The 60,948-nt window shown below is 49.6% G+C and overlaps 3 protein-coding genes across 15 annotated transcripts in view; all 3 read left to right on the top strand.

Annotated features, from left to right (window-relative positions):
* Window positions 1–817: 817 nt before the first annotated feature.
* LOC133358520 (large ribosomal subunit protein mL39-like) lies at window positions 818–13,206 on the top strand. Its single transcript, XM_061576882.1, has 10 exons — window positions 818–987; window positions 3,550–3,768; window positions 4,383–4,522; window positions 5,446–5,545; window positions 6,430–6,497; window positions 6,802–6,914; window positions 7,790–7,855; window positions 8,565–8,754; window positions 9,402–9,449; window positions 10,721–13,206. The coding sequence occupies exons 1-10, from the start codon at window positions 954–956 to the stop codon at window positions 10,844–10,846; spliced, it is 1,104 nt and encodes a 367-aa protein (XP_061432866.1). The 5' UTR covers window positions 818–953; the 3' UTR covers window positions 10,847–13,206.
* Window positions 13,207–13,591: 385 nt separating this feature from the next.
* Window positions 13,592–34,768, top strand: LOC133358506 (Golgi pH regulator). Of its 2 annotated transcripts, XM_061576863.1 has the most exons (15): window positions 13,592–13,783; window positions 15,735–15,794; window positions 18,102–18,205; window positions 19,638–19,744; window positions 21,935–21,979; window positions 23,305–23,406; window positions 24,054–24,174; window positions 25,120–25,200; window positions 25,966–26,075; window positions 26,375–26,463; window positions 27,985–28,077; window positions 29,535–29,630; window positions 30,383–30,472; window positions 32,113–32,178; window positions 33,372–34,768. In XM_061576863.1, the coding sequence occupies exons 1-15, from the start codon at window positions 13,742–13,744 to the stop codon at window positions 33,576–33,578; spliced, it is 1,413 nt and encodes a 470-aa protein (XP_061432847.1). In that variant the 5' UTR covers window positions 13,592–13,741; the 3' UTR covers window positions 33,579–34,768. The 2 variants fall into 2 exon arrangements, with proteins under 2 accessions (XP_061432847.1, XP_061432848.1); XM_061576864.1 differs by lacking the exon at window positions 21,935–21,979.
* A 10,930-nt stretch (window positions 34,769–45,698) lies between these two features.
* LOC133358467 (pleckstrin homology-like domain family B member 1) overlaps window positions 45,699–60,948 on the top strand; it is a 101,098-nt gene continuing 85,848 nt past the window's right edge. For 10 of the 12 annotated variants that reach the window (XM_061576772.1, XM_061576776.1, XM_061576781.1 and 7 more), the window contains exon 1: window positions 51,470–51,581. In XM_061576772.1, the coding sequence (XP_061432756.1) occupies window positions 51,513–51,581 (69 nt within the window). In that variant the 5' untranslated portion in view covers window positions 51,470–51,512. Of the gene's footprint in view, window positions 46,470–51,469; window positions 51,582–57,422; window positions 57,516–60,948 lie in introns of those variants that run through there. The other 2 variants (XM_061576770.1, XM_061576773.1) reach the window with 2 other exon arrangements.

Genomic DNA, 60,948 nt, shown 5'->3' with positions numbered 1-60,948 from the left:
GTGAGTGAGTGGGTGGCTGGGCGAATGGATGAGTGGCTAGGTGAGTTAGTGAGTGGCTGGGTGAGTGGGTGGCTGGGTGGGCGAGTGAGTGGCTGGATGAGTGAGTGGGGTGGCTGGGTGAGTGGCTTGGTGAGTGAGTGGGTGGCTGGCTGGGTGAGTGAGTGGTGAGTGAGTGGGTGGCTGGGCGAGTGGGTGAGTGGCTGGGTGAGTGAGTGGGTGGCTGGGTGAGTGAGTGGTGAGTGAGTGGGTGGCTGGGTGAGTGAGTGGCTGGATGAGTGAGTGAGTGGTTGGGTGGCTGAGTGAGTGGGTGGCTGGGTGAGTGGCTTGGTGAGTGAGTGGGTGGGTGGCTGGGTGAGTGAGTGGTGAGTGAGTGGGTGGCTGGGTGAGTGAGTGGTGAGTGAGTGGGTGGCTGGGCGAGTGGGTGAGTGGCTGGATGAGTGAGTGGGTGGGTGGCTGTATACACCGTGTACAATGTGTACATTGCATTTGTAAAACGTGAATTAAAAACACAAATTATATTTTTCTCTCCGCCTGATGAAGACTGTTTGTGTTGCGATCGAAACGTCGTGGGTTTATTGTTTTTATTATTTTCAATTGATTTATTTTATTTTATTTGTACTATTTTATTTTGTATTGTGCTTTTTGCGTTTATTATTTCAGCTTATTATTTATATATTTTATTTTATTCTTATTTTTCTACGTGACTTACCAAAAGAAGCAAGAATACAAAAACAAATTATACTGTACATAAAATCGTAAACTATTTTTAAAACGCGTTTTTTTTATTTTCGACCGCCGCGGCCGCCGTAGTGACCTTGGTACAGTGCGCGCACTGTCCTCACATGTGTCGAGTCTTGGGCTGTCACTTGGTAACATTTTAAACTTTAAAAGTCTTTATTTTGTGTAGGGTTTAGTTTTTATTTCGCTTAAATTCCACATCGCTCCGCCTCGCCATGGCCTCGGCGATTCCTCGCATCGTCACCAAACGTGAGTTTTATATCATATATTTTTTATTGAATAATTAAATTTCGATTTAAAGCTTTCGTGACTGCAGCGATTCATCTTCTTGGTTCTTTCGGTAAAGTCACGTAGAAGGGAAATAATAAAATAATAAAAATAAAACAATAAAATAATTCTCACGACGTTTCGTTCATTCAGACTCTGTCGCCTCGACAGACCTGGTTTTCACCTGAGGACGGCTGCTTGCGTTGTGGCCGAAACGTCGTGAGAATTGTTTTATTATGTTTTATTTTTATTATTTTATTATTTCCCTTCTACGTGACTGTGATGAGTCTATGGTTCAGTGATGAGTCTATGGTTCAGTGTTGAGTCTATGGTGCAGTGCTGAGTCTATGGTGCAGTGATGAGTCTTTGGTGCAGTGCTGAGTCTATGGTGCAGTGTTGAGTCTATGGTGCAGTGTTGAGTCTATGGTGCAGTGTTGAGTCTATGGTGCAGTGCTGAGTCTATGGTGCAGTGTTGAGTCTATGGTGCAGTGCTGAGTCTATGGTGCAGTGTTGAGTCTATGGTGCAGTGCTGAGTCTATGGTGCAGTGTTGAGTCTATGGTGCAGTGCTGAGTCTATGGTGCAGTGTTGAGTCTATGGTGCAGTGATGAGTCTTTGGTGCAGTGCTGAGTCTATGGTGCAGTGTTGAGTCTATGGTGCAGTGTTGAGTCTATGGTGCAGTGTTGAGTCTATGGTGCAGTGATGAGTCTATGGTGCAGTGTTGAGTCTATGGTTCAGTGTTGAGTCTATGGTGCAGTGATGAGTCTATGGTTCAGTATTGAGTCTATGGTGCAGTGTTGAGTCTATGGTGCAGTGATGAGTCTATGGTGCAGTGACGAGTCTATGGTGCAGTGATGAGTCTATGGTGCAGTGATGAGTCTATGGTGCAGTGATTAGTCTATGGTGCAGTGATGAGTCTATGGTGCAGTGTTGAGTCTATGGTGCAGTGTTGAGTCTATGGTGCAGTGTTGAGTCTATGGGGCAGTGATGAGTCTATGGTTCAGTGTTGAGTCTATGGTGCAGTGATGAGTCTTTGGTGCAGTGCTGAGTCTATGGTGCAGTTTTGAGTCTATGGTGCAGTGATGAGTCTATGGTGCAGTGATGAGTCTATGGTGCAGTGTTGAGTCTATGATGCAGTGTTAAGTCTATGGTGCAGTGTTGAGTCTATGGTGCAGTGTTGAGTCTATGGTGCAGTGTTGAGTCTATGGTGCAGTGTTGAGTCTATGGTGCAGTGCTGAGTCTATGGTGCAGTGTTGAGTTTTTGGTGCAGTGCTGAGTCTATGGTGCAGTGTTGAGTCTATGGTGCAGTGCTGAGTCTATGGTGCAGTGTTGAGTCTATGGTGCAGTGCTGAGTCTATGGTGCAGTGTTGAGTCTATGGTGCAGTGATGAGTCTTTGGTGCAGTGCTGAGTCTATGGTGCAGTGTTGAGTCTATGGTGCAGTGTTGAGTCTATGGTGCAGTGTTGAGTCTATGGTGCAGTGATGAGTCTTTGGTGCAGTGCTGAGTCTATGGTGCAGTGTTGAGTCTATGGTGCAGTGATGAGTCTATGGTGCAGTGATGAGTCTATGGTGCAGTGTTGAGTCTATGGTGCAGTGATGAGTCTATGGTGCAGTGATGAGTCTATGGTGCAGTGTTGAGTCTATGGTTCAGTGTTGAGTCTATGGTGCAGTGATGAGTCTATGGTTTAGTATTGAGTCTATGGTGCAGTGTTGAGTCTATGGTGCAGTGATGAGTCTATGGTGCAGTGACGAGTCTATGGTGCAGTGATGAGTCTATGGTGCAGTGATGAGTCTATGGTGCAGTGATTAGTCTATGGTGCAGTGTTGAGTCTATGGTGCAGTGATGAGTCTTTGGTGCAGTGTTGAGTCTATGGTGCAGTGTTGAGTCTATGGTGCAGTGTTGAGTCTATGGTGCAGTGATGAGTCTATGGTGCAGTGTTGAGTCTATGGTTCAGTGTTGAGTCTATGGTGCAGTGATGAGTCTATGGTTCAGTATTGAGTCTATGGTGCAGTGTTGAGTCTATGGTGCAGTGATGAGTCTATGGTGCAGTGACGAGTCTATGGTGCAGTGATGAGTCTATGGTGCAGTGATGAGTCTATGGTGCAGTGATTAGTCTATGGTGCAGTGATGAGTCTATGGTGCAGTGTTGAGTCTATGGTGCAGTGTTGAGTCTATGGTGCAGTGTTGAGTCTATGGGGCAGTGATGAGTCTATGGTTCAGTATTGAGTCTATGGTGCAGTGATGAGTCTATGGTGCAGTGTTGAGTCTATGGTGCAGTGATGAGTCTATGGTTCAGTATTGAGTCTATGGTGCAGTGTTGAGTCTATGGTTCAGTGTTGAGTCTATGGTTCCGTGTTGAGTCTACGGTGCACGGTTGAGTCTACGGTGCAGTGCTGAGTCTATGGGGAACTTTGTGTGTGTGCAGTGCTGAGTCGATGTGCAGTGCTCAGTCTATGGGGAGCGTTGTGTGTATGTATGTTGAACTTTTCTCGCACCGGACGTAGCCAACCGTGCTAATCGGATGTTGTCCCTTGTCGCCGTCCCAGGGCTGCTCTCCACGGCCGTGTCTGCGGCGCCGTGCGTGGCCGCGGCCTCCGTGGCCACCGCGGCCCGCCGCGTGGCGCTCTTCGAGGCCGAGCGGCGGCGGCAGCTGGAGCTGCTGATGCGCATCGAGAAGGTGGAGCTGAAGCACATGGGGCCCGGGCAGCGCGGGGCCACCCTCGTCATGAATCGCGGCCTCTCCACGCCCTACAACTGCGCCCAGCGTGAGGATCGATTGGAGCCGCACGTGGCTTGCACGCTCGACGCTATTAAGTTCCTCCTACGCGTGTGTGCATGTGATACTTTTCTCGCGCGGGACGTAGCCAACCGCGCTAATAGGAGGCGCGAGAGGTTGCCTTTGCGTCGATTGCTTCGGCCCTGGCGGCATCTCGACCTCGGCCGACACGACCTTACACCAGAGGTCGCAATTGGGTACCCGATACCCGTACCCTACCCGATACCCGGCTACCCGTACCCGGCCGGGTATGGGTACCCGTTTGCGACCCTGGTGCGACCGGGTACGGGTAGGCCGTGAGTCACTGATGAGTAACCGTTTGTCTCTCATTTCCCAACGTCTTTTTTCTTCTCACAATTCAAGTTCCTAGAATCAACCCACCCGCGCCTGCAACATGGCTTCATCCCAGAGGTCGCAATCGGGTACCCGTACCCTACCCTACCCGATACCCGGTCGGGTATCGGGTAGGGTACGGGTACGGCCGGGTACGGGTACGGGTAAGGAATCAAAACCCGTTTGCGACCTCTGCCTTACACTCTGCCGCACGCCTTCCCCCCGGCTACCTTCCCCCCCCCCCGCCCGCCTTCCCCCGGCACCCTCCAGATCTGAGCGAGTGGTTCCAGACGCGCTCCGTGCTCGCGAGCATCGACGGCGAGCTCTACGACATGTACCGCCCGCTGGAGCGTGGCGGGCCCATCACCTTCCTCACCTTCAAAGACGTGGACGCCACTCCCGTCAACGAGGTCTGTCCCATGCTGCCGCGCTCCCCTGCCAAGAACTCCTCCCCCTCCTGCTCGCTCCCCTTTCGTTCGAAAGTATCGGGGTGGTGGAACCTACTCCGGCCCCCCCGCCTATTCCGGTGGCGATCGGAGGTCCGACCGCCACCGCTACCAAACCTCCGATTTCCCGCAACTCCAATTAGCACGGTTGGCTACGTACGGTTGGTGCAAAAGAAGTTCAAACGGCCCACAGACGATGAGATCCGTCCGCCACTGTGCGAGCGTTCTTCGCCGCGCTAGTCGGGCAACGGAGGGGCGAATGCTTCCTGCCTGGCGGCAACGGCGCAGTTTTGTGATTTTTAACGCCGCACCCAGTCAGCTCTTGTCTCTTCAAGTGGTGCTGGCCACAAAGGCAACGCGTGCGGGGCTCGCGTGATGGAACTTTGCACGCCAGTTGGTATTTTCGTTCCAAATGTCACCATCATCGCCGTCACCATCATCATCGTGACAACCAATATCATCATTACCATCATCATCATCATCGGCACGTTAATCAACACTGTTATCATAACCATCAGAATCATTACTGTAATCAACATCATAAATCATCGGCATTACCATCATGTATGTATGTTGAACTTCTTTCGCACAGTACCTAGCCAACTGCTACTCGAAGATGCAAATAAACGAATAGGTCATCCACCACCGAGTCTGTGAGTTCGATACCCAAATCTCGAGTTGTTCACTAACAAACTAAATTTTATTAACATAAACACAACCTATACCCATGTTAGTGATTTCTGGCATAGAGGTGCATGGAAAATTGTTATATTTTTGGATTATCCGCGATTTTGAATTATCCGTTGCCTTTCTGTTGTCTGTGTGGCCACGTGTTTGACTGTGTCGCGTGCGCGCTCCCTCGCCCGGCCCGTTGCGTGCCTGCGCAGGCCTACTGGCGCTCCTGTGCCCTCATGCTGGGCTCGGCCCTCAGCAAATCCTTCAAGGAGGAGTTCCCCATTGAGCTGATCGGCTCTCCCGAGGTTCCAGGTGAGGTTCCACTCCAGATCCAAGCGCCGTGAGCGCTGTTCCTTTCAGTAACTTTTGAGTCATTCGAAGTACTGCCATGGCAGCAGTAATTCTGATAGCCACGCTCAGTCCTCTGCTGGATGCTTTCTTGTCCTATACCTTGCACTGCGATCGTTGTTTGTATTTAACACGTAGGCTTTCGCGACCAATATTATTCATAATCAACGTTTTTGGGTTTAGATCGCGTTATTTATAAATGTGTCGTAACCCTCCACCACCCGACACGGCCAATCAGTAAAAAAGTGTCACGTTGACAAAAGACAAATAGTTCACTGCTTTAGCCCACTGGTGTGTTGAAGCGTGAAACCAAAACATTTACAATTTGAGTACGACGTTTCGCTGGTAATTGCATCCAGCATCATATGAGTTGTTTGTATTGTTTGGTGTTGTAACTTTTTGACTCGCCCCTACTGGATTCCTTTCGTCTAAATAAAGATTCTGATACTTGACATCTGTGAAAAAGAGCTTTATAGCTGATCGGATTTCTACGGGATAAATAAAAAAAAAATGATGATTAGCGAGTATCCGGCGTTCTTGAAAATCCGGCACCCCCGAAGCCGATGATCTTTTGTAGTAACAATAATAACAATGTTGTAGGCGTAGGGGAGATGTTAAGTTTTAACGTCGATTAAATTCACCTTCAACGTTCGAATTGAAAGACAATTTTCACCGACGCGTTTTTGACCCTTCTGCGCCCGCCGATTGCTTGCGGCTGCATCCTGACACCGCCGCCGCCACTGCCCTGGTGCCCTGCTACCACCGTGGTGCCCTGCTGCTGCGCTGCCCTGCTGCTGCCCTGCCCTGCTGATGTCGTGGTGCCCTACTGCCCTTGTCCTGTCTCCCAGTCATATCCGGAGCCTTCTGCTACGACGTTCTGCTCGACGCCAGACTCGACGCCTGGGTCCCGACGGAGGTGAGATGCCTCAAATATATTTTTACTTTTTTTACTTTGCCAGGTAAGGCCCGCTGAGCTGTATAGCTCTTTTTCAAAAGAGATACATGTGGAGCGAAACTCCTATTAATTAACGGTCACTAATTGGCGGTTAACACCTTCATATGTAAAGGACCGCAGATGACGATTTTGATGATGACGATTATGATGTTGATGATGATGATGATAACGACAATGATGATGACTAGAATTGTGATGATGATGATGATAAAGACGAGGATTATGATGAAAGCGACGACGACGATGATAATTTTTGCGGTTCCAGGATAATCTTCGCTCCATCACACGCGAGGTCCACCTGCTCCTCAAGGAGAACCTGCCCTTCGAGCGCCTCTCCGTTGACGCCAGCGTCGCCCTCGACATGTTCAGCGAGAGCGGGTGAGTTGTCATGGTTACCCGCTCAGACACACTCCCCGTTAACACCAGCGTCACCATCGACACAGTGGGTGAGTTGTCACAGTTACCCGCTCACACACACTCCCAGTTAACACCAGCGTCACCATCGACACAGCGGGTGAGTTGTCACGGTTACCCGCTCACACACACTCCCAGTTAACACCAGCGTCACCATCGACACAGCGGGTGAGTTGTCACGGTTACCCGCTCACACACACTCCCAGTTAACACCAGTGTCACCATCGACACAGTGGGTGAGGTGTCATGGTTACCCGCTCACACACACTCCCAGTTAACACCAGCGTTACCATCGACATGTTCAGCGAGAGCGGGTGCGGCATCATAAAGACAATGAACCCCCCCCACCCCATCCCGTATAGCCCTTAACAGACTTTAACACCATTGGAACCTCATTTACCAGTAGCAAAATATGATAATTGTTTTTTTTACCCTTTTATCTGGCAACAAAACTGACACCTTTTTTTTGGCCTTTTGGTGTCATCTGGTCCAACACCATGTGAGACTAGACTCTAAAGAAAGCTGTCTTGGGTGTGGACCAATCAATTTCAAGGACAGTGCATACATTATCAGAGTTATGTTTTTTGTTTGCATTCCGACTGCAGGTATTGTGGTCTATGCAAACATGACTCCTTGTAAAAAAAAGGTGTCAGTTTTGTTGCAGATAAAAGCGTAAAAAAACAATTATCTTAACAGACTTGTTGGGGCAAGTGCCATTAGAGAGTAGCAGCACCGACGTAGGCCGGGCACTGTGGCATGTGACTGAACCGGGGTGCCACCCTCACGTGATGTAGCCCGCTTCTGACGGAGCATGAACGGTCTGCGTGTTTCGTCTCTAGGCCTAAGGTGGCTGCGATCGAAGAGAAAGCCTCGAAGAACGCGGAGCGGAAAGTCACCCTCTACAAGTACGTCCAACGGCGCACGATAATCGTGCGCCTCCCATGAGCACGGTTGGCTACGTGCGGTGCGAAAGAAGTTCAACATACGCACAACCTTACATGCGTTATGGTAACGGTGAGGATCCAGAGGTCACCGGTTCTGTTTTATTTCCTGGCTTTCCATGCACGACGCATCAGGATCTCCGGATGAAATGTGCCTTACAACTGTAAATTATGAATATTGATATGTGAGCAAATGTGACCAAATGTGCAGGTGCAGAGTGGTGGTTGTGTGCTCCATCCGTACGCACCGTTGAGTCTTCTTTGAAACTTAGCGATGTGTACGTTAAAAAATCTGTCCCGTGCCCATCACACACAATACCCACCCACACACTGACCCACACACAACCCCACCCCACGCCACCCACACCACGCACCTGACCCTACCCACCCACACTACCCTACCCCACCCCACCCACCCTACCCCACTCACACACCCACCCGCCCGACCCCACCCACCCACCCTACCCACCCGCCCGCCCGACCCCACCCTACCCACCCACCCACCTGATCCCACCCTACCCTCCCCTACCCAACCGACTCCACCCTACCCTACCCACCAACCTGACCCCACCATACCTACCCACCTGAGCCCACCCACCTGACCCCACCCTACCCACCCTACCCCACCCTACCTACCCACCCACCTGACCTACCCTCCTTACATCATTCCCAGGCTCGGAGACTTTGTGGAAGTCAGCGACGGACCGCACATCCCGCGCACCGGCTTCTGCTTCCACTACGACGTCACTGCCGCCCACGCGCTCAGCCCCCCGGCGGCCGGGGCAGCACCGCAGCCTGACGCGGTGGCGCCGGCGGGGAGCTTGCGGAGGTTCCAGGGAGTCTCCCTGCCCTGGCCACTCAAGGTGGGTGCCAGCTTGCTGGCTCACACCACACGGCCGTGTGTTGTTGTCTTGGTGTGTTTTCGGACTGCTGCTGTTGTTGTTGTTGGCACCGGGGCGGGTGGGGAGCTTGCGGAGGTTCCATGGAGTCTCCCTGCCCTGGCCACTCAAAGTGGGTACCAGCTGGCTGGCTCACGCTGGCTCATGCCAATATGGGCGCCACGGTGGCTAGGAGATGTTAACTACCTCGCCTGGTATACCGGAGGTCGTGGGATTTTAATCGCAATCCTGACGCCTGGGGTATATTTGGAGTTTGTGTGCGTGTCTCTCTCTCATCAGCATCACGGTGGCTAGGAGATGTTAACTACCTTGCCTGGTATACAGGAGGTCGTGGGCTTGATCCCGACCCTGACGCCTACTGCTGTATATTTGGAGTTTGCGTGTCTCTCTCTCTCTCATCATCATCACGGTGGCTAGGAGATGTTAACTACCTCGCCTGGTATACAGGAGGTCGTGGGCTTGATCCCGATCCTGACGCCTGCTGCTGTATATTTGGAGTTTGTTTGTGTGTCTCTCTCTGTCCCCATGGTCGTGTGGATTTTTCTTGGGGTCCTCTGGTTTTTCCCTCCACATTTATACAATCAACATCATGTGTTAATTTGTGTTCACAGACCCATCACGTTCTCTGGAGCCGTCTCGTATCAAGGTCTCGTAAACTGGTACGTCACAAAATAACTATTCCACCAACTTCGTCGTCAGACATGGTCTATCCACTGCTAGATGAAGCCCCCCCCCGCCCCCCCACGTCGTCGCCATCTTTCATGACCTTGCGATGCAACTATCCCCTCTGGCTCCCTCTCCCGCATTCAACTTCGGATGCCACTACGCCCCCACCGGTGTTGGCCTTGACCGGGAATTGAATGGGGTTCGTAGCGCAGTGCACTAACCGTTACATACCAATCTAGATTTGAAGTTTTTGTGACTGCAGGGATCCATACTCTTTGGTTCTTTCGGTAAAGTCACGTAGGTATAAAATAAAATAAATTAAATCACGACGTTTTGATCGCAGCACAAGCAATCATCATCAGGTGGGAAACCCACAGCAAGAAAATGTTTTGCTGAAGTGGGAGAGAGATGCCGTGGTAAGAGGTTATATAGGTCAGAGAGGGGGGAGGGGCAAGAGGGGGGTAGGGGCAGGGGAGAGTTGCGTGGACGCTAGGAGAGGGAGACATGAAGCTAGGACAGGGGGGGGGGAGTGGGTGGCCCCTGTGTCCTTTACAAAAAGAAAGCCTGAATCGCAAGACTTTTTTTTTAAATCCTTTATATTAAGTTCACTTGCTTGCTTGCTTGCGCGCTTACGACCGTGCAAATCTTTCGGTCGTTTTTTAACCCACTTCCCGTGATCCAATCGAGCTGACATTTTGCACACAGACTCGTTGTACGTGACAATTCCAAAATGTTACACTTTTTAGGAAAAATATATATATTTAATTACCAATTGCTTAATGGTGGCAGACAATCATCTGACCCATAGGTGGCAGCCATCTCAAGCCAGAGGACGCATATAAAGGATTTATAGTGAAAAACTTAGTTTTTACGGGTTAATTTGTTTGCTGCTACGTTGGGATGTTTTGGCAATTGATCCTGTGAACTCCGGTCATCCTCGCAGCAGCAACGGCTTTTGGCTCGCCCATCGAACAGAGAGGGTGGTCACTGCATTGCGTGCCGTTTTCAGATGCGCTTCTGCGCGCCGTCTGGGACCTCTCCTCCGAGTTTAGAAAACCACTGGGAGCTACGCTGCACTTTAAAATCGTCTAGATTGAAATCCCGCACGTAGCCAACTGTGGTGGGGTGGGGAAGGACCACAAACCAAACGCATAAAGCAGTTTCAAAGAAGCGGGTTTTCAATCGAGATTATCGCGCGAATGCCAACGCTTTAAAAAAATATCGCGCCCAAATTTTTTGTTAACAAAAAAAATTTCTGTCGAAGGTGACGGAGGACAGGAAGGAAGCTGAAGAAGTCGCCGTCGCTTCCTCACCAGCGGAGCCCTCGTCTGCGGAGCCCTCGACTGCTGCCACGACCACCACGACCACCACGACGACTGCTGCTGCATGAGAACCCGCAGCTCCGAGTCGACGGTTCACATCTCCCTTAAAAACGAGTTCGCGACCCAATAAAAAAAACACTTCAATCCGCCCACGGAGCAGCTCATCGTGAGATTGTGCACGTGTGGGTGACGAGGTCGGGGTGGGTGGTGGGGGAGGCGAGGGAGGAGACGGGCAACTGGGATATCACCTCCCCCACCCCCCTTCAGGGGATAGACGGGAGTTGGCTTCCACGCGGGACTGTTCCCGACGACGATCTCTACCGCTCTACCACCCCACCCTTGTGCCTCCTCCCCTGTTGTTCCCCCCTCCTCCGTATATATAAAACAAACACCGAAACTCCTGCTCGTAGTGACCACTGCGTGTGTGTTTGTGTGTGGGGCAGTGAGCCCAATTTTTGTCCCCCCACCCACCATCCATCGTTGGACCCAGGAGTGCCGAGTCGGGGATTTAGTCCGCGGAGTTTCTGTACCCCCCCAACCCCTTTCGCCTTGTCGAGGTTTATGCCTGGCGCCAGGTTCTTGTTGCGTTGCAACTAAGTAAACAAAACACTTAACTCGGTGTAGCACGTAGTAGGAGGAGTTTACGAGAAATATCCAACATAGAGTTTTTGTGTTAGATCGCGCAAATATAAATGTGTCGTTCAACCTGCCGCCACCCAACGCAGCCAATTAATAAGGTTTGTCACGTATACATAACGAATTGGCATGTTTTGTGTTCGTGACACATCTTACTGATTGGCTGTGTTGGGTGGTGGCTGGTTTAACGACACATTTATGTTTACGCGATCTAACCCAAAAACCTCGTGTGGAAACCACTTAACTATTTTTGTTTTATCAGGTAAGGCCCACTGAGCTCTGTAGCTCTTTTTCAGAAGCGACCTGGCCACATATGATAGCGCCAACGAAGTGGAAATTTATAGCAGCTAATTACCCTAAAACGCGTGCCGTTGATTCTAAATGTGGAGTGGAAAACCCGAGGGCCCGGAGAAAAATCCTCGCGACCACTCCAAATATACAGCAGCAGGCGTCAGAGTTGGGATCGAACCCACGACCTCCTGTACACCAGGCGAGGGAGTTAACATCTCTTAGCCACCGTGGCGCCATTAAATCTGCGTCGTCACTCCCAACCTGCGGCCTGTAAACGATTCCTCGAGCTACGTCAACTTCGAACTAAATTTTACCCACGCAAATCCTTTAGGCCTGTACAACGACAACAACAGACGGCTATTACTGCGCCTTGACTTGTCACCAAATTGCTCTAAATGTATGACCCCTGAAAGGATGACCGTAGTGCGCCGGTAGCAATTCGTTCGTCAACGGATGCCATTATCTCCCAGAGTAGAGAATGCACGGTAACATATTGGCATCACTGTGTTGTTTATGATGCATGTACATTGAACTTGTTTCGCAACCGTACGCAGCCAACCGTCATAATTGGAGGTGCGGCAAAATCTGGTGGGATGAACGCCTCGCCGCACACCGTTGCGGGTCGTGGCCATTATTTGACCATACTTCACCACGCTGGTCAAGGCCCATACAAGCACCACTCTCCAGGCTCGCCTCCTGCTTAGCTGCTCAGTTCTGACTTTCATGGGGAAAGTTCCCCAGGTAATTTCGCCATAGGCCATGATTGATGCGTGTGAATAGATAATAACACTGGTCAACACACTTTTTCTGGCATAAGGTATTCCAACGGGTTTAAGGTAATTTTGGGGTGCTGATTCCAAATCTGGCATCAGTTTTTGTCTATCACATCAGGTTTTTGAGATATCAAATATTGCATTTTCAATCAAAACTGCAGAAGAAAAATATTAAATAAATGTGGATATCTACATAAAATGATATAAACACTCTATCCTAAAATACAGCACCATATTTTAACACTAAAGCAGTCACTGACTCGCAACAACTTGCAATCATAAGTGACGGAGTTAATTTCGGGTAAAATCAATGAAAATGGGGTATGCCGATAGCATAAAATTTAGATGTGATAGAGCAAATCTGAGATCACATTTTGAATCAGCACCCTGAAATTAGTCTAAAACAGCTGCAAAAGTCCAGGCCAGAAAAAAATGTTTTTTTTGTTAATTATGAGAATCTACATCTGGGGAGCCTGGCCCCACCGGCAGGACATCTGTGAAAAAGAGCTGCATTATAGTTCATCGGATGTCTGCAGTGGAAATAAATATTCAGATTTTCGGGTAGGTGCCCCTACATTGAGATGTTTGACCAATTCTGATTTTTTACGTTTGGGTAAAACATACTGTAACTTGAACCAAATGTGTTTGTGTGTATGCAACACACCTATATTACATTCACACACACACACGTGTATGTGTATGCCACGCATTTGAAATAAATGCTTTATTTACAAATGAACGCAAATGTGTGATGTTACTATTTTTGTTGGGCTGAGATCGGTGGCGAGTAATGATTCAACCGGTCCTGGGTCTCTCCTTTGTACTCGGATACAATTGTATTCCAAAAGAGTGAATAAGTATTTTATTCAAGAATAAACGCAATTTTTTCGTGTCATTCAACTTCAATTTTCACTCTTAAAATTAGAATGCATGGGGATAAGCGGAATCGAGAAGTCGGTACATCGATTACGCAAGCCACGATTCTTCATTGCCAATGAACGAACTCGCGATTTTATTCGATTCCAATCTCGATTCCCACTAACGTTAAATTGGCATGGGGAATCGATAGCGCGAGGTTTGTTTCGGTTAATTAGTCGATTCTATACACGTCACTCGCGCACAGTAGAGTATGTTTGACACGTAGTACAGTACGCGCGAGTGTGGCGTTAAATTGACCAAAACGCATTTTTTTTAACGCGATCGAGTCGCGTTACAGTTTAAAGTTCATTTCTCAGGTTGTAGGCTCGTTTACAAGTTGCGAAAATGTCGTTTTTTACAGATTCGCTCATCATGTTTTCGTCACAGGTAAAACTGCCGTACAGTGCGGCCTGTGCATAACATTGTCCATAATTTCGATGTAAAGCTTCTTTCGTGACTGCAGCAGGGATTCATCTTCTTGGTTCTTTCGGTAAAGTCACGTAGAAGGGAAATAATAAAGTAATAAACCAATAAAATAATTCTCACGACGTTTCGGCCACAACGCAAGCAGCCGTCTTCAGGTGAAGAATGAGACACTGCCAGGCTTGGAGCGTATATATCAGCTTTACCGAAAGAACCAAGAAGATTGTCCATAATGTTGGAGTAATGTTCGCCGTTTATACTTTTCGCAATCTTCTTGTCGTAATAAAAGTCCCGTTTCAAATAAATGCACTTCATGTGATGCATCTTACGTATAAGGCGGTGGCCGTGTCTTCATTGTGGTGTGTTCAGGACGTAGCATGCAATTCTACAACACTGCATTCGGAGTAATATAACTTATTATGATATAACTTATCGTTATAATATAACTAATGGTGGTGTGTAAGTCCTGTGATCTGTATTGTGTTGTCTACGTCGTGTTCTGCCAACATTATCCTAAAAACCCTCCACCCACTATCTCATAATATGCTCATAATAGATAATTTGGCCTTACCAGGTAAGAAAAAATAAATGTAATAAAATGTCTATATCTATATACTTTAAGTGGTGTGTTTACTTTCACTATACTTTGCACTCCAATCGTTGTTAATGTCACTTTCTGACCCCGTGTCCCTGCAGGATATCTGTGAAAAAGAGCTTTGTAGCTGATCGGATTTCCCCTGTATAAATAGATATTCTGATTCTCATTTATAGCACACACGCTAGTTATAATACGTGTAATGATTGATGAGAAGGACGTCGTAAATAGATTAAGACTGTCTCCCTCGGGTTTAGTATTTGTCTCTTTTGGTGAACCTCAGCCAGGGGTGGAAATTCCCAGTTTCTATGGCCGGGGGTCAGGACATCTATTGCGTGACCGCTGTCATTCATTATGTTGAGGCCACCGTGTTGAGTGGCTATCATTTGTGGCCAGGGTGCTTCTGAAAAATAAGTTAATGCCTAAGTGGACTTCGCCTGGTATGTCTGTTGGGTGATTTGCATACCTTGTACTTTGCACTGCAATCGTGTTTTTGTATTGTGCTGTAGCGTTCTTACCCCATGCCCCTCACGGACATCTGTGAGTAAAAAGCTTCATGGCTCATCAGATTCCTCCTGTAGTATAAAACACATTCCTGCGGAGGGAGCTGGTAGGAACATTGGGTTGCTCGGTCAATGGCCAGGGTCAACGGCGGCGTGGTGTATTCCGCAAATATACCCGACTGTGAGGGCGGGCACAAGCCGGTGTGAGTAGGTTAAAGGTTGAGTTTTATAAGGGCACCACGGGGTGACCAGCCCCTCCCCACCCAGCCACACCCCTCCCACCCTCCCCACCCAGCCCATCCCCACCCAGCCCCACCCAGCCCCTCCCCACCCTCCCCACCCAGCCCATCCCCTCCCTCCCCACCCTTCCCTCTCCACCCAGCCCCACCCCTCCCATTTTTGGATGCACGACGGACGGACAGACACAATAATCCCCTGTGGGCTGGTGGAACCAGGAGGTTCCTACCAGTATAAATATTCTGATTCTGATCTGATCATGATGACGATCATAATGAATGACCGCGCCTCCGATGGCACGGTTGGCTACATACGGTACGAAAGAAGTTCAACATACATACATACATGATGGTAATGCCGATGATTTTTATGATGTTTATTAAGTAATGATTCTGATGGTTATGATAATCGTGTTGATGAACGTGCCGATGATGATGATGGTGATGATGATATTGGTTGTTGCGATGATGATGGTGACGGTGATGATGGTGACATTTGGAACAAAAATACCAACTGAAAACATGAGCTCTAAAAAAAAGCTGATTGCGTTGTTTGGTGTCGCGTGTATTTTGTGTTTCAGATCATATTTTTTGGATTCGGATGGCTGTTTTTCATGAGGCAGCTCTTTAAGGACTACGAGGTTTGATACGCATACAGGCGTGGGCACAAAACTTCACTCACCCAGTTTAACACATCGGCTCTCGTGACCAATATTATTCATAATAAAGGTTTCTGGGTTCGAGCGCATAAGTATAAATGTGTCGTAACCATTCACCATACGACACAGCCAGTAAGGTTTGTCACATAAACAACGCGTCAATTAGTTACTACTTCAGCCCACCGGTGTGTCGAACAGTAAATCCACAACATTTACAATTTGAGTACCCGTGACGTTTCGCTGGTAATTACATCCAGCATCATCGGGCGAATTGCCACTATTCTGGTCGATTTGCCACTATTCTAGCATATTGCCCAATGATGCTGGATGTTATTACCAGCGAAACGTCACGCTACTCAAATTGTAAATGTTGTGGATTCCTTCTCTCGCCCCACCCCTGGTTCTTCACCCCAGCGGTCGTCAACCGTCGTTTTTACAATCCACCTTTGTTTCTTTTCCGTTCAAATCTCCCTTCCGATCGCCTTCAGTCTTGCCTCCCGACCAATCACCCTGGAGGCCACTCTGTGCCAATCTGAGGCCTTGGCCTGCTTCCTGGTGGTCTGTTTGCTTCGGATGAGTGATCTGGAATTTCGGTCATTGGAAATCGACAGACACCGGGGTTGCGGTAGACCCGACGTACGGAAATCCGACCTTTTGGAAATGCTCCCATGAATCGTGTTTTAAAAAATGTCAACATGCGGAAATGTTTGCGTTAGGTCGCGGTGAGGTTGCGGATAAAGACCGCGGAGCGAGGAGGTTTAAAGGCAGGGCTGCAGCTCCCTCTGCAGCCCTGCCTTTAGAGCTTATGACTGCTCCATTGGAACCTCATTTGCCAGTAAAAAATATGATAATTGGTTTTTTACCCTTTTATCTGGCAACAAAAGCTGTCTCGAGTGTGGGACAATCAACTTCAAGGACAGTGGATACATCAGAGTTATGTTTTTTGTTTGCATTATGACTGCAGATATTGTGGTCTATGCAAACATGACTCCTTGTAAAAAAGGTGTCAGTTTTGTTGCCAGATAAAAGGGTAAAAAACCAATTATCTTATGACTGCTGTTGTTGACCCCGATGATCTAATTCCTGTCATCAAGCAATTAAGTCCTTTCGTCATTCACAACTATTTCCGGCTCTGGGATTTTATTTTGATTTTGGGGGGAAATTGTTCAGTTTCCGGCGTGCGGAAAATTCGGTGTTACGGATCTTTCTCAGGAACCTAACCCATCCGTCACCCGGGGACTGTGTATTTTCGTATGACTGGCCACGTGACAAAGATAGTGTGTGCCGATGGGACGCCACCACCGCTTGTGTTGCGATCGAAACATAGTAGTTTTTTGTTATTTTCTTTGAACCTATCTACGTGACTTTACCGATAGACCCAAAGTATATGCACAAGTATACTCCCACACAGACGCCAACACACACGGACGTTCATGAACACCACGCTCTGCATCAGTGGTTCTCAACCGGGGTTACATGAACCCCTGGAGTGTACATGGCAATGTCCCATGGGGTTACATGGGTGATTTATAAATGTGCCTTCGACTGTCACATTCATTGTGCTTAATATGCTTACGTTATTGGCGTTCACTATTCGTACATTTATTTCCCAGAACTATGTTGGGTCAGGCAAGGGGATAGTTGGTTGAAACAACATTCAACAAGGAGTGCAAGTAGCCAACATAGTTGAAGAACCACTGCTCTACATCATAATGAGCCATGATATATACACTGCTAGGTGAAGTCCTCTGCATGCTATCGACATCTCTTACGGTTCTGCGCCACCACAGTCCATCTCTTGCGTGTGAACTTACCGTTCCATCTCCACGGTGATTGTTCTCTTGTGTACATTCTCTCCTTTAGCCTATCATGCCATAACACACACAGACATACCCACTCACAGCACACGTGTGTGTGTGTATATGGGTGTGTGCATCGGTGCTTGCTTAGACGACTTGCCCCAGAACCCTGTTAAAGGGTACATAGGGGATCTTTCTCTTTGTGTGTAGGTGCGGAGCGGTGGCGCAGCGGTTAGCACGCTGCGCTACGAACCCGGTGACCCGAATTCGATTTCTGAACCAGTCCTGACCCTCCGCTAGATCGACTCAGCCTGAAATGAGTACCTGGTGCAGTGTGTAAACATCGGCACTGCGGAAACAAAGGCGGCCGGGCGTGGTGCTGGCCACCCACCCCCCTCATGCGACGTGCCAGCTTTCTTAGGTTTCTCATTAACTACACTTGCCCCAACAGTCTAATGAAGGCTACACGGGGGATCTTTGTCCTTTGCAGGTGCGCAGGTACCTGGTGCAGATCGTCTTCTCCGTGACGTTTGCGTTCTCGTGCACGATGTTCGAGCTCATTATTTTCGAGATCTTGGGCGTGCTCAACACAAGGTGGGCGACCCGCGCGCTCACAGACACGTTCTACGTCTCTCGTGTGGCAGTGTGACATCGCGAACGTCGTGCCCGGCTCGTAATAATGATGCACACCTATGCTGTTTTTATTACACGCTTTTTATTAACTCACTCTGTTGTTGTCGTTGTTGTATCCTCAAATCTTGTAACTCAATTTTAACCCACTTCCCAATGTGGTATCAACTGCAAACTTGGTATACTTATGTCATACTGATGACAATACTATATTCTATCATAAAAAAAATATATATTTTTTAACGTTCTTTTTTATATGTTATGTTTCGGCTTGGGTCTAATTGTCCACGCTCAACTGACGTTGGCTATAATTGGCCACGGTCCCTTACGTTATGGCAAGCTTCGGGGCCACTTCCTGGAGTCGTGGAGTTCTGCCATTACTCGTACGGTACATTTCATTAAAGCGTGTTTTTAAAAAGTGTTTTTACATATTACTTATTGAATTGTTTGTTGGTGTAACGTTCTTACCCCGTGCCCCGACTGAACATCTGTGAAAAAGAGCTTTGTAACTCATTGTATTCTTCCGGTATAAGTACATATTCTGGTTCTGCTTCTGATGTGAAAGACTCTGAACCAGCACCGCTGAGACACCCTGAGTTGAGGCCCTGGTTTTGGCTGGCGCTGTCTACATCAGCGGTATTGATAATGGATACACAGCCAGCACCGCTGATAACCTACATTTGCTGAACTTCATAATGTGCAGCAAAGTATTGTGAATTGATTTTTTCACTGGTGTGGAACTGGCCCCACCACCCCCCTAATGACCAGCCGCTACCGGACAGAGGAAACTCGCATGAACAGCACATTCTGGAACACACAATGCTGCTACCTGATGGTGGAGTGGTAGCGTAGCAGTTGGCGCCCTGCGCAACAAACCCGACTACCAGAGTTCGATTCCCGCCAATAACGGTGGCCAATATTTGAACCGCACCCGGGCCTCCCCTAGGTTGACTCGGCCTGAAATTAGTACCTGGTGCAGTGCTTAAACATCGGAACTGAGGAGGTGGTGCTGGCCACCCATCCCCTCGTGTGCCGTGCCGGCCTTCATAGGTGCTCGCTAACAGCACTTGCCCCAACAATCTAGTAATGTCTATAAGGGGGGTCTTTGTATGTGTGTGTGGGGAGCGGTTGTGTTACCAGTTAGCACGCTTCATTATGAACCGGTGTCACCCGATTTTGCATCTCGCTCACAGCCACCGACACCAAGGACGATTATCTGAACTGGTCTTGGGGCCTCCCCTACATCGACCCAGCCTGAAATGGATACCTGGTGCGATGTGCCGGGAGTAGTACCGGCCACCCACCGACCCCCTCGCTTGATGTGCCAGCCACCAGTCGGTTAAGGGCTACGCCGGAGAGGAGGGAGTTGATCCTAAGTCTTTGTGCGCGCGTGCAGCTCGCGTTACTTCCACTGGAAGCTGGACCTCTACGTCATCCTCATCGTGCTGATCTTCGTCGTTCCCTTCTACATCGGCTTCTTCGTCGTCAGCAACATCCGACTGGGTGAGTGGTTGTTCGCCAGACCGGCTCACTCCCTTTGTAAGAGAAGCTCACGGACTCGGCGCTAAAGTGAATCTACGTGTATGTGTGTGTGTAGAAATTGTCTCGCACAGTACGTAGCCAACCGTGCTGATCGGAGGTGCCGGGGAAGGAAAACAAACTAAACACAAAGAGCGGTCTATGGGCAGTGTTGAGTATATGGGTAGTGATGGATCTATGTGTAGTGTTGAGTCTATGGGCAGTGTTGAGTCTATGCTGCAGTCTTGAGTCTATAGGCAGTAATGGGTCTATGGTCTGTGTTGAGTCTATGGGTAGTGTTGAGTCTATGCTGCAGTCTTGAGTCTATAGGCAGTGATGGGTCTATAGGCAGTGATGGGTCTATGGGCAGTGTTGAGTCTATGGGTAGTGATGGATCTATGTGTAGTGTTGAGTCTATGGGTAGTGTTGAGTCTATGCTGCAGTCTTGAGTCTATAGGCAGTGATGGGTCTATAGGCAGTGATGGGTCTATGGGCAGTGTTGAGTCTATGGGCAGTGTTGAGTCTATGGTGCATTGTTAAGTCGATGGGCATTGTATGTATGTTGAACTTCTTTCACACCATACATAGCCAACCCTGGTAATCAGAGGTGCGGGGAAAGGACAACAGGCTAAAAACTAAAAGCCGGTGCCGATGAGACACTCGGTTTGAATCCGGGTTTCAGCCGCCCCTCTGATTAAGTGGAGTTCCTGAGTGTAAAGGGCCGATGCTTTCAGCCCGATCAGCAATGGCTGCACTCAACAGAATAAATCACACACAGCCTTGTTCTGGCCTTAACTTCGCTCACTTCCAGTTGAGAATTTCAAATATTATTTCAGTGTGGCCTGACCGTTTATGACTCACTCTTAACGCGTAGGTTTTCGGCAGCCGATATCTTGATTCATAATAGATTGTTGGGTTATGCCTGTGCACCGCATTGGGTTTTCTCCGAGCGCTCCAGTTTCGTCTCAAATGTGAGCACTCATTAATACAAACAGAGGACCGCAGACCTTTGGCAGTTGTTGACGCCAGGTCATGGAGTGGCTGCCCGCGGTTCTATCCTCATGCCTCCGAGTCGTCTGCTGTTAACGGCGTTGAGCGGATACTGTGCGGCATGTTACAAGTTAAAATTATTTGGAGTTTGCGTGTCTCTCTCCATGTGATCTTGCGGATTTCTCTCCGGGTCCTCTGGTTTTTACGCGCTTTTGTTGTATCCTCAAAAAAGAAATTAATTGAGTTTTCATTTATTTTATTTTATTGATTGTTTTACCTACGTGACTTTACCGAAAGAAAACAGAGTATGGACCAGTAGCATTTACATCTGCAGGAGATTATACAACTTTTAAAGCCATTGCTCTGTGTTTAGTGTACACACGCCCTACAACGTGTTCGGAATCGACAGGTGTAAAGTTGGACTTGCGTACAAATCGACTTTTCAAACAGACCTCTGGGGAACCGAACTCGTTCGCAAGTCGAGAAGTCCCTGTGGTTTTATTATTATTATTACACTGGTCAACAAAAGCACATTTTTTTCTGGCCTGGACTTTTGCAGCTGTTTTAGACTAATTTCAGGGTGCTGATTCCAAATCTGATCTCAGATTTGCTCTATCACATTTCATTTTTATGCTATCGGCATACCCCATTTTCATTGATTTTACCCGAAATTTACTCTGTCACTTATGATTGCAAGTTGTTGCGAGTCAGTGACTGCTTTAGTGTTAAAATATGGTGCTGTATTTTTAGGCTAGTGTGTTTATAATATCATTTTATGTAGATATCCACATTTATTGAATATTTTTCTTTCGCAATTTTTATTGAAAATGCAATATTTGATATCTCAAAAACCTGATGTGATAGACAAAAACTGATGCCAGATTTGGAATCGGCACCCCAAAATTACATTAAAACCGTTGGAATACCTTATGCCAGAAAAAGTGTGTTGACCATTGTTATCATCGCCTCACTATAATTGTTGAGAAAAGCTGCTTTCAATCGCGGGCGTCCGAGACCCGTATGTGAACCACGCGTCTCTGGCGGCGGCGCCGGCTCCTCATTGTCTCGTCGTCGTCGTCGTCGTCATTGTCGTCGACCAACGCGGCCGTCGTGCGAAGCCTCTGAACCGCTCGGCCACCCCTTGCTCCTCACCCATCCAATGTGAAACCGGTTTCTCCTCGCTAGAATTACCAAGGAGTTCCTCTTCACCAGCCTGCACTGGCCAGCGTGGTGAGGACACACAGACACGTGCTTTGACCGACCCTCCGTGTGTGCGTGCGTGCGGAGAGTCGGTCCCGTTGGCGGCTCGTCACGCCTGATATTGTGTCGTCTGGACACGCGCAGCCGGTAACCGCTGAGAGCCCGGCTTCCCAATCCGGGTTGCAGCCACCCCTCCCGACTACAGCGATCACACCGGGATGTGATAGGACTCACATAGAGATCCATAGACTCACATAGAGACCCATTGACTCACATAGAGACCCATAGCCTCACATAGAGACCCACTGACTTACACAGATCCGTAGACTCACATTGAGACCCGTAGATTCACATGGAGACCCGTAGACTCACATAGAGACCCAGACTCACATAGAGACCCATAGACTCACATAGAGACCCGTAGACTCACATAGAGACCCGTAGACTCACATGGAGACCCGTAGACTCACATGGAGACCCGTAGACTCACGTAGAGACCCGTAGACTCACATACAGACCCATAGACTTACATAGAGACCCATAGAGTCGCATACTCGCATCGAAGTGACTTTCAGAGCGAGTTCTGACCACAAGCTCATACGGAGACCCACAGACCGCGTGGAGACCCGCAGACCACACGTTGACGTGGCTTCAGAACTGCTTCTGTTCGGGTCATCGATAGGGACACAGTCAGTAGCGGCGTCTTCTGGCGCCGTGCTCCGACACAAAGTGGTGTCGTGCTCGCCGGGAAAGTTCGACTGGAAGTTTCTCCGCCTCATCACAGCACGTGGCCCGAGTGGCGCAGTTGAACGTGTCGTTGCTAGCGTCGGCGTCGCCGTCGGCGGCGGCGGCCATGATCCACCCACTGTTGGATGAAGGCCTCGCCCAGTTGAGGAGCAAAGCCAACCGCTGTTAGCACGGGGAGACAAAGGTGGCTGGGCGTGGTGCCTGCCACAGTACCGCCTTTGCGTGCGCTTGCGTCAGCCTACATAGGTGGAACTAAGATCTGTGCTGTTTGTACTGTACACCATCTGTACTGTGCACCATCTGTACTGTGCACCATCTGTACTGTACATCACTTGTACTGTATGCCATCTGCACTGTACACCACCTGTGCTGGATACCATCTGCACTGTACACCACCTGTACTGTATACCATCTGTACTGTACAACCATGTGCACCGCACACCGTCTATACTGTATACCATCTGTACTGTCGCAGGACGCACATGAAACAGAGCCCAACAGCTTATGGTGCCCCTATTCTATCTAACAGATCTTGCCCCAACATTTTGTGTGGCCATCCGGGGGGGGGGGACATTTGTCTTTGTTGTGCGCGTGTTGTTCGGGTGCAGTGCAAAAGCGGAGGCTGCTCTGCTCCGTGTTCCTCTGGGTCACGTTCATGTACTTCTTCTGGAAGCTGGGGGACCCCTTCCCCATATTGAGTCCACGGCACGGTAAGCATCACCGTCATCATCGCCATCATCGTCATCATCGTCATCATCGTCATCACAATTGTCATCACTATCATCTTCACCGTTATTATCGCCATCATCGCCATCATCGTCATCACTATCACCATCATCACCATCATCATCCATCATCACCATCATCGCCATCATCGTCATCACTATCATCACAATTGCCATCACCATCGTCGCCATCATCATCGTCATTACCATCGTCATTTTTACCATCACCTTCACCATCGTCGTCACCATTGTCGTCATCACCATTGCCATCGTCATCACCATCGTAATCACGATTATGATCACCATTGTCGTCATCACCATTGTCGTCGTCACCATCGTCGTCACCATTATCGTCATCACCATTGTCGTCAATACCATTGTCATCCTCACCATCATCGCCACCATCGTCAACATAACAGAACAACCGCCGTTCGGCACTAAGTGACGGTGACGTCACCACGGCGCTTGTGCCAGGCTGGGTGCACCATCGTCGTCGCCGTCGTCATTGCGAACCTCCACCCCACCCCCTGCCCGATAGCCACGGACTCTCCCCCCCCAACAGAGACCCTGAGCTCTCTCCGCGCATCTCGTTTTTCTACGTCCCCGCTCCCACGCCGCCCTCGTTGGTACAGGGATCCTGTCCATCGAGCAGCTCATCAGCAGGGTGGGCGTCATCGGGGTCACTCTCATGGCCCTGCTGTCCGGATTCGGCGCTGTCAACTGCCCCTACACGTACATGTCCTACTTCCTGCGGTACGTAGCCCAGCGGCGTCAATCACAGTCACAATCACTCCAGGCCACGTGGTTTCACGAGCGTGTGGAGTGATTGGTTTCACGACGAGGCTGTTGACACAATTTGTGTGTGCAAGGGGCTGATGGTGCCACGGTGGCTAGGGAGACATTAACTACCTCGCCTGGTATACAGGAGGTCGTGGGTTCGATCCTTGGACCCTGAAGAGGCCTGCTGTTGTCTATGTGGAGTCTGCCTCTCTCCCCCTAACTCTATCTCCATGGTGGCTCGGAGATGTTAACTACCTTGCCTGGTATACAGGAGGTCGTGGGTTCGATCCTTGGACCCTGAAGAGGCCTGCTGTTTTCTATGTGGAGTCTGCGTCTTTCTCTCCCCTAACTCTCTATCGTCATGGTGGCTAGGAGACGTGAACTACCTTGCCTGGTATACAGGAGGTTGCGGGTTCGATCCAGACCACTGAATATTTTACCAGGTAAGGCCCCCATACTGAGCTATGTAACTCTTTTCAGAAGTGACCTGAATATCACAAATGGTAGCTCAACGAAGTTGGCTTATCACCATCACGTACACATTTATAGCAGCCAAATACGCATGTTGTTGATTCGAAATGTGGTGGGAAAACCGTAGGACCCGCAGAATAACCCACGGGGAGAGAGAGAGACATGCAAACTCGAAATATACAGCAGCAGGCGTCCAAGGCCAGGATCGAACCCATGACCTCCTGCATACCAGACGAGGTAGTTAACATCTCCTAGCCACCTTCCTCTCCCCTCGCCCCCTCCACTCTGTCCCGTCCCCTCCCCTCCAACCCTCGGCCTGCCATCTCAATCACTCGATTGTTGTTACCATTTTCTTTTTCCAACTATGTCACAGAGCACCCTGAGTTACGAAGGTGCTTTACGTATGTAAATATACAATCGTATTATCTGTCGGGGGTTTGTACCCAGGAGCGTGACGGACGGAGACATCGCCTCGCTGGAACGACGCCTCCTGCAGACGATGGACATGATCTGTAGCAAGAAGAAGAGGTGAGTGGGTAATGTGGAGGGAGGGAGGGGAACATTCAGGTGGAGGAGGTAAAACTTGGCAGGACCCTCCTGATAAGGAGTCTTGAGACTCGGTGTCGCTGGGTAAGCAAGCGTCATCATAATAACAATCATTATATTTGGTCTGCAATCACTTCCATATCCACCTGTTTCGTTCTTTAAATCTACCCCTCTATTTAAGGAACGAAACAGGAGGATTTCTCCACAAATCTGGCCTGATGATGCTAGTTGTAATTACTGGCGAAACGTCGTACTAAGGTTTGATATGTTGTGGCTTTGCTCTACAACACACCGGTTAGTGCTGTACTAGTGACGAATTGGCACGTTCTGTTTACGTGACAAACCTTACTAATTTAGCTGTGTCGGGTGGTGGCGGGTTTAACGACACTTTTATATATTTACGCGATCTAACCCAAAAAAATTGTATTATGGGCGTTATATCCAATTCACCAAACAGATCCCCGCGTGTGGGTAGCATTTAGAAGCATCCAGTAGCATCCCAATATCTCGTGTGATGATGATGATTCGACCGAGGCGGGCATACGACTGCTTATTACCGCTCGCGTATTACATATCCAATTCACGTTATGAAAACAACACGCGGCGTTACACAGGAGAACATACCGTACAATTGAACCGGCGGCGATTTTAACCAAAACCGGCATGAGATGCGGCGACGCCGACGATGACGCCGACGATGACGCCGACCTTGCCGGCGGCTGTGCCCGCGGTTTTTGCCGCACGCAGGATGGCTGTGATTAAGCGCGAGCTGGTGCAGAGGGGAGGCGAGGAGAGGAAGCCGCTGGGAATCTGGAGCATGATCCGCAGCGTCGCGTCGCCAACGCCCGGCAGCGAGAGTATCCCTCAAAAGTCACGGCACCCTCACCTTGTGCGTGTAACGAGCGCGACCTTTTAATTAATTCGTTCGGCAAATGGAAGCCAATTGGCTCGGCGAGCACCGGACGGACACGGTGTCGGATCTTGCAGTACCTCGTCGCGACACGTGCCGCATAATTTGAGCGGGTCGCAGCCAATCGAGCCTTGCCGCCAAACTCAGCCGCGCACCGCCACTGCGTTGGCGACGCGACGGGCGGGGGCCGTTGCACGCTCCCCCGTTATTTCGCGTCAAATCCTTGACGGCTGTCGCCGCCCCCAGACCTCTCGCTTCTGCAGCAGGAGGTGGACGCGTTGGAGGAGCTGAGTCGGCAGCTGTTCCTGGAGGTCGTCGATCTCCACGCCAACAAGGTCAGCGGCGGCGGGAGGCAGAAGCATCTTCAGAATCTTGAATTATTCGCGTGATGATGATGATGATGATTATGGTGCATTGGCGGTGGTGCGCAAGTAAACGTAACGCAGACCTCAACACGTTTCGTGTCGACAGCAACGCTGCGAGTCGCCTTCGTAGGGAAATTGTACGACAGCCGCCATTGCACGGCACTTCCGGAAAGCCGTGTCCTCGAAATACTGGGCCGATTCGAGGAGATGGGCTGCCCCGGTATATAGCAACTTGATTCACAACTTTTTTATAGATTTGAAGCTTTTGTGACTGCAAGGATTCATACTCTTTTTTCGGTAAAGTCACTTAGGTACAAAATTTTATAATAATAATAAAATAAAATAATAATAAGTGAAAATGTATTTATTTTCATTTATTATTATATTTTATTATTAATTTTACCTACCTGACTTTACCGAAAAAACCTAAGAGTATGATTCACAGCTATTTACAATTTTTTTATATTACCAGGTAAGGCCCCACCGAGCATTGTAGTTATTTTTCAGAAGCGATCTGGCAAATCACTAACGATAGGTCGACGAAGTGGGCTTTATCATCATCACGTGGAAAATTATCGTAACATCCAAATACTCCAAAGGTGTGGTGATGTTGATTCTAAAATGTCTAGGCAAAAACCGGAAGGACCGGGAGAAAAGTCCTTGCGACCACGTCCTGTAGACCAGGCGAGGTAGTTAACATCTCACCACTGTGATGATGAGAGAGAGAGAGACACCGCAAGCTCCAAATATACAGCAGCAGGCATCATCAGGGTCGGGATCGAATCCACGGACCTCCTGTATACCAGGCGAAGGTGGTTAACATCTCCTAGCCACCGTGATGATGATGATGAGCGAGAGAGAGACACCGCAAACTCCAAATATACAGCTGCAGGCATCGTCAGGGTCGGGATCGAACCCACGGATCTCCTGTAGACCAGGCGACGGTAGTCAACATCTCCTAGCCACCATAGCGAGATGGCCTACCGAGGTCCGTTCCTTTTTAACAACATTCCAAAAAACACCGCGGCACACCTGGGATTCATACCCGCTGCGTCACATTGGTTGCGACGCTCCGATCCAGCTGCGTGTCGCGTTTGGGCGCGGTACCAGGAGTAATGTAATATCGACCCTTGTTACACGCTTTTTTATTTAACTTACTCTGTTGTTGTTGTTGTATCCTCAAATCTTGTAACTCAAATTTAACCAACTTCCCAATGTGGTATCGACTGCAAACTTGGTATACGTATGTCATAATGGTGACAATACTATATTCTATCATTAAAAAAAAAATTACAATATTTTTTATATGTGATGTTTCGGTTTGGTTCTAATTGTCCTCGGTAAATTGACGTTGGCTGTAATTGACCACTGTCCCTTACCTTATGGCAAGCTTCGGGGCCACTTCCTGGAGTCGTGGAGTTCTTCCATTACTAGTACGGTACATTTCATTAAAGCGTGATTTTAAAAAAGTTTATATTTTTTACTCTGTAGGAGAGAATCGCCTACTCGAAGACTTTCCAGGGAAGGTATTTCAACGTCATGGGTTATTTCTTCTCAATCTACTGCGTATGGAAAATTTTCATGGTGAGTCGTCTGTTTGCTTTGTAGTCAGAAAATGTTTACTTTGATGAGACCAAAAAATATATATAATCTTCACATTGCAGCTAACCCCAAAGCGGATGTTTCAGTTTCCACACTTATTAATAATATTTTTGTCTCGCCGCTTGTTTTGGCATTATGGTCCCAATTATACTAAATGTTTAAATAATTACACCACAAACTACACAATTCTCATAGCTACACTGCCCCCCCCCCCCCCCCGAGTCTGCCAAACTACTTCTATAAGTTCTAGATTTGAAGTTTTCGTGACTGCAAGGATTCATATTCTTAGGTTTTTCGGTAAAGTCACGTAGGTAAAAAATTTTATTTAATAAAAGTAAAATAAAAATAAAATAAAAATCACGACGTTTCGGAGGCAACACAAGCTTCCATCTTCAGGTGGAACCGTCACGGCACGATAGCTGTATAATCTCAGCTTGTTGGAATTTCTCTTACTTGATACAGCTATCGTGCTGTGACGGTTCCACCTGAAGACGGAAGCTTGTGTTGCCTCCGAAACGTCGTGATTTTATTTTAATTTTACTTTTATTAATTTAATTTTTTTACCTACGTCACTTTACCGAAAAACCTAAGAATACTTATATAAGGTCACAATCATTTATGCACAAAGAGCTTGTCACAAATGAACCACAGTCACCTTGCTGATCTCATCAAGGAGCATAAACCATCATTACCCGAACTCCGGTCATCCTTGCAGCAGCGGCGGCGGCTTTTGGCTCGGCAGTCGAACAAAGAACGTTGGTCACCGCACCCCCACGGCAGCGTAGGGGAGGCCCTCATCCAGCAGTGGATTTACTCAAGTGCCGCGCATTCACGTTTAGCCGTGCTGCGGTGGACGACGATCACGTTCCTCACGTCCGCTCTTCGCATGCCTTGTCCTCGTGTGTCAGCTGTGATCGGGGGGGGGTGCAATAGGCCCCGTCACCCACTCTTGTGTCTGTGATGTCTGTTCGTTGAAGTTACGTACCGTGTGTAGCCAACTGTGCTAATTGGAGGTGCGGTGGGAAGCACAACAAATTAAACACAACAACAACAAGCAGTTGTAATGAAATTCGTTTGCAATCTATGCGAGTCTGTGGGTCTGTGGGTGTCTGTGGGTCTCTGTGAGTCTGTGGGTGTCTGTGTGAGTCTATGGGTCCCTATGGGTCCCTACGTGAGTCTATGGGTCCCTACGTGAGTTTACGGGTCTCAATGTGAGTCTACGGGTCTCTATGTGAGTCTACGGGTCCCTATGTGTGTATGTTGAACTTCTTACGCAACGTACGTAGCCACCGGTGCTCATTGGAGGTGTGGGGGGAAGGACAACAAACTAAACACAACAACAAGAAGCAGTTTTGAAGAAATGAGTCTTCAATGTAGGTGATACTTGGCTCCCAGTGTTTGTCCCTTGTTGATTTTCTCGTGTGTACGTGTTTTTTTAGGCCACTATAAATATCGTGTTTGACCGAGTTGGAAAAACGGACCCAGTGACCCGCGGAATTGAAATCACTGTCAATTACCTGGGCATTCATTTTGACGTGAGTATGAGTGCGCGTTAGACACCCACCCCTCTCTGTGTGTGCCGTGCCCGGCCTTCGTAGGCGCTGCTACTCGCTAACAGCACTTGTCCCAACAGTCTGTTAAAGGCTATACGGGGGATCTTTGTCATGTCCATGTGCACATGTGTGGTTGTGTGCAAATGCCCAGCCCACTGCATGCCCAAGCGACTTATGTTTGGCCGGTATGGATGGGGCTGAACGGGGGCGGCACGGGCTAGAGAGGAGATGGAGTGATGCGATACGGGAGGATGTGAAGCTGAGTGGACTTTCCGATGGCTGGTACCAGCAGTGTCAAGATCAGTCTCTGTGGAGGAGGCTCGTGAAGGACGCTGCTACTGGGCAGTTGGAGGCAGTCGCCCTCCAGCAACAACAGAGGGCAGAGGAGCGACGCTCACAACAACGTGCGGAGCACCGGGCAGCTAAAACGCAGACAGTTGGCACAGTGGTGGAGCACAGATGGTGCAGCTGCCGGTCATCTCAGTCAATAAACCCATGGCACCTGCAGGGTCTCTCTCAAGACCTCCTGCCAGCATTGAGCCTGCGACACTTCATGTGGCCTCAAAATGTACCTGGCCTGGCGCAAGCGCTGTGGTGACGTCACCGCCACTGACTGTATGATACATGTACCTTCGTATATATGTATATATATGTGTACATTCATATGTGTGTATATATGAGTGTGTGGGTGGGTGTGGGTTTAAAAATACATCGTGTTGCCCTCCCCTGTGCAGGTTAAGTTCTGGTCTCAGCACATTTCATTTATCCTCGTTGGGATTATCATCGTCACGTCTATCCGAGGCCTCCTCATCACTCTCACTAAGGTGGGGCTCACACAGACACTCGCGCAAACACAAAGACAAAGATCCCCCGTATAGCCTGTGACAGACTGTAGGGGCAAGTGCTGTTAGCAAGTAGCAGCACCTACGAAGACCGGAACGGCACGCGAGGGGGTGGGTGGCCAGCACCACGCCCGACCGCCTTTCTCTCCCCAGTGGCAATGTTTGCGACACACCCTGCCAGGTACTCATTTCAGGCTGAGTCGACCTAGGGGAGGCCCAGGACCGGTTCACATAACCGACACTGGTGTTGGCCATGAGCGGGAATCGAACTCGGGTCGCCGGGTTCATAGCGCAGCGCGCTAAACACTACACTACCGCTCCCTACAGACATACAAAGACAAAGATCCCCTGTATAGCCTTAACAGACTGTAGGGGCAAGTGCTATTATCGAGCACCTTTGAAGGCCGGAACGGTACACGAGGAGGTGGGTGGCCAGCACCACGCCCGACCGCCTTTGTCTCCCCAGTGGTGATGTTTACACACCGCACCAGGTACTCATTTCAGGCTGAGTCGACCTAGGGGGGCCCAGGACCGGTTCACATAACTGACACCGATGTTGGCCTTGAGCGGGAATCGAACTCGGGTCGCCGGGTTCGTAGCGCAGCGCGCTAACCGCTACACTACCGCTCCCTACAGACACACACATATTCGTGCACATGCACACACACAAAAACGATGATCTCAAGTGTACTGTTAGCGAGAACAACGCACACGTGCACATCCATTGACCAGCGTGGTGAAGTATGGCCCAACAAGGTGGTAGGCGTGTGCATGTGTGTGTGTGTGATCAGATTTGTGTGCCTTCATGTACGTGGGTATGTTGAACTTCTTTCGCAACGCACGTACCCAACGGCGCTAATCGGAGGTGCGGGGGAAGGACAACAACACTAGACACGAAAAGCAGTCAATCGACAGTGATGAGTCTATGGGCAGTGATGAGTATATGGACAGTGATGAGTATGGTGCAGTGTTGAGTCTATGGGCAGTGATGAGTCTATGGGCAGTGTTGAGTCTATGGGCAGTGTTGAGTCTATGGGCAGTGATGAGTCTATGGGCAGTGTTGAGTCTATGGGCAGTGTTGAGTCTATGGGCAGTGATGAGTCTATGGGCAGTGTTGAGTCTATGGGCAGTGTTGAGTCTATGGGCAGTGATGAGTCTATGGGCAGTGATGAGTCTATGGGCAGTGTTGAGTCTATGGGCAGTGATCAGTCTATGGGCAGTGTTGAGTCTATGGGCAGTGTTGAGTCTATGGTTCAGTGTTGAGTCTATGGGCAGTGATGAGTCTATGGGCAGTGATGAGTCTATGGGCAGTGGTGAGTCTATGGGCAGTGATGAGTCTATGGGCAGTGTTGAGTCTATGGGCAGTGATGAGTCTATGGGCAGTGATGAGTCTATGGGCAGTGTTGTATGAATGTTGAATTTATTTGGCAGGCTACGTAGTCAACCGTGGTAATCGGAGGTGGGGAGGGAAGGACAACAAACTAAACACACACAAATCTCTTATCGAGACACCTGGCACGAGCATCTTGCTTTCCAGAGCATCTGGTAATCCAGAGAATCCACACTATTGTTTATTACTCCAGACAGCAAGGTCACGTTGCACGACTGTTGTTGTTTTGCAGTTTTTCTACGCTATCTCAAGCAGCAAGTCATCGAATGTCATCGTGCTCGTGTTGGCTCAGATCATGGTGAGTGCAGTGCAGTGAGCAGGAGATGTTAACTACCTCGCCTGATGTACAGGAGGTCGTGGGTTTGATCCTGACCCTGACACCTGCTGTATATTTGGAGTTTGCGGTGTTTCTCTCTCACCCGTGGTCGCGTGGATTTTTCTCTGGGCCCTCCGTTTTTTCCCTTCCGCATTTAGAATCGACATCACCACGCGTTTGGAGTATTTGGCTGCTGTCAAATTTACACGCGGTAAACCCACTTTGCCGAGCTATCATCTGTGATAGCCGGGTGATCGCTTCTGAAAAAGAGCTACACAGCTCAGCGGGCCTTACCTGGTAAAATAAAACAAAAATTGTTGTTTTAAACAGTTTATGCATACACGCGTGTATGTGTCAACAGCACTGGGGATACAAAGACGGCCGGGCGTGGTGTTCGCCACCCCACCCCCACTTGTGCCATGCCAGCCTTCATCGGTGATGCTCGCTAAAAGCACTTGCTCCTTTAGTCTGTTAAAGGCTATCCGGGGGATCTTTGTCTGTGTGTGTTTTGTTTGCTGTCTGTGATTGTGCAAGTGGCTATTTCTCTGTGTAATCATTAAGAATAAGAATTTGTACTTAACTATGATGACTAAGCTATTGTTTTTCATGTTTTCTCCAACACACTACACACACTACATACACAATACACACACTACACACACCACTACATACACACACTACACTACACACATATTACACACTCTACACTACATACATCCACACTACACTCCATACACACATTACACACCCCCCACACTAAAAACACACACCCTCACACACTACACACACCATACACACACCATATATACACACTACATACCCCCACACTAAACACACACCTCCTACATAAACTACACACACACACTACACACACACACCATACACACACAACACACACTACACACACACTACCCACACACCATACACACACTACACACAACATACACACACTACACACACACTACCCACACTCCATACACACACTCCATACACACACTACACACACACACACTACACACACACACTACACATACTACACACAAACTACACACACACTACTCACACACCATACACACACACCATACACACACTACACTACACACACACTACACTACACACACCATACCCACTTCACTTTACACATGCGCACGCCCTCCACCCGTGCGTGTGCGCAGGGCATGTACTTTGTGTCCTCGGTGCTGCTCATGCGCATGAGCATGCCGCCCGAGTACCGCGTCATCGTCACGCAGGTGCTCGGAGACCTGCAGTTCAGCTTCTACCACCGCTGGTTCGACGTCATCTTCCTCGTCAGCGCCCTCTCCAGCATGGCCTTCCTCTACCTGGCGCACAAGCAGGCTCCAGAGAAGCACATGCTTCTCTAGCAGCGGCTGCTGAAACGACGGCGGCAGCAGCAGCAGCAGCAGCTAGAGTGGAAGCAAAAGCAGCAGCAGCTGAAGCAGCAGTAACACCTCAAGCAGCAACAGCAGCTAAAGTAGCTAAAGTGGAAGCAGCAGCAGCAGGAGCTCCTAAATTGGAAGCTGCAGCAGCGGATGAAGCAGCAGCAGCAGCTAAAGGGGAAGCAGGAGCTGAAGCAGCAGCAGCAGCCGAAGCAGCCGAAGCAGCAGGAGCAGCTGAACCAGCAGCAGTAGCTAAAGCAGCAGCAGCTGAAGAAGCGGCAGCAGCTGAACCAGCAGCAGCAGCTAAAGAAGCGGCAGCAGCTGAACCAGCAGCAGCAGCTAAAGCAGCAGTAGCTGAAGAAGCGGCAGCAGCTGAACCAGCAGCAGCTGAAGAAGCAGCAGCAGCTGAAGAAGCGGCAGCAGCTGAACCAGCAGCAGCAGCTGAAGAAGCAGCAGCAGCTGAACCAACAGCAGCAGCAGCAGCTGAAGAAGCAGCAGCAGCTGAAGAAGCGGCAGCAGCTGAACCAGCAGCAGCAGCAGCAGCTGAAGAAGCAGCAGCAGCCGAAGCAGCGGCAGCTCCGCTCCTCGATAAATGTACAGCTCGCTTTGTCAGTCCACTGCTGGATGAAGGCCTCCCCATGCCGTGTTGAGTCACGGGCGGGTTGTTTGACCATACCTCACCTTGCTGGTCAGTGGGGGTTGGTGAAGGGGGTCGGGGCGGCACCGGTTGCAGATGTCGCTCGCCAGGAATATAACGGCCGAGGGCCGAGAATCGAACTCGGGCCGCCGGGTTCACAGCGCGGGGGGGGCGCGCTAACCGCTGCGCCTCCGCTCGCGTCCCTCCGCGTCCTTCGTCAGATGACGTCACATTTACGCGGCGGCAACATTTTTGTTGTTTTATTTTAATTTATTTGGCCGGGCAAAGCTCGCGCGAGCGTCGCTACGACGTCGGATTTTAAGGAGCGCGCACCACCACACACCCCCGGTGATGTTTTGTGACGGTTCCGTTTGTCAGCGGCGTTTTGGTTGGTGGACGTCTGGAGGTCGGTGGGGGTTTTTTTTTTAAGGGGTAGTGGTTGTTGTGGTTGTTGTGGTTGTTGTGGTGGTGGCGAATGAAATCTGTCAACAACAACAGCGGAAATAACACTGGGATTAAAATCGTTCTTTATTTTTCACACCAGCCTCTGCGTGTGTGTCTGTGCGCATGCATCGGGCGTTGGTGCTGGCCACCCACCCCCTCGTGGCGGCCTTCGTAGGCGCGCCGCTACTCGCTAACAGCACTTGAACCTTATGGCGGGACCCCGGGCTCTCGAATTAAACGGATTTATTTTTGCCGACTCCGTCCCACCACGCACATGAACGCCGCGACCCGCCTGTCGCGGATCATTCCGTTGTCGTGTCGTCCAAGTTGCAGCATCGAGGACGAATGCGTAAAAGAAACAAAACTTTGATCGGCGCGTCGTGTAGAGCTCGTCGAGAGGAACAGATCGCCGCGTCGTTCGCCTTCAACAGACATAAAACGACGTCGCAACGCAGTTCATGCGAGAGCCGGGGGCTTATGGGACCCCGGGGATCCGGCCATGAGGTTCGCTTGCCCCAGTGGTCTGTTACAGGCTACACGGGGGGGGGGGGGGGGGGGATCGTTGTCTTTGTTGTTTGGCCCGGATTTTGTCGAACAATAATTGAAGAGGGAGGTCCGATAGACTGATCTGGCAACCGCCGGGAGCCTGCGTTCACATTCACGTGGCAGTCGTAATAATAATAATTATTATTTGCCCAGGGGGATGTTTGGCCAATTATGCTGTGCTTTTTTTTTACTTTGAAAGGAAATCGGAGACACCCGAAGGAAACCCATGTCGAGCAGGGGAAGAACTTTACAAACCCCACTCACAAAGACAAAGATCCCCCGTGTAGCATTCACAGACTGTTGGGGCAAGTGCTGTTAGCGAGTAGCAGCACCTATGAAGGCCGGCAGGGCACACGAGGAGGTGGGTGGCCAGCACCACGCCCGGCCGCCTTTGTCTCCCCCAGTGGCGATGTTTGCACACTGCACCAGGTACTAATTAGAGGCTGAGTCGACCTAGGGGTGGACCAAGATTGGTTCAGATCATCATCACTGGTGTTGGCCGTGAGCAGGCAAGCGCGCTAACCACTGCGCCACCACTCCCCACTTATACACACCCGGGATGTGCGGTCAGGGGAGGCAGGGGAGGCAGAGCCTCTCCTGTTATACGCCAATTGAAAGAGCTGTTACTAAAAAAAAAATATTAAGATTTTTCCACTGGTCTGTGTTATAAATGTCATTTCTGTACGATTCCAATAATTTTCATTGTCAAAATCGCCAAATTTGCGGAGCTCCGCTGCAAATACAGGAAGACACGAGAGGTGAGGCAGCGACGAGCTCAGCCTCCCCTCTGATTGCGCAACCCCTCAGTAACTGGATGGAGCGCGGGCAATAAGCGCGTGCCTGTTACTATCTCAGTATGTCACCAATGTAATGTTTGTAGACCCCTTCATTACATGTCCTCGCCTTCCATACTCCAGCTCACCTATTTCACGTACGTGTATAAAGATATTTAGGCTCGCTGGTCTCGTCATGAAACTGCAATGAAAAAGCGCCAGGTGAGGCAGCTGCCTCACTGAGGGGGACGTGTCTAACACGCCCCCCTCAGTGAGGACACGTACCCCTCAGTGTGTGAATCTGGCTCTGACATTAGCCAGTGCCTCCCCAGCCATTGACCTGACCGCACGTCACTGATACACACTCGCGCATCGCACGCGCGCGCTCACACTGCATAGCAGGGCAGAGAACATACAAACTCCACGGCAGAGATGCTGCCGAGTCGGGAGTCGAACCTGGGTCCTTCTCGCTGTGAGACACAAGTGTCGGCACTGCAGCACAGAGACGCCTCTGACGAAACTGGGTTATCAAGGTACACGGTGGGGGTAGCGTGCTGCTTTGCCGGCGTCAGGAGCGCACAGACGTTCTTCAACGGGCAGTCCCCCAGGCCCGATATGAATCGCGAAGGCTCTTCGGAGTTATGGTTCACCATATGGGCATTCGGCAAGTGTGGTGAGTTAGTGGGTGTGGTGAGTGAGTGTGTTGTGACCTGCAGCGTGGTGAGTGAGTGCATGGATGGGTGAGTGGGTGAGTGAGTGTCGGTTTGACCTGAAGTGTCGTGAGTGTTGTGACCTGCAGTATGGTGAGTGAGTGGTAGAGTGAGTGATTGGGTGGTTGAGTGTGTGAGTATTGGTGTGACCTGTAGTGTCGTGAGTGAGTGATTGGGTGGGTGTGGTGTGGTGAGTGAGTGTGTTGCTGTGACCTGCAGTATGGTGAGTGAGTGCGTGGTTGGGTGAGTGGGTGAATGAGTGTTAGGGTGACCTTAAGTTTCGTGAGTGTGTTGTCGTGACCTGCAGTATGGTGAGTGAGTGCGTAGTTGGGTGAGTGGGTGAATGAGTGTTAGGGTGACCTGAAGTTTCGTGAGTGTGTTGTCGTGACCTGCAGTATGGTGAGTGAGTGCGTAGTAGAGTGAGTGATTGGATAGGTGAGTGGGTGAGTGAGTGTTGGTGTGACCTGCAGTCTGGTGAGTGAGTGTTGGTGTGACCTGCAGTCTGGTGAGTGAGTGGTAGAGTGAGTGATTGGGTGGTTGAGTGAGTATTGGTGTGACCTACGGTGTCGTGAGTGGTAGAGTGAGTGATTGGGTAGGTGGGTGTGGTGAGTGAGTGTTGCTGTGACCTGCAGTGTGGTGAGTGAGTTGTCGTGACCTGCAGTATGGTGAGTGAGTGCGTAGTAGAGTGAGTGATTGGATAGGTGAGTGTGTGAGTGAGTGGTGTGACCTGCAGTCTGGTGAGTGAGTGGTAGAGTGAGTTATTGGGTGGTTGAGTGTGTGAGTATTGGTGTGACCTACGGTGTCGTGAGTGAGTGGTAGAGTGAGTGATTGGGTGGGTGGGTGTGGCGTGGTGAGTGAGTGATTTGCTGTGACCTGCAGTATGGTGAGTGAGTGCGTGGTAGAGTGAGTGATTGGGTAGGTGAGTGTGTGAGTGAGTGTTGTAGTGACCTGCAGTATGGTGAGTGAGTGATTGTCGGTGTGACCAGCAGTGCGAGTGAGTGAGTGGGCTTTAGAGTGAGTGTGGGTAACCTGCAGTGTGCGGGTTGAATGACACAACGCATCCTTCCACGAGCCCAGACAGACAGAGACATCTTCCCCTACCGACACGACAGGTAACAAAGCCGCGAGCCGCTCCACTTCCAACAACAGCGCTCCGCCGTGATCAACGCTCGCAATGAGTTGGGCATGTTAAGTAAAATCCAATCGTGTCGGCCACGTAAATAAATCCTCTCTGCTCCTGGAGCATTTGCTACCTTAGGCGGTACCGATTTCAGCTTTGGCGGACTTGGACTTTAAGAAACAAGCGCGCGCCTTGTCGCTGAGCGGCACAATGGGCATCATTGTGCGCAGGTGTGGTGTGCGCGCGCGCGCGCGTGCGCGTGCCTCTCTCTCTTAGCGGACGCCTGGACGATTTCCCTCGCCGCAAAATAACAAAACAGTTCGAAAAGTAGAGGGGACGGCTTCGCAGGGAAAAAAAAGAGGGTGGGAGAGGGTGAGTGGGTTAGTTGGTGGGTGAGTTGTTAGGTGAGTTGGTAGGTGGTTGGGTGAGTTGGTAGGTGGGTGGGTAGTTTGGTGGGTGGGTGTGTGGTTTGGTTGGTGGGTGGCTGGGTTGGTTGGGGGGTGGTTTGGTTGGTTGGTGGGTGGGTGGCTGGGTTGGTGGGTTGCTGGGTTGGCCGGTGGGTAGTTTGGTGGGTGGGTGGTTTGGTTGGTGGGTGGCTGGGTTGGTGGGTGGGTAGTTTGGTTGGTGGGTGGTTTGGTTGGTGGGTGGTTTGGTTGGTGGCTGGCTGGGGGGTGGGTGGGTGGGTTGGTTGATGGGTGGGTGGTTGGGTTGGTGGGTGGTTGGTTGAGTGGATTGGTGGGTACGAGGGTGAGTGGATGCGTGCGTGAGTGGGTGGGTGGGTGGATTGGTGGATGGTCGGTGGGTGGGTAGATCGGTGGGTGGGTGGGTGAGTAGGTCTGTGGGTTGGTGGATGGGTGCCTTGGTGCGTGGGTTTGTGGGATGGCATTCCTTTAAACAGGATGAAAATGTAAAAAAAGGAAAATATTTGGTCTGAATAAAAAAAAGGTGAGGATTGTTTTCTAGCTAAAAATTCCGCAGCACCTGTTTAAACAGTGCCGGTGGAAAGCTGCAGAGAGGAACGAAGCCCTCATTCGACATTTCAGTGGTTGTTTTTTTGTTGGGAGGTGGGGGTGCTGTTTTTGAAAAGTGCCTTTAATTATTGAGAGATATCGCACGGTCATTTAACCACGGAATGTGGGCAGCGAAAACAGCGAAAGCGGCGTCGAGAAACGGAGAGAGACGGAGAGCAAAAGAGGAACGGCGTTGATTGGAGAACGTGAGACATTGCACAGAGTGGCCCAAAAGTCAGGACACATAGGGTTACATATTCTTGGTTCTTTCGGTAAAGTCACGTAGAAGGGAAATAATAAAATAATAAAAATTAAACATAATATAATAAAATTCTCACCACGTTTCGGCCACAATGCAAGCAGCCGTCCTCAGGTGAAGAAACAGAGCTGTCGGAAAGACAGCGTCTTAATGAGCACTGCTAAGCTTGGCAGCGTATTTTAAGCTGGGTGGGAATAGGAGAGATCCTTGACAAAGGAGTTTACAAATCACATAGGGTTAGTATGCAGGGTGGCCCAAAAGTCAGGACACGGTTATTATAATTCAGGTTGGCCTAAAGGTCAAAACGAAGTTAAGTGCCTTGAATGAAGGCGCTGTCTATAAATATAAAATAAGATTATAAGAGGACGCATGTACGTTAAACTTCTTCTTGGTTCTTTCGGTAAAGTCACGTAGAAGGGAAGTAATAAAATAATAATAAAACATAATATAATTCTCACGACGTTTCGGCCACAACGCAAGCAGCCGTCCTCAGGTGAGGAACATGTCTGTCGAGAAGACAGCGTCATTCAGACGCTGTCTTCTCGACGCTGTCATCGCAGTCACGAAAGCTTTAAATCGAAATTTACGTTGAACTTCTTTCGCACCGTACGTAGCCACCCGTGCTAATCGGAGGTTGCGAATAGCGCGGACACGAAGGAGACGGAGCTCGAGTTAAATCGCCTGGTGGTGGAGTAGAGCCGTGGCTGGGTGGATCGCGAGTTACACAGCAGCAGGGCCGCGAGAGGTGACGGCGGTGGTTTGGGGAGGCCTCCATCCAGCTGCTGATGACGATGATCCTTGGTTTAAAGAGCCGTGGTGCATTCAACTAAACTCAACTATCTGTTATTGTTACCCCACTGAGCTACTATGCAGCGACCTGGCTATCACAGCTTATCATCAACACGTGACGTTGGTTCTAAATGTGGAGGGGAAAAACCGGAGGACCCGGAGAAAACTCCACGCGACCACGTGGAGAGAGAGAGACACGCAGACTCCAAATATACAGCAGCAGGCGTCAGGGTAGGCATTAAACCCAGGACCTCCTGTAGACCAGGCGAGGTAGTTAACATCTCACCACTGTGATGATAGAGGGAGACACGCAAACTCCAAATATACAGCAGCAGGCGTCAGGGTCGGCATTAAACCTAGGACCTCCTGTATACCAGGCGACGTAGTTAACATCTCACCACTGTGATGATGATGAGAGAGAGAGAGAAACACGCAAACTCCAAATATGCAGCAGCAGACGTCAGGATCGGGATTGAACCCACGACCTCCTGTATACCAGACGAGGTAGTTAACATCTCCTAGCCAGCGCGGCTGCTACGAACTCAGAACACCTGAGTTTGATTCCCGGCCACAGCTAACATCAGTGGCGAGCGATATCTGAATCGGTACCCCATCTCCCCCCACTTCCCTTCAACAAACCCGCATTGACCAGCGTGGTGAAGTATGGTCAAACCCCCATAATCGACACGGGCGCTGGGCGGGGCAGTCTCCATCCAGCAGTGGATCGATCAAAGCGCTGTAATCGACACGTTAATTGCTATTGGTTGCTGCCAAAAGATGTTTGATAGTTAAAATAGTGGGTTCTGGTTAATAATGAACTCAACCGTCATTAGGTTTTCCCAGGGCTTGTGTTAACGCTGACTGTGCCATTAATCTGTTATTGTTTTAAAATTGTTGTGTTCATAAGATTGGTAACAGTTTAACACGGCTTGCTCGTGTGTGTGGGGGGGGGGGGGGTAATAAGCCCTCGCTTAACGCATTCACGCGATAAAGCGTCGTCGCTATAAGGCGCGGTCCTTCTATTAGGGAACACTTTTTGCACAACACTAAACGTGCATAGTTATAACGCTGAACGTGTACAGTTATAACTTGAAATGTGTACAGCTTATATATATATGCTCCAAGCTCGTGTGCTTTTTCATTCAGACTCTGTCGCCTCGACGGACCTGGTTTTCACCTGAGGACGGCTGCTTGCGTTGTGGCCGAAACGTCGTGAGAATAATTTTATTATGTTTTATTTTTGTTATTTTATTATTTCCCTTCTACGTGACTTTACCGAAAGAACCGAGAAGATGAACGTGAAATGTGTACAGTTATAACGCGGAACGCGCACCGGTATAATGCAGAAGGTGCACCATTATAACGCAGAACATGCTCCGTTATAATGCGGTAACGGTGAATCGGTAACGCAGAGCGATACGGTAACCCCTTATTTACCTGTCCCCGCCATCTCACCACATCTTGTGCGTAGGAGTATTGACACCGTACCTCGACAAGCTTTATCGCTACTCCCTTACTTACGGGGAAAATAGTTTTCGCTCAACTTGTCAGGAACGCATCTACTACCGCTACTACCGCGCTAAACGAGGACTCGCCGTCCCGTACACGCAAACAGACCTGAGTTTAAAACTCTGGTAAATGTTCACCGAGTTACATTCCAGAGTGAATTTGTTTTTTTTTCTTGGTTCTTTCGGTAAAGTCACGTTGAAGGGAAATAATAAAATAACAAAAATAAAACATAATAAAATAATTCTCACGACGTTTCGGCCACAACGCAAGCAGCCGTCCTCAGGTGAAGAACAGGTCTGTCGGGAAGACAGCGTCTGAATGAAACACCCCAGGCTTGGCAGCGTATATTTAAGCTGCTGGGTTGGAGGGGGAAGAGCGCCTTGACAAAATAATTTGCATATCAAGATGAATTTACATATTTATGAAATGCGTAGGAGGTGGCCGGGGGGTTTCAAAGTAATATTATGCCCGTGTATTATGCAGGATTAGCAGCATCAATCCCTGCAGTCACGAAAGTTTTAAATCGAAATTGAATTTGTTTTATTTTTGTTCACCACAATCACATTGCAGACACCTTGAACATTGAAGCATCCTGTATTGCACTCTCTGGCATAGCGCCCCCTAACGCCAGGAGGAGGGTAGAGCAGGTGACGCGCCAATTCGTTGCTCGTGGAGAGACAGTGCTCTGACTAGCGGCCAGAAGTGGTAACTGCGGGTGTGAGAACAGCATTGGCAGAAAGAAAGACAGATACAGGCAGTCCTCTACTTACGAAGGAGATGCGTTACGACGGCCCCCATCGTAAGTCGAAAATATCGTAAGTCGAAGATGGCCTAGCCTACCCAGGAGTCTTAAAGAATGGTGATAATTTAGCAAAACAGCAATTTACAGTACCGTACTGGATAAACTATATACTGTATGTATTTATTAATTACAATACTGTATTGCACAGTAAAATGTAAAGGAAAAAAAATGTTAATTCTTAGCCTACCTATATGAACTGCAATTTAATAGAAAGTTTTTTTCAGGAAACAATCCTATCTGCTATAAAAACTTTTAACATGCATTGAACGTATCGTGGTAACCCTAAAATGAAATCGCTAAAGCTACGTATCGCACAAGGCGGGAGATGCGTACAGTATATCCCGACAGCGTCCCAACGTACAGTATCGTACCTCGTACGCTGCTGCGTTTGCCTGCCGCGCAAAATTTAAAATATTTTACAATTTTGTCATATCGCTATCGCCATCGTAAGATCGAAATATCGTAAGTCGGACCATCGTAACTCGGGGACTATCTGTACACGGTAGAGCAGAGGTCGCAACCGGGTAACCGATACCCGTACCCTGCCCGATACCCGGCTACCCGTACCTGGCCGGGTACGGGTACCCGTTTGCGACCCTGGTGCGGCCGGGTACGGGTAGGCCGTGAGTCACTGGTGAGTAACCGTTTGTCACTCATTTCCCAACGTCTTGTCTCTTCTCACAATTCAAGTTCCTAGAATCAACCCACCCGCGCCTGCAACATGGCTTCATCCCAGAGGTCGCAATCGGGTACCCGATACCCGGCCGGGTACGGGTAGGGTACGGGTACAGCCGGGTACGGGTACGGGTACCCATTTGCGACCCTGGTGCGGCCGGGTACGGGTAAGGAATAAAAACCCGTTTGCGACTTCTGCGGTAGAGCGACCACAAGGGGGGATATCTGGGCCAAGGGTCAGAGCAGTGACATGCGGTGAGGTCAATGGCTGGGGAGGCACTGGCTCGTGTCAGAGCCAGATTCACACACTGAGGGGGCGTGTCCTCACTGAGGGGGGCGTGTTATACACGTCACCCTCAGTGAGGTAGATGTGTAAACTGCCTCCCCTGGTGCTTTTTCATTGCAGTTTCATGACGAGACCAGCGAGCCTAAATATCTTTATACACGCACGTGAAGTAGGTTAGCTGGAGTATGGAAGGCGAGGACATGAAATGAAGGGGTCTACAAACTTTACATTGGTGACATACTGAGATAGTAACAGGCACGCGCTTATTGCCCGCGCTCCATCCAGTTACTGAGGGGTTGCGCAATCAGAGGGGAGGCTGAGCTCGTCACTGCCTCACCTCTCGTCTCTTCCTGTATTTGCAGCGGAGCTCCGCAAATTTGGCGATTTTGACTATGAAAATGATTGGAATCGTACAGAAATGACATTTATAACACAGATCAGTGGAAAAATCTTACTATTTATTTTATTTCATTAGTTTTTTACTTTTCGTAACAGCTATTTTCATTGGTGCATGACAGGTGAGGCTCTGCCTCCCCTGCCTCCCCTGACCGCACGTCCCTGGGACAGAGAGGAGATCCATCTGGGAGGTCCCTGAACCAGCTGGAGAGTTCGAGAAAGTGGGCGTGGCCAGGACGGAGCCACGCCTACGCTGGGAGGATATAAGGGAGCGACGGACAGGGTCTGGGCTGTCGTGGGGGGTCGGAGTCCTGGTCGTCGTGGCTGTCGTCTTTGTCATCGCTTCGTCGTCGTTGTCGTCGCTAGATAGTCAGCCAGCGATCTAGTCAAGTCGGCGCCGTCGAGCTAGACCAGGGGTCGGCAACCAAAATAACAAGAAGAGCCATTTCTTTCCAATTCGGTACAAAATTCAGTATTTCAAGAGCCGCAATGCATCTGAGTACATACTTACTCATCGTCAAGAAGCAGCCCGTAAAGAGCCGCATGCGGCTCCGGAGCCGTAGGTTGCCGACCCCTGAGCTAGACTGTCAGCGTTGTATTCCGTGCTGCCGAGTTGTCGTCGTGTGAGTGTGAGGTTAATAAAGGAGAAGCCTCTGCAGTTAACGTCTACAGAGTAGTTGCACTACGGGAGCACAGCACGAGCTGGTTGTCTGTTGGAGAGCAAATCCACGACATTTACAATCTGAGTGCGACGTTTCGCCAGTAATTACATTTAGCATCGGCATGTTCTGTTTACGTGACACAATCTTACGGGTGGTGGCGGGTTTAACGACACATTTATGCTTGACAATAGGTTTTCCTCTTTTTGCTGGCAACAAAACAGTTGTGATAAGATGTTAAAACACCAAACTGAAACCTATTTACAAGGAATCATGTCTGCATTAACCACAATACTTGTGGTCAGAATGCAAACAAATAGCACACTCTGATAATATATGCATTGTCATTGAAACTGATTGGTCCACACCAGAGACGGCTTTCTTTTGAGTCTTGTCTCAAATGGTGCTAGACCAGAGGACGCCAAAAGGCGTACAGCTCAAAGACAATGCACTATCAAAGTAATGAGGGCTCGGGGTGAACATCTACATCATTAGACCTCCTTTGCCAGTACCAAAATATAATAATAGGGTTTTCCCCTTTTTTCTGGCAACAAAACTGAAACCTTTTTACAAGGAATCATGTCGACATCAACCACAATACTTGTGGTCAAAATGCAAACAAAAAACACACTCTGATAATATATGCATTGTCCTTGAAACTGATTGGTCCACACGAGAGACGGCTTTCTTTTGAGCCTCGTCTCAAAACGGCGTTAGACCAGAGGACGCCAAAAGGCGTACGTTTATATTTACGCGATCTAACCCAAAAAACCGCTATTATGGATAACATCGGTCGTGAAAGCCCTGCTACGTGTTAAACAACTTCCTCTGTTTCATCAAACCCCATGCGTTTAAATGTCGATTTAAAGCTTTCGTGACTGCAGGGATTCATCTTCTTGGTTCTTTCGGTAAAGTCACGTAGAAGAGAAATAATAAAATAATAAAAATTAAACATAATAAAATACAATTCTCACGACGTTTCGGCCACAAAGACTTTTCGACAGACCTGTTCTTCACCTGAGGACGGCTGCTTGCGTTGTGGCCGAAACGTCGTGAGAATTATTTAATGTTTTATTTTTATTATTTTATTATTTCCCTTCTACGTGACTTTACCGAAAGAACCAAGAAGATGAACCCCATGCGTTTGTTCACATTGTCCATTGATTTTTGACCATTGAGAATCAAAGCAGGCAGGGGGGGGGGGTGCAAGGCTGCATGCGTAAAGATTAAGAACCCCACAGCGTTGGCGAGTTGGTGCTGATGATATCCCACACCCACCCACCAACACCTCGTTGTGTGTCACCACCGTTCCAGCCTTCAGTAGGTGTTGCTGACTCGCTACTGCTGCGACAAACAGCAAACTTACTACCACCAGCACTCCTAAATCGGTCTGTTACAGGCTACACGGGGGATCTTTGTCTTTGTGAATTGCTGATGTAGAGCGGAAGGAAGGAAGTTGCCGTGGTCTGATTTCTCTGTCGAGAAGCAAACTCCAGCCTTGTTTATCCAGACGTGGGGACACGCGGACACACCGGAGGCGCAGAGGGACACAGAGACACCGGGCGATACGGAGAAACAAGGGGACACAGAGACATAGAGACACCGGGAGACACGGAGACAGAGACACAGAGAGACACAGAGACACCTTGCGACACGGAGAAACAAAGGAACACAGAGACATAGAGACACCGGGAGACAGATAGGGTGATCCGGAGACACGGAGACGCAGAGAGACACCGGGCAACACAAAGACACGGATACACCGGAGACGCAGATAGACACAGAGACACGGAGACACCTCGCCACACGGAGAAACAAGGAGACACAGGGACATAGAGAGACACCGGGAGACACGGAGATACGGAGATATCGGAGACGCAGATTGACACAGAGACACCGGGAGACACGGAGACACCGAGGAGATACAGCGACACGGGGACACACAGACATCGGAGACATCGACACACGGATAGGCGCAAGTGTACAGACATACACACTGGCACACCCAAACACACACACACACAAACTGATACACATGAGCACACTGACGTACGTATACACACAGACATACACACTTAGGTATGCACACAGGTCTGCAGACACGTACACACACACAGACACATCGGGATACACACGGACAGACACAGACGCACACACGCCCCCTATCAATGTCTTTCCAAGCGCTTTTTTTCTACCAGATTTAAACGACAAATTGGAAAATGTTGCCTATTCAAGAGATCGTCACTAGGGAACAGTTAAATGTAAGTACTGTGTGTGTGTGGATATGCGTGTGTGTAGATGGCCTACCACCCTCTCGTGTGCCGTGCCGGCCTTCATTGGTGCTGCTGCTACTCGCTAACAGCACTTACCCCAACAGTCTATTAAGGCTATACGGGAATCTTTGTCTTTGTGTGGGTGAGTAGGTGAGTGAGTAGGTTAGTGAGTGGGTGGTGTGAGTGAGTAGATGAGTGGGTGAGTGAGTTAGTGAGTGGGTGGTGTGAGTGAGTAGATGAGTGAGTGGGTGAGTGAGTGAGTGGGTGAGTGGGTGGGTGGGTGGGTGAGTGAGTGGGTGAGTGACTTGGTGAGTGAGTTTGTGGGTGAGTGAGTGAGCGAGTGGGTGAGTGAGTCAGTGAGTGCGTGAGTGAGTGTGTGGGTGAGTGAGTCAGTGAGTGCGTGAGTGAGTGAGTATGTGGGTGAGTGAGTGTGTGTGGCTGAGTTGGTGATAGGGTGACAATAGTGCCTGTGTATGTGCGTGGGTGAGTGAGTGGTCGACTCAGCCTAAAATGAGTACCTGGCGCGGTGTGTAAAATATCATAGCCACTAGGGAGACAAAGGCGGCCGGGCATGTTGCTGGCTACCCACCCCACCGTGTGCCGTTCTGGCCTTCATAGGTGCTGCTCGCTAACAGCACTTGCCCCAACAGTCTGTTAAAGCTGTACGGGGAACTTTTGTCTTTGTGCGGGGAACGGTGGCATGGCGGTTATGGTGCAATGCTGAGTCTATGGGCAGTGTTGAGTCCATGGGCAGTGTTGAGTCCATGGCCAGTGATGAGTCTATGGTGCAGTGTTGAGTCTATGGTGCAGTGTTGAGTCTATGGGGCAGTGTTGAGTCTATGGGGCAGTGTTGAGTCTATGGGGCAGTGTTGAGTCTATGGTCAGTGTTGTATGTATGTTGAACTTATTTCGCACCGTACGTAGACAACCGTGCTAATCGGAGTTGCAGGGTTGGGGGGGGGGGATAACAAACTAGACACACACAAAGCAGTTCGCCCGACAGCGGGATTGAGGGTGATGAAGTATAAATAGACATTAGGAGCAGCAGCAGCAGCAGCGCCACGTAATTAGTTTCAAATTCACACGGACAAAAACAGCCCAGGTCTGGAATGAAACCGAGGTCCCTCTCTGGCTGCGAGGGGTAACGAGTGTTACCCTGTGTGCCACCAACCCACCCTGCCATCCAAAATAATAATAACACTTGTCAACACACTTTTTCTGGCATAAGGTATTCCAACGGTTTTAAGGTAATTTTGGGGTGCTGATTCCAAATCTGGCATCAGTTTTTGTCTATCACATCAGGTTTTTGAGATATAAAATATTACATTTTCAATAAAAACTGCAGAAGAAAAATATTCAATAAATGTGGATATCTACATAAATGATATTATAAGCATACTATCCTAAAAATACAGCACCATATTTTAACACTAAAGCAGTCACTGACTCGCAACAACTTGCAATCATAAGTGACAGAGTTAATTTCGGGTAAAATCAATGAAAATGGGGTATGCCGATAGCATAAAAATGAGATGTGATAGAGCAAATCTGAGATCAGATTTGGAATCGGCACCCTGAAATTAGTCTAGAACAGCTGCAAAAGTCCAGGCCAGAAAAAAATGTTTTTTTGTTGTTGTTGACCAGTGTAATAATAGTGCGTGATGTTAGCGGTTAGCGCTCCGAACCCGGCGTCCCGAGTTCGACTCCCCACGCTCGCGGGACGATGATCTGAAGCAGTTCCTGGGACCCTCCCCCCTCCGCTAAGATCTACTGGGGAGCCATGAACGCGTTACCTCGGTGCGGTGTGGAGAAGAATGAGAAACCCAACACCCCATGAGCGCCTCGGCAAAACAAAAATTGGCGACCCGGGCGTTGTGGCGTTTGTGGCCACGCGAGCCGCCGACATCGAATTCCGTGCAGAACTTCATGGGGTGGTTCATTCTAGATTTGAAGTTTTCGTGACTGCAAGGATCCATAGCCCCGGCATTTCTCCCACTTTAGTAAAAAAAATTCTAGCTGTGATTTTCACACCTGATGATGATTGCTTGTGTTGCAATCGAAACGTCGTGATTTTATTTAGTTTTTTTTCTATTTATTTTTACCTACGTGACTTTACCGAAAGAACTCAAGAGTATTCATGGGGTGGTTTTCCGCTCGCTATCACAGACATCTATCCCACCGTGCCATCAAAAACACCCAGCAACAGCAACATCAGCAACACCACCACCACCCAAAAAAACACGCAAACGTGACAGCCACCGATCCCCAGGGGATGAATTAAATTCCGCGGGGATATTTTTGTGTTGTTGACTCTCTGCCCCCCATCTCTATCTCTCTCGGCTTCACGAACCCACGGGCGCCTTGAGGGGACATGGCAACTCCTTGCACTTCATCCGCCCATCGTAAAATCCCACGCGGTTTCCCCCACCCACCGACCCACCGACCCTCCACACCCTCCACTCCCACCACCCTCCCACCCTGGGGAATACTTTTCGCGCGTATCCGTTATAACGCGGAACGCGCGGCCGTTATAACGCGGAACGCATGCCCGTTATAGCGCGGAACGCGCGGCCGTTATAACACGAAACGCATGCTCGTTATAACGCGGTTCCCGAGCGCTTGCGTGTATGTGTGTCTGTGTGTCTGTACGCGTGTGTGTGTCTGTGTCTGTACGCGCGTGTGAGTGTGTTTGTGTGTCTGTACGCGTGTGTGTCTGTGTGTCTGTACGCGTGTGTGTGTCTGTGTGTCTGTACGCGCGTGCGTGTGTCTGTACGCGCGTGAGTGTGTGTGTGTCTGTGTGTCTGTACGCGCGTGTGAGTGTGTCTGTACGTGCGTGTGAGTGTGTGTGTCTGTACGCGCGTGTGTGTCTGTGTGTCTGTGAGTGTGTCTGTGTGTCTGTACGCGTGTGTGAGTGTGTCTGTGTGTCTGTACGTGCGTGTGTGTGTCTGTGTGTCTGTACGCGTGTGTGAGTGTGTCTGTGTGTCTGTACGCGCGTGTGAGTGTGGGGAGTGGTAGTGTAGCTGTTAGCGTGCTGCGCTACAAACCTGGCAACCCGGGTTCGATTCCCGTTCACGGCCAACATCAGTGACGATTGTATGAATCGGTCCTGAGCCTCCCCTAGGTCGACTCAGCCTCAAATAAGTACCTGGTGCGATGTGTAAACATCGCCATTGGAGAAACAAAGGCGGCCGGGCGTGGTGTTGGCCACCCACCCCCTCGTGTGCCGTGCAGGCCTTCATAGGTGCTCGCTAACAGCACTTGCCCCTACAGTCTGTTACAGGCTACACGGGGGATCTTTGATCTTTGTGTGTCTGTACGCGCGTGCGCTGTGAGGGGGTTCAGCAAGTTGGGGGTCATCGCCAGCACGCTGACCGGGGAGTTTGGGGATTCCTTGGGGATGGATGAGTGAGGCTCATTATCTCAGGGACGCGATATGGGTGTTCTAATTTACAGCCAACGGGGAGGGGGCGTGGGTGAGGTCACTGCTACGTGCAAAAGCAAAGGTCCCCCGTATAGCCTTTGTAAAGAGGCTGCACGGGAAGCAAGTGCTGTTAGAGCGTAGCAGCACGGTTGGCTCGCGATGCCCGGTCGGGTGGTTTGGTGGGTGGCAAGATGTGAACGCGGGCAGATAAAGGGACAGGGCAGGACATGCGGACAGACGGATGGGCTGAGGGACAGGTGGGCAGAAAGACACGGGCAGACACGGGCGCAGACAAGCGGACAACAACAACCGCCATTCGCCACTAAGTAGCGGTGATGTCACCACGACGCTTGTGCCAGGCCATATGCACCTTGAGGCCACGTGAAGTGTCGAACGCCCGCTGGCAGAAGGTCACGGGGCAGACCCAGCAGGTCCCACGGGTCGACTGACTGAGATGAGTGAGACGAGTGGCTGATGCACCACCTGTGCCCCCGACTGTGCCAAGTTGCTGTGCTTTAGCCACCCGGCGCTCCGCGGACACACACAGACATACAGACAAGTGGACATACAGACAAGCAGACACACACAGACATACAGACAGACATTTCAGTTTTCAGTTTCAGGTATAACCCTGAGAGCCACGCGGCTCTTGACTCGGGATCAACCGCGACAAAACAAAAACATGAACAAGAAACATCTTAAAGTGAACTACGCGCAACAGAAAAATCCTGGGCAAAACGGCAAAGTCTTCCAGAAAGAAAACACCGCATTTCAACGATCCCATGCAGACAAGCGCACAGACACGGGCAGAAACACAGGCAGACACAGACAGACACACACACAGACAGGACACACACACACAGCCACAGAGAGGCGATGTTTATTTCTCAGCATTGCGTGTTGTTTGCTACAGGAAGAGAGATCGACGCGATCAAAATACCCGGGGCTTTGCTCTCCTCCACCCAAATCTGGTTCCACCCATCACCGCCACCGCCGCTCGTTCCCCCGGGGTCACGGATAGAAGTTCGTGCGGGAATTATTTCTTTATTTGCGTTCTCAGCTCGTCGGGCTGTGAGCTTGTGGGCTGCCACCACCACCACCGTCGTCTGTCCGCCCCGCATCCCACAGACACAGAGAGGAGTGCTGAGTGGGGAGAGACGCGGGGGTAGGGGGAGACTTGGGGGAGACACAGGGAGACACGGGGGAGACACGGGGGGAGACAAAGGGAGACACGGGGAGACCTGGGGGAGACACGGGGGAGACACGGGGAGACCTGGGGGAATACGTGGGGGAGACACAGGGGAGACCTGGGTCAGATACGGGGAGACGCGGGGAGACACACAGGGAGACACAGGGAGACACGGGGAAGACGCTGAGAGACGATACTGAGAGACGCGGGGAGAAACGCGGAGAGACAGGGGGGAGACACGGGGGGGACCTGGGGGAGACGCTGAGAGACGCTACACGGAGAGACGCGGTGAGAGACGCAGAGAGACGCGGAGAGACAGGGGGAGAGACATAGGGGGAGACCTGGGGGAGACCTGGGGGAGACGCTGAGAAACGACACGGAGAGACGCGGGGAGACGCGGGGAGAGGCGCAGAGTCGTGGCATGGGCCGACTCTGCACGTTTTTTTCCAGCTTTCGAACTCGCGAGCGACGGACGGTCATTTACCTGCAGGTTAGTTTGGGGGGGCCGCGTGGTGGGTAAAGTGTGGGTACCCCCCCCGTACATCACCTCCAAGACGCATTGGTGTGTGAGAGAGTGGTGTGTGCGTGTGTGTACATAAGCACTGGGGAGACAAAGGCGGCCGGGCGTGGTGCTGGCCACCCCACCGCCCATAGTGTGCCGTGCCGGCCTTGGTTGTATAGGCGTATAAGATAAAGATAAAGATCCCCCGTATAGCCTTAACAGACTGTAGGGGCAAGTGCTGTTAGCGAGCACCTATGAAGGCCGGAACGGTACACGAGGGGGTGGGTGGCCAGCACCACGCCCGACCGCCTTTGTCTCCCCAGTGGCGATGTTTACACACCGCACCAGGTACTCATTTAAGGCTGAGTCGACCTAGGGGAGGCCCGGTTCAGATAATCGTCACTGGTGTTAGCCGTGAGCGGGAATCGAATCCGGGTCGCCAGGTTCGTAGCGCAGCGCGCTAACCGCTACACTACCGCTCCCCTAGGCGTATGCACACACACACACACGTGTACAGGATTTGCTTCAAAAACATGTGAACACTTCTGAGAATTTGCAACGACGCCACGGGAAAAGTGCGGCCTCCTTACGCGTTGACAGCGATGGCGAAACACACGTAGGAGAGATTATTTGAGTTTTTGAAGCTATTAACGTTACATCCTCTTGGTTCTTTCGGTAAAGTAACGTAGGTAAAGAAAATAAGAAATAAAAAATTAAAGATAAAAATAAATAAAATTAAGAAAATTAATACTGTTGCAATCGAAACGTCGTGATTTAATTTGATTAATTTTATCTTTTATTTAGTATTTTATTTGTATTTTTTTATTTTCTTTACCTACGCGACTTTACCGAAATAACCAAGAGTATATGGATCCTTGCAGTCACGAAAACTTCACATCTAGAACTATTAACGTTACATTTGAAACGTCACGGGACTCAAATAGTAAATGTCGTGGATTTACTCTCCAACACACCGGTGGCCTGAAGTAGTCAAATAATTGGCGTTCTGTTCACGTGACAAACCTTACTGGCTGTGTCGGGTGGTGGAGGGTTACGACACATTTATACTTACGCGATCTAACCCAAAAACCTTTATTATGAATGCATTTGTTATCACATTACACTTGTATTATCCGTTCTTTTCCATTAAAAACGATAGGTCCCCTATAAGTGTTAAAACATTTCTAAAGTACCCTGTATATGTACATATGCGTGTGTGTATCATGGGACCGTTTGCCGGTGTCAAAGTATGAAACATAAGAACAGGTTTTACCCTTGCTGGCAAGGCCGTAATTCTAATATAAATTATAATTTTAGTAATTATAACATAAATTATATTAAAATTACAATTATATTGGAGGGAGGGACACACCCCCCCCCCAAATATTCAAATATGCTCGAAATGCCCCCCCCGCCCCCGCAATATATTGCTATAAAATAGATTTCTGTTGATATGATTGTGGTTATGGTTGTACTTTATTAATCCCTAATCCCTGCCATTACATACAATGAAACAAGAAAAGATAAAAAAAAGAAAAACAGAGCAATGTAATACAATACTCTATTAGACATTATTGTTTGAAAAAATAAATAAAAAGTCCATCCTGCGTGTTAGTGAATTGTTTTATATTTTAGGCAGGAAATTCGTTTTCAAATTTCTATTTTTTTTTCTGTGGGGGGGGGGGACCCCAGACCCCCTGAACGATTTGGTCCCCCCCAATGTTGACCCCATGGCTACGGCCTGGCTTTCTGGCAATACAACAGGAGGTGTATGAAGATGTTCAAACACTAAATAGGAACATTTTGGAAGGAATCAAGTTACCGCAGTGACCACACACGGCACTTGAGGCGAGCATGCAAACAAAAGATGCAATCTTCTTAGTTCTTTCGGTAAAGTCACGTAGAAGGGAAATAATAAAATAATACAAATTAAACATAATAAGATACAGTTCTCACGACGTTTCGGCCACAACGCAAGCAGCCGTCCTCAGGTGAAGAACAGGTCTGTCGGAAAGACAGCGTCAGACCTGTTCTTCACCTGAAGACGGCTGCTTGCGTTGTGGCCGAAACGTCGTGAGAACTGTATTTTATTATGTTTAATTTTTATTATTTTATTATTTCCCTACTACATGACTTTACCTAAAGAACCAAGAAGATGAATCCCTGCAGTCACGAAAGCTTTAAAACAAAACATGCAATAATAATAAGAATATATGGGCATTGTCTTTGAAACTGATTGTCCTACACAAGAGAAAGCCTTCCTGATGATGGCATTGTCTCACCACCAGTGTCGGACCAGAGAACGCCAAAAGTTGTCTATTCGGCGTTTGAACATTTTAACACAACTCCTGTTTGACTGCCATAAAAGGTTGTTATTGTTATTTCCCATACATTGATACTGGCATAACGGTCTCTCGTGATATAGCGTTGCTCACCCCTAGCTCTCAATGTTCTGATACGTGTGCCATTGTCTTACTGTTCGCCTTGTGGCATTCTCTGCTCTGACGCTGGTACAGAGACAAAGTCATAAAGACGGCTGTCTCTGTTGGAGGCCAATCCGTTTCAAAGACAACGCTTGCAGTATCATCAGAGCCATGTACTGTTTGCATGTGCACCACACGCCCTATGTGTGGTTAATGCAGTGCTGGGTTACTTGCAAAAGGTTGAACCTATTTGGTGTTTGATCATCTTAACACAACTCCTGTGTTATTGCCAGAAAGGGGAAAACCTATTATTATTTCTCATGCGTATGTGTGTGTGTTTGTTTCATGTCTGTGTGTGTGTCCGAGTTATGTTATAATGCAGTGTAGAATGTCATCGAATTACGAACACACGCACTTACGAACCGGCTTCCAATATATTTAGTTTAATATTGCGCTTATAACGCGAACTCGCGAGAAGTAATGAGTCAGCCTCGTGCTGGGAGTGAGCGATGTTGTGTGTGTGTGTATTAAAGTGTGTGTGTGTGTATGAAAGTGTGTGTGTATGCAAGTGCGTGTGTGTATGAAAGTGTGTGTGTATGAAAGTGTGTGTGTGTATGAAAGTGTGTGTGTGTATGAAAGTGTGTGTATGAAAGTGTGTGTGTATGAAAGTGTGTGTGTATGAAAGTGTGTGTGTGTGTATGAAAGTGTGTGTGTATGAAAGTGCGTGTGTGTATGAAAGTGTGTGTGTATGAAAGTGTGTGTGTGTATGAAAGTGTGTGTGTGTATGAAAGTGTGTGTATGAAAGTGTGTGTGTATAAAAGTGTGTGTGTATTAAAGTGTGTGTGTGTGTGTATGAAAGTGTGTGTGTATGCAAGTGCGTGTGTGTATGAAAGTGTGTGTGTATGAAAGTGTGTGTGTGTATGAAAGTGTGTGTATGAAAGTGTGTGTGTATGAAAGTGTGTGTGTATGAAAGTGTGTGTGTGTATGAAAGTGTGTGTGTGTGGGGAGTGGTAGTGTAGTGGTTAGCGCAATCATTACGCTACGAACCTGGCCACCCGGGTTCAATTCCTGCTCACGGCCAACTCCAGTGACGATTATCTGAACCGGTCCTGGGCCTCCCCTAGGTCGACTCAGCCTCAAATGAGTACCTTGTGCAGTGGGGAGGAAACATCACCACTGGGGAGACAAAGGCGGTCGGGCGTGGTGCTGGCCACCCACCCCCTCGTGTGCCGTGTCGGCCTTCATAGGTGATTGCTAACAGCACTTGCCCCAACAGTCTGTTACAGGCTACACGGGGGATATTTGTCTTTGTTGTATGAATGTGCGAGAGTGTGGTGTGTGTGTGTGGTGTGTGTGTGGTGTGTGTGTGCGAGTGATCTGTGTGTGTGTGAGAGTGTTGTGTGTGTGTAGTCGTACACACACACACACACACCCAGCAACTCCCCACACATCCGCATTTAGCTGGAAAACAGGTGCACGCCTCTAGCAGATTTCCTGTCCCATGCACGGATTCATGACCCGAGCACTTGCAGCATAACACCAGCCAGTCGTACACAACAAAGGCAAAGATCCCCCGTGTAGCCTTACCAGACTGTTGGGGCAAGTGCTGTTAGCGAGTAGCAGCACACTCACACATAAAGACAAAGATCCCCCGCGTAGCCTTACCAGACTGTTGGGGCAAGTGCTGTTAGCGAGTAGCAGCACCTATGGCACACGAGGTGGATGGATGGCCAGCACCAACCCCGGCCGCCTTTGTCTCCCCAGTGGCGATGTTATTACGCACTCTTATTATTATTATGGATGGCAGGGTGGGTAACACTCGTTAACCCTCGCAGCCAGAGAGACCTCGGTTTGATTCCAGACCTGGGCTGTTTTTGTCCGTGTGAAGTTGAAACGAATTAGGTGGCGCTGCTGCTGCTCTTATTGTCTATTTATACTTCATCATCCTCGACTCCGCTGTCGGGCGAACTGCTTTGTGTGTGTCTAGTTTGGTGTGCCCCCCCCCCCCCGCAACTCCGATTAGCACGGTTGGCTACGTACGGTGCGAAAGAAGTTCAACATACATATAACACTGCCCATAGACTCAACACTGCCCATAGACTCAACACTGCCCATAGACTCAACACTGCCCATAGACTCAATACTGCCCATAGACTCAACACTACCCATAGACTCAACACTACCCATAGACTCAACACTGCCCATAGACTCAACACTGCCCATAGACTCAACACTGCCCCATAGACTCAACACTGCCCATAGACTCAATGCTGCCCATAGACTCATCACTGCCCATAGACTCAACACTGCCCATAGACTCAACACTGCCCATAGACTCAACACTGCCCATAGACTCAATACTGCCCATAGACTCAACACTGCCCATAGACTCAACACTACCCATAGACTCAACACTACCCATAGACTCAACACTGCCCATAGACTCAACACTGCCCATAGACTCAACACTGCCCATAGACTCAACACTGCCCATAGACTCAACACTGCCCATAGACTCAACACTACCCATAGACTCAACACTACCCATAGACTCAACACTGCCCATAGACTCAACACTGCCCATAGACTCAACACTGCCCCATAGACTCAACACTGCCCATAGACACAATACTGCCCATAGACTCATCACTGCCCATAGACTCAACACTGCCCATGGACTCAACACTGCCCATAGACTCAACACTGCCCATAGACTCAATACTGCCCATAGACTCAACACTGCCCATAGACTCATCACTGCCCATAGACTCATCACTGCCCATAGACTCAACACTGCCCATAGACTCATCACTGTACCATTGACTCATCACTGCACCATAGACTCAACACTGCACCATAGACTCAGCACTGCGCCATAGACTCATCACTGCCCATAGACTCAACACTGCACCATAGACTCAACACTGCACCATAGACTCAACACTGCACCATAGACTCAACACTGCACCATAGACTCAACATTGCACCATAGACTCAACACTGCACCATAGACTCAACACTGCACCATAGACTCAACATTGCACCATAGACTCAACACTGCACCATAGACTCAACACTGCACCATAGACTCAGCACTGCCCCATCGACTGTTTGTTGTTTTCGTGTTTAGTTGTGTTGTCCTTCCTCTGCACCTCCGATAAACACGCTTGGCTACGTACGGTGCGAACGAAGTTCAACATACGTACACACCCAACATACATCACCGGCAAGTGCTCGTGCCTTATTTATTATGTCACTGAGAATCTCCCGGCCGAAGCAAAAAAAAATACTCGAATAAAAATGAAATAATGAATGGAGCACAATTTCCCTTTATAGTCGGAGCACAGTGAAGGAACTGTGGACTGGCAGAGTCTTGGAATGTGTGTGGGCATTTCTCGAGTCGCGGAGACACGCACACACAGCACACACAGCACACTCACTCAGCACACTCACGTCTCTTCGGCTCGCTACGGTGTTGGATGCGGAGCGAGCGATCCAGGTGAGATCGTGAGTCGCGGAGATTTTTGCCTTGTACGTCCGTCAGTGTGTGTGTGTGTGTGTCTGTCCATGTGTGTGTGTCTGTCCGTGTGTGTGTGTGTGTCTGTCCATGTGTGTGTGTCTGTCCGTGTGTGTGTGTGTCTGTCCGTGTGTATACGTGGGGAGCGGTAGTGTAGCAGGTAGCACGCTGCGCTACGAACCTGGCGACCCGGGTTCGATTCCCGCTCAAGGCCAACACCGGTGACGATTATCTGAACCGATCCTGGGGCTCCCCTAGGTCGACTCAGCCTCAAATGAGTACCTGGTTCGGTGTGTAAACCTCGCCACTGGGGAGACAAAGGCGGTCGGGCGTGGTGCTGGCCAACCACCCCCTCGTGTGCCGTGCCGGCCTTCATAGGTGCTGCTCGCTAACAGCACTTGCCCCTACAGCCTGTTAAGGCTACACGGGGAGTCAGTGTTGTTTGTTTGTGTGTGCGTGTACATTGAACTTCTTTCGCACCGTACGTAGCGAACCGTGCTAATCGGAAGTGCGGCGGGTTGGGCGGGGAAGGTGAACAAACTTAATGCACCACACGCGGCTCTACAGAATTGAATTCGTCAACCTGGATGATGTCTGAAAGCGGTGACCGCCGCCTTTTGCTCGCCCGATGGTCAGCGGCAACAGTAGCATCGACATCATCTCGGTTGGTATCCCCACCAGGGCGAGAGAGACACAGAGAGACACAGAGAGACACAGAGAAACACAGAGAAACACTCAGACAGAGAGAGATACTCGGTGGCAGAAGATGGGGAGCTCGGCATGCAGATCTGAGCTACCCGTCGGAGGCCGTAGGACTGCGAGAAGGGCTGCGTGCAGATGCAGCACTTGTCGTAAACAAAATAATAATTATAATAATATTACATAAAATTACATAGAAAACATAGGGGGGACATAGACATGGGGTAGAGAGAGGGGGTAGAGAGAGGGGGTAGAGAGAGAGAGGGGGGGTAGAGAGAGGGGGGTAGAGAGAGAGGGGAATAAAGAGAGGGGGGGTAAAGAGAGAGGGGGGTAGAGAGAGGGGGGGGGTAAAGAGAGGGGGGGGGTAAAGAGAGAGGGGGGGTAGAGAGAGAGGGGGATAAAGAGAGGGGGGGTAAAAAGAGGGGGGGGGTAAAGAGAGGGGGGGGAGAGAGAGGGGGTAGGGGTAAGGAGAGCAAAGCGAGAAATATTTCGTGAAATTTTTCATTTAAAATCAGGGGGGAGGGGGGGGGGTTTACATAAAGCAAAGCATTGAACAAAAAAAAATCGAAATGATGAACGAAGCAAAGTGCCGACTACACCGAGCATCTTCTTGTTTCCTCTGATCGTAAAAAAACAAGAGAGAGAGAGACATCGCCAAGATGGATGAAGCGTTGAAGAGATTTCGAGGCACAGACGACGAGGACAGGGGGGTGAGGGGGGTGGGCGCGAGTGAGATCGTCTTGAAGACGCGCGCGCGCCAGTGAGTGATAGGCAAGACCTCCTCCTCCGTGCTGAGCTAGAACGTCTTGGAAGTAGACACGGGAGATGTTCACAGCCCCACGCTTTACCCCACCACCACCATCATCATCATCATCTCCGCCGCTGCTGCTGCGTGAATAGAGGCGGTGGGGGGGGGGGGTGTAGCCCCCCGCTGTTGTTTCTGGTGCCACGCCGGGAGATAGAATCGATGATGCAGCTGCTGATGCTGATGCTACTACAGCTGCTGCTGATGATACTGATGATGATGCTGCTACTGCAGCTGCTGCTGATGATGCTACTGCAGCTGCTGCTGATGATGCTGATGATGCTGCTGCTGCTCCTGATACTGCAGCAGCTGCTGATGTTGCTTCTGCAGCTGATACTGCTGCTGATGCTACTGCAGCTGATACTGCTGCTGATGCTGCTGCAGCTGATGCTGCTGCTGATGCTTCTGCAGCTGATACTGCTGATGTTGCAACTGCTGCAGCTGCTGCAGCTGCTGATGATGCATCTGCAGCTGATTCTGCTGATGGTGCAGCTGTTGCTGGTGATGCTGCTGCAGTTGACGACGATGATGAGCGAACTGGTGGCGTCAGCTTGAAGGGAGATGTTTAAAAGATGTCTCGGAGCCGTTGATGTAATTGGGGTTTAATTGAGGGCCGATGCGTGAGATAGGGGGCCCCCTCTCAAATTAGCCCCATTAAGCGGAAATTATCCCCAGTCAAACGTAAATGTTTGTGTTTCACCGTGGAATTATAGCGTTAAGAGTGAAGATATCACGTGTGCGTGTGGTGTGTGCGTGTGTGTGGCTGGGAAGCGGTGGGTGTAGTGGTTAGCGCTACGCTGCGCAATGAACCCGGCGACCCGAGTTCGATTCCCGCTCACGGCCAACACCGGTGACGATTATCATGAACCGGTCATGGGCCTCCCCCCTAGGTCGACTCAGCCTCAAATTAGTACCTGGTGCGGTGTGTAAACATCGCTTTTATTCATTTGTATCATCTCCACTGAAACCAACACGAACACGTCTGACAACCGAGGCTCCCGTAGATTCGTCTCTCTCTCACAGGTCCTCCCCACCGCCATCATCATCATCTTCCGTTCCCGCTCACGATGGAATCGTTCCGAGGGCCAGAAGGCGAGGTTGGAGACCCTGTTATGTTGGCGAGATGTTAACTACCTCGTCTGGTATACAGGAGGTCGTGGGTTCCATCCCGACCCCTGACGCCTGCTGCTGTATCTTTGGACTTTGCGTGTCTCTCTCTCTCATCATCATCACGGTGGCTAGGAGATGTTAACTACCTCGCCTGGTATACAGGAGGTCGTGGGTTCGATCCCGACCTTGACGCCTGCTGCTGTATATTTGGAGTTTGCGTGTCTTTCTCTCATCATCATCACGGTGGCTAGGAGATGTTAACTACCTCGCCTGGCCTACAGGAGGTCGTGGGTTCGATCCCGACCCTGACGCCTGCTGTTGTATATTTGGAGTTTGCGTGTCTCTCTCTCATCATCATCACGGTGGCTAGGAGATGTTAACTACCTCGCCTGGCCTACAGGAGGTCGTGGGTTCGATCCCGACCCTGACGCCTGCTGCTGTATATTTGGAGTTTGCGTGTCTCTCTCTCTCATCATCACGGTGGCTAGGAGATGTTAACTACCTCGCCTGGTCTACAGGAGGTCGTGGGTTCCATCCCGACTCCTGACGCCTGCTGCTGTATATTTGGAGTTTGTGTCTCTCTCTCATCATCACGGTGGCTATTAGATGTTAACTACATCGCCTGGTATACAGGAGGTCGTGGGTTCGATCCCGACCTTGACGCCTGCTGCTGCTGTATATTTTTAGTTTCTGTGTCTCTCTCTCTCCCCGTGGTCGCGTGGATTTTTCTCCGGGTCCTCCACTTTTTCCCCTCCACATTTAGAATCAACAAACACGCGTTTAGAGTGTTTGTGCTGCTAT

The sequence above is a fragment of the Lethenteron reissneri genome, chromosome 62 (assembly GCF_015708825.2).
Source record: "Lethenteron reissneri isolate LAM-NWPU_2019-01 chromosome 62, ASM1570882v1, whole genome shotgun sequence".
Taxonomy (NCBI): Eukaryota; Metazoa; Chordata; class Hyperoartia; order Petromyzontiformes; family Petromyzontidae; genus Lethenteron; species Lethenteron reissneri.
The sequence above is the reverse complement of the archived record's forward strand: the minus strand, read 5'-3'. Positions and strand labels throughout refer to the sequence as shown.

Coding starts and splice junctions, on each gene's coding strand:
- LOC133358520 (XM_061576882.1), top strand. CDS start 954: ATGGCCTCGGCGATTCCTCGCATCGTCACCAAAC. Junction 7,856..8,564: donor CGGAAAGTCACCCTCTACAA/GTACGTCCAACG, acceptor CATCATTCCCAG/GCTCGGAGACTTTGTGGAAG. Junction 8,755..9,401: donor CCCTGCCCTGGCCACTCAAG/GTGGGTGCCAGC, acceptor TTGTGTTCACAG/ACCCATCACGTTCTCTGGAG.
- LOC133358506 (XM_061576863.1), top strand. CDS start 13,742: ATGTCGTTTTTTACAGATTCGCTCATCATGTTTTCGTCACAG. Junction 18,206..19,637: donor TTGGGCGTGCTCAACACAAG/GTGGGCGACCCG, acceptor GCGCGCGTGCAG/CTCGCGTTACTTCCACTGGA. Junction 25,201..25,965: donor ATCTGTAGCAAGAAGAAGAG/GTGAGTGGGTAA, acceptor TGCCGCACGCAG/GATGGCTGTGATTAAGCGCG.